Source organism: Triturus cristatus, chromosome 4_2 (genome assembly GCF_964204655.1).
Source record: "Triturus cristatus chromosome 4_2, aTriCri1.1, whole genome shotgun sequence".
NCBI classification, from domain to species: domain Eukaryota; kingdom Metazoa; phylum Chordata; class Amphibia; order Caudata; family Salamandridae; genus Triturus; species Triturus cristatus.
Window position 1 is genome coordinate 317,751,548 of NC_140586.1, and position 72,089 is coordinate 317,823,636.

Here is a 72,089-nt window from a genome sequence, read left to right on the forward strand (position 1 = left end):
ATTGTGTTTGTTAGTGTCATATTCCGCACATCTAGCTTGAGTGTGACTATTTTAAAAACTCTCTACCCCTAACCATACGGAATTCAACTCTCAAAATCGATCTCCAAGTAACCTCGGGGGTAATAACATTGTAATTTCCTGTGTACCCCGTGTTTAATTTTAAAAAGGTGGGGGCAAAACTAGGGAATATTTAATCGGTGCACGGTGTGTGAACCAGATATCCTTTCCAAACCTACACCTTCTTGTCAAATGCTAAAGCTGTGTTCGTCAGATATCCATTCTCACCTACTGATCGGTGCTAGATTGCACCATGCGGGTCACGTGATTTTTGGTGCCGTCTTGTAGTCACACACTAAGGGTATAAAACAAATCATGAAGGATAAAAATGGTGATCGTGTGATTACAGCTTCAGAACATCACGTGCTTTCACCAGTTTTATGTGGAAAGCTACACGTTTGCTTGCTGCATCACCCGTGATATGAAAGTTAATACTAAGCCCTTCCGTATATGTGATAATATTTCTCACGTTCTCAAGTGCAGACCTCTGCATTATTCTCTCAAACCGTAACATGGGGCGGGCTCCGGTTATTTATGCTCGGACCTATTGACCGTGAGACCATGTTAAAATAACTAGATCCCCGTCATTATTCAATTATACAGGACACTGATGGTAGCGTAAGGTTACAGAAGGTAGTTTAAATATTACGCGTTCTCATACCAAACGCACAATATTGTATAGGAGTACTTAGAAACCCCGACACACACGCACTTCATTAGGCAGACACACGATCGAATCAGCTGCATCTTACTTCGTCAAAGATCGGTCACCGTGGATACACCTATAGTGTTCACTGCCCGCCGCCGTGTGAATCTAGTGTGTGTGTTGTGGTTTAAATAATTAGTGAGCTTCCGTCCGTCTTCCGTGTAGCGTGAACAACGTATTGTGTGATTGGATACGGTCTGTCACGTGGATAGACGATTGGACGTGCATACGTCAAGGTTGCTCAGGTGTCTGCTGTGTGACGCGTCCATGGTGAATTTCTGGGAGATGTAGGCTGCAGGGCCGGTATTGGCGTGTTTGCACCTTATTACGGAAAAGGAAGGAACCTTCTCCGCGCTAACTGGAATCATGTTCACAATCCCTCACATCCAGATGCACAGTGCGGAACTACCAATGTCGGATAACATTAAGAAACCATATCCCATTTACATTTGTGTCACAGGCTTGTTCTCGTGTGCCTATGTAAGGGGCAACTAACCCCACCTCCAACAATTATTGTACTAAGAAATTGCTAACAATGAGTGGAAGAGCGGCCCCCAGATCTACCTAGGGATTACCCTTAGTCAAGAACCGATCATTGGTTACCTCGATGTAATCCGCGTTTCGTGCGGTCTGTGGTTGTTAAAGACACACGTATCAGTGCAACCTCTAACACCCGGTTAGTGTCCATTCGTATAAAACATGTGAATCTCCATCTCAAATATTAGTTGATTTTTTATCGATTAGTGTGTTGGTACTTTTTTGTTGAGAGTAGATACTAATCAGTACTAATCAATATCAGTGGCGTTCAAACTGTGTGTAGGGCCCTGCTCATGTTAACATAGACCACGGAATTTCCTCATTTAACCCATTGCTGACACTTGACAATCGGTAGATCCATCGTTGTTCTGCTTTCAACAGTTGTTTATCATTGCATTGGTTGGGCAGTTTTTCAATAATTGACCAAGTGAAATCATTCTCACTATGTCCCAGCGTTTGGAAATGGCGCATCATCTTTGTGACCGTTTTTCCGCATCGGAAGGTGCTGCGGTGTTCATTCAATCGTGTTTTGACTTTACGTGAAGTCATACCAATGTACCTCAGATTACATTTACAGGTCATGATGTACACCACATTCTGGCTGTTACAATTCGAAAATGACCTCTGTTCCCATGGTGTTTGTAGCCCCAGATCGATGGTTTTACTTGCTTTTGTTAGGGTACACCCATTACAGCTCCCACATGGAAAGTGTCCTACAACTACGGGTAAGTCCCATAGTGTATTTGTGTTATCTCTGGTTCCTGTCTTCTTCATGGGGCGAGTGTGTACTATTGAGTCCCGTAGGGATTTGCCGCGTTTGAATGCAAAGAGGGGTTTGGGTAAATTAAGGGTTCCTGAGTTTAGGGTCTTCCAGTGACTTGATATGATCCCCTTTAGTTTGTTGGATTCAGTGCCAAAGGTGGTAACACACACTATTCTCTTATTCTCAGGTTTGAGATGAGATTCCAGTAATGCTTCCCTTGAGTTGTTAATTGCCCTCTTGTTAGCTTGTTTTACTAGCCGTGGTGGATACAGCTTAGAGTGTAACTTTTGTGATAATTTCTTTGCGTGTACCATGTATGTTTCCTTCTCTGTACAATTCCTGCGTAGTCTTAGAAATTGTCCTACTGGTAGGTTATCTTTCAAGGTTTTCGGATGAAAGCTGTCGTATCTCAGTAAGTTGTTCACATCTGTAGGTTTATAAAAAACCTCCGTTTTCAATTTGCCTTTATCGGGCCAGATTTTTAGGTCGAGGAAGGTAACCCAGTCTCTTTTTACAGTCATTGTGAACTTGAGATATTGGTCTCTTGAATTTAACCAGTTCAGAAAGTCTTCTGCTGTTGCTTCGTTCCCTTTCCATATAAGGAAGATGTCATCAATGTATCGCTTCCACACCGACATGTTGTCAACATACGGGTTAGTATCGGTGTAGATAAAGTTGGTTTCAAAATCATGGACATATAGACATGCTATAGACATGCTATACTAGGTGCACAGGTCATGCCCATGGAAGTGCCATGAGTCTGTAAGAAAAAATCACCATCATACTCGAAGTAGTTTTTTGTTAGTGCCAATCTCGCGCAGTCAATGATGAACTGTATGGGAGTGATGGATGTCCATTCTTCATTCCTTAACAGAGTTTCGATTACTTGTAGGGAGGCTTCCTGAGGGATGCTGGTATACAGCGCCTCCACATCTAAAGTAATCAATAGATCTGTGGATACATTGTATGGTATCAGCTGGAGATTGTTGAGAATATCTCGGGTATCTTTCAGGTATGACGGCATCCTGTGGACAATGGGCCTTAAAAAATAATCTCTGAATTTCGACAATGGTTCCAAAAGTGAACCAAAAGTGAACCAATTCCGGAAACAATTGGTCTTCCCGGTGGTGGGTTCACATTCTTATGCACTTTTGGTAGAATGTAGAAATAGGGAATTTTTGGATTGGGTTCTACCAAAAAGGCTGCTTCTGCTGTCGTAATCCACCCCTCTTCAGCTGCTGTCTTTTCCATAGTTGCTATATTTTGTTTCAATCCTTCTGTGGGATCTCTCTGCAATCGTTTGTAATTGCGTTGATCATCCAGTAGTTTTCTGCATTCTTGTTGGTACATTTTCCAAGGGCATCACAACTGTGGCGCCACCCTTATCCGCTGGTTTGATAATGATATCATTCATGCAATCGATATTTCTGATTGCTTCTCGTTCAGTCGAGGTCAAGTTATTAAAAACTTTCTGTTCATTCGTTTTCATTTCATCCACTTCTAGTGTGACTGCCTTCTCAAAAGCAAGGAGGGCGGGTGGCATAGTGTGGTTGGGTGGAGTAAAACGAGATTTTCTTCTGAGGCCGGTGTTTTTGTCCTCAGCTGGTTCTTGTGTATTGTCTGCATCTGCAAAAAATACTGATAATCTCAGTTTTCGGAAAAATTCTGACAATTCAATCCTTAAATTGAATAAATTTGTCCTGGCCGTAGGTACAAAGCCTAGTCCCTTGTTTAGAACATTCTGTTGTACCGGGGAGAGAGTCTTAGAACTGAGGTTTAGTATTCCTGTTGGTTCCTGCTCGTGCTGGGTCTCGCTTCTGGTGTTGTCTGTTCTTCCTGGTTGTCTCTCCAGTGAACAAATGTGGAATGCCACAATTATAGGGAATAACTCAAGCAGTGCTATGTTTTTTGTTAACCCTGCTCTTTGCCAATTCTCTGGCCATTCTCCTGCTGTCCAGGAGGGTCCCAGTATTGCCCCAAAGCCATATCCCCCTGCTGAGTCAGTGTAGCGCTCTAGCTCATGCGCATGTACCCAGGGGTCTCTCCATATCAGGGTGCCATTGAAATCTGCCAAAAAACGGTCCCACTGTGCCAGGTCCTCCTTCACCCCTTGTGTGATGCAGACCCTGTGGTGTTTCTGTGTCATGCCCCTGGTTAGCCCGGCTAGCCGCTTGGTGAACATGCGCCCCGCGGGAATCACCGTTGTGGCGAAATTTAGTTTTATGAGCAATTGCTGCACTTCCTTTAGCGTTGCTTTCTTTTGCTGTCTCATTTGTTTTATGCATTCACGCAAGTCGGCTACCTTATCTGGCGGCAGTCTGCATGTCCCGGCCACGAGTCTAGTTCAATTCCCAGAAAAGACAATTTTGTTGTTGGGCCTTATGTTTTGTCCTGCGCCAGGGTAATGCCTAACTCCTGCGCCATCTGTACAAACTTGTCTAGGAGGTTGTCGCACTCCTTCGTGCCTGCTTTCCCGATGAACAGAAAGTCGTCTAAGTAGTACACCCGCCCACCTTTTGTGGCCCTCACCCCCAGCTCCCATTCTAGGAAGCTACTGAAAGCCTCAAAGTGAGCGCATGATATTGAGCACCCCATGGGTAGGTACCTGTCGTAGTAATACTGGCCATCCAGCTTGAAACCCAATACATGGTAGCTGTCTGGGTGAACTGGCAGTAGCTTGAAGGCTGATTCTATGTCCGATTTAGCCATCAGGGCACCCTTTCCCTCCTGCCTGATCAAGTCCACCGCATTGTCAACTGATGCGTATGCCAATGTGCACTCGCCTTGGTCCAACCAATCATTGACCGATTCCCCTTCTGGGTGGGAGAGGTGGTGGATCAGCCGGAATTTCTCCGACTCTTTTTTAGGAACAACCCCCTGCGGGGAGACTACCATGTCTGTCAGCGGGGGGGGGGGGCATTGAAAGGCCCGGCCACCCGTCCTAGCTGCACTTCCTTCTCTACTTTCTCCCTAGCCACCCCGGGGTTGTCCCTCACCGACTTCAGGTTCAGGATCTGCCCCCTTCGGCCCTTTGTAATGTATTGGAAAACCCTGTGTGAAACCTTCTGCTGGTAGCTGTCTCTCACTTGCTTTGCGGTACCCCTGTAACAGCTGCAGTAGTCTGCTTGTCCTGATGGGGGTGGGAAGCGTCTGTCCTACGCCCCCTGCCCCCTTGCCCCTGCTCAGCGGGGCCTGTGCCTTATTTTTTTACTGGAAGAATACGCGTCTCTGGGAAAGACGACCTCACAATAGCACTCTGTGGCGGAGGAGCCGCTTTAATAAAGTAATGCAAACGGTGTTTCGTGAATTTGTATTTTTTAATTCATATTAAGTTCATATGATTATTCACATTGTATTTTATTATTCATGCTGACGTGATGGTGGTTTGAGACCACAAAATTATGGTATATCCATCAGGGAATGTTAAGCCAATTATTTACAGATATCCCCGATGCATTTCGGGACATGCCCTTCGTCAGTGGGAATTCTACGAAAAAAAGTAGATGGAAGAGGACGTAAGCCAAAGATCCAGGACGTATACTGAATACAAAAAATCAACGGAACTAGAGTGACGGTTATAAAACGGGGTGAGAGCGGTGAATTAATAAAGGCACAGAGATCGGTGATCAGTGCGGTAAAACAAAAATAGAGTCGGAGGGTGGGGTAACCCGTTAAGCAAGATGTGAACAGAACTGGAGAAAGGCAAATGTCGGTTTTCACGACGTGAGTAAAGATTTAGCGAGAAGTGATGCATGCAACATAATTCGAGTGGCGTAAGTGCCGGTCGTAGAGACAAAGCGTGTAGTTAACAAGTGCAACAGAAGATAACCCCCAGGCTATAAGCGAACAGATCAATACCTGATTGGCCACAAACGTGTGAGCGGTGAAGAAATCTCGTCGGAATGAGTGAAACTAAGCCACCTGAAACACGGAACTAAATATGTGTAACCCGGAAGTAGTAAGTCCAAAATAGGAAGTAGTAAACCCAAAAAAACGCGCAAGTTGGTCACGTGGTTAATGAAGTTAAAGGAAAGACTGACGTAAGTAGACTAGATGTAAAGACAAAAATAATACGACGGTGAAAATTAAGAATAATAAAGAGAATATCAGGATGGGAAATGAAATACGTGAGTGGAAAAAAGAAAATAATGGAAAATGAAAAAAACAAGTTACATATAAACATAAGTAAACGGAAAAACGAGAATGAAAATAGTGGAGGGGTAAAGGTTGAGAGAGGTACAGCAACAAAATTACATAAGAGGGTACAGGATCATAATTACAGGAAACAGCTGTATTCAAAACGTTCATTGAGCCCATATGGGTAAACTGATTTAAATTTGTGAATCCAGTAAAGTTCACGCTGTAATAACACAGCTCCATTGTCTTTGCCTCTTTGCGTTTTGACTTGTTCCAGAATCAGGAATCTAAGTTGGCTGCAGTTATGATTGTTCTCCATGTAGTGTTTTGCGACAGTTGATTTAATGTTCTTAGTTCTGATATTACTTTTGTGCTCAATGAGTCTCGTTTTCATTTTTCTTTCTGTTTTGCCCACATAAGGGAGTCCACACGGGCATTTGAGCAGGTACACTACGTTGTTGCTGTCGCATGTGGCTGTAACCCTGAGTTTGATGGGTGTGCCTTTAGAGGGATGCATGAAGGTCGTACCCTTAATGATGTTATTACAGCCGCCACAATTTAAACAAGGGATGGTGCCTTTAAATGTTTTTGCGGAGTCTGGAGGGTTCTTGTTAAGTAGTTGCTGTAAATTATGTGTTCTTTGGTAGGCAAAGATGGGCAACTCATTAAAGATGCCTTTAAAGTCAGGCTCAGATTGTAACAGCGGCCAGTATTTTCGGATGGTGGTTTTGATTTTTTGACTTTGTGTAGAGTATTTGGATACAAAAACTGTACGTGAGTCCTTAGGAGTAGTAGAAACTTGAGGGTGTAGAAGTTCTCTCCGATTTTTGGTTTCTGCTCTTACCACAGCTTCTTGAAGGATGGGATCAGGGTATGCTCTTTTCCTGAATTTGTCAATAAGACGAAGGCTTTGTTCTTGATAGATCTCATCCGAAGACGAAATGCGTTTAATTCTCAAGAGTTGAGAATATGGTAAGTGTTTTTTGAGTGATTTTTGATGAAAGCTGGAAAAATGTAATAAGTTATTGCGATCAGTGCTTTTGGTAAACACAGATGTAATGAATTGATGGTTAGATATGGAAATGTCAACATCCAGAAAGGTAATCTGATTGTGGTTGATTTCATGGGTGAATTGAATGCGTTCATTTATGGTGTTGAGTTGGGTGATGAGGGATAGTAATTCCATCTTGGAACCTTTCCAAATTAGGAAGATGTCGTCAATATACCTGTTAAACATCAGTAAGTTTTTTGACCAAGCCTCCTGTGTTAGTATGTGATCAAGTTCAAAACGGTGCATGAAAAGATTAGCGTATGCTGGAGCAGCGCAATTTCCCATGGATGTTCCGGAGAGTTGAATATAGTAGTTATTGTTCCACGTGAAATAGCTGTGATACAAAGTGAAGTGCATCAGCTCAAGTAAGAAAATTTTCATGTCCTCATCTTGATCAGTGTCAATCAGAAAAGATTCAATGGCCTGTATACCCAAATTGTGAGGGATAGAAGTGTACAAAGACTTGACGTCAATGGTGCATAAAAGGAGCTGATCGAATTCCTGAATCTGGATGTGATTAAGTTTGTTAAGAAAGTCTGTGGTGTCCTTCAAGTACGTAGACATAGATTGAACTAGCGGTTGCAGATGTCTATCAAGATATTTACCAATAGGTTCATGAATTGAGTTCCTGGTGGAGACAATCGGTCTGAATGGTGGTTTCTCCAGATTTTTATGAATCTTTGGTATCATGTACAGATACGGGACATTTGGATGTTCTACTAAGAGAAAACGTTTGTCTCTGTCGTTGATGGTGCCAGATTGTAATGCCTTATTGATGATGGTTGACAAAATAAGGGAGAATTCTGTGGTAGGGTCAGTCATAAGTTTTTGATAGGTGTTAGAATCGTTAACGTGACTTTCCACGTTGTCGATGTAAAAAGAAGTATCCAAAATAACAAGAGCCCCGCCTTTGTCCGCTTTGCAAAATGTGATGTTTTTGTCTCTTGATAGTTGTTGGATGGTGTTATGTTCTTTAGTGGATAGGTTACTAACTTTAGGTTGTTGTTCAGAACAAAGTTGGGTTAGCTCTTTTCCTACAATCAATTCAAAATTATCTAGAATTTTATGACTTGTAGGGGCCATGAATTTACTTTTTGGACGTAAGTCCATAAGTGTTCCTTTGTCTTGAGTAGTGGTGGGTTCGATAACGTTGGTAAAAAAATGTTTAAGTCGAAGGTTTCGCATGAACTTGAACAAGTTGACTTGAGTTTCCAAATTGTTGGTGTTATATGTAGGTACAAAAGAGGACCCCTTTTGCAGTGTTTGAATTTGTTGAGGTGTTAGAGCTGTTTTGGAGATGTTAATAACTAGGTTCTCTGGCTCCTTGTTGATTTCGCTATAGGCGTGTCTTTTGTTCTTGCGTTGGGACCTCCTGGTTCGTCTCGTGCGGATGAGCCTCTTCCTAAAAAAGGAACTGATTCGTTGGGGGTTTCAGTAGAGGTAGATGGTTGATTATTGCTTGGTCCCGTTGTTTGTTTGGACATAGGTCTCCTGGGTTGCGTTTGTGAGTCGTCAGATGAAGTTGTTTCACCATCCGTAGACCGGTTATAAGGTCTTTGCTGTCTGCGTGTAGCATATACGTCTGCCCATGTATACACCTCTCCCAGCTTATAATCAACGGTGTCTCTCTTGAATTTCCGTAGTTTTGTTTCATTGATTTCAGTTTGATACTTGTCAAGTTGACCATTAATGTCTTCAAGAGTTTTGGTCATTTCTTCAGGGGTCATTTTTTCGCTCAAATCTTGTTTTAGTTGCGTAACCTCTTTGTCCAGTTCTTCAAGAAGAATAGATAGTTCTTCAACTATCAGAAGGATAAGGTCTAAAGAACACTTATTTAGAATGGCGTACCAGCGCTCAGTGAACCTCGTGTTATTTTTACAAAGGGTTGACTTCAATGGGATGCGTAATCCTCTAGGTATGCGTTGAACTTTGTGGTAGCGAATAAGGGTACTAGCATGCAGTCTCTGATTAATCTCCCGTTTTGCTGTGAATAGAAGCTGTCTGATAATCGATTGTGTTGAAGCGGTATTAGTGGTGAGGCATTCTGGGTCCTGGATCAGGGCGTAAATCCTGCTTGTCTCTTCAGATGAAAAACCAAAAGTTTCTGCTTTGTTTGCGGTGAGTTTGGCGATATCATCGTAGGACATGTTGAAGGTTATTCGGGTGCCAACCGTGTCGATTAGAGGGATCAAATTGGAAATATGGATAGGACGGTTGCACTCACAGGTGGATAAGGTTAGTTAGGTCGTATCTGTTTGAAAATTTTAAGGTGCTGGTGAGACCACCTCCTAATCGAAGAGGTGTGGATCAAACTGGAAGAATACGCGTCTCTGGGAAAGACGACCTCACAATAGCACTCTGTGGCGGAGGAGCCGCTTTAATAAAGTAATGCAAACGGTGTTTCGTGAATTTGTATTTTTTAATTCATATTAAGTTCATATGATTATTCACATTGTATTTTATGATTCATGCTGACGTGATGGTGGTTTGAGACCACAAAATTATGGTATATCCATCAGGGAATGTTAAGCCAATTATTTACAGATATCCCCGATGCATTTCGGGACATGCCCTTCGTCAGGGGGAATTCTACGAAAAAAAGTAGATGGAAGAGGACGTAAGCCAAAGATCCAGGACGTATACTGAATACAAAAAATCAACGGAACTAGAGTGACGGTTATAAAACGGGGTGAGAGCGGTGAATTAATAAAGGCACAGAGATCGGTGATCAGTGCGGTAAAACAAAAATAGAGTCGGAGGGTGGGGTAACCCGTTAAGCAAGATGTGAACAGAACTGGAGAAAGGCAAATGTCGGTTTTCACGACGTGAGTAAAGATTTAGCGAGAAGTGATGCATGCAACATAATTCGAGTGGCGTAAGTGCCGGTCGTAGAGACAAAGCGTGTAGTTAACAAGTGCAACAGAAGATAACCCCCAGGCTATAAGCGAACAGATCAATACCTGATTGGCCACAAACGTGTGAGCGGTGAAGAAATCTCGTCGGAATGAGTGAAACTAAGCCACCTGAAACACGGAACTAAATATGTGTAACCCGGAAGTAGTAAGTCCAAAATAGGAAGTAGTAAACCCAAAAAAACGCGCAAGTTGGTCACGTGGTTAATGAAGTTAAAGGAAAGACTGACGTAAGTAGACTAGATGTAAAGACAAAAATAATACGACGGTGAAAATTAAGAATAATAAAGAGAATATCAGGATGGGAAATGAAATACGTGAGTGAAAAAAAGAAAATAATGGAAAATGAAAAAAACAAGTTACATATAAACATAAGTAAACGGAAAAACGAGAATGAAAATAGTGGAGGGGTAAAGGTTGAGAGAGGTACAGCAACAAAATTACATAAGAGGGTACAGGATCATAATTACAGGAAACAGCTGTATACAAAACGTTCATTGAGCCCATATGGGTAAACTGAGTTCAATTTGTGAATCCAGTAAAGTTCACGCTGTAATAACACAGCTCCATTGTCTTTGCCTCTTTGCGTTTTGACTTGTTCCAGAATCAGGAATCTAAGTTGGCTGCAGTTATGATTGTTCTCCATGTAGTGTTTTGCGACAGTTGATTTAATGTTCTTAGTTCTGATATTACTTTTGTGCTCAATGAGTCTCGTTTTCATTTTTCTTTCTGTTTTGCCCACATAAGGGAGTCCACACGGGCATTTGAGCAGGTACACTACGTTGTTGCTGTCGCATGTGGCTGTAACCCTGAGTTTGATGGGTGTGCCTTTAGAGGGATGCATGAAGGTCGTACCCTTAATGATGTTATTACAGCCGCCACAATTTAAACAAGGGATGGTGCCTTTAAATGTTTTTGCGGAGTCTGGAGGGTTCTTGTTAAGTAGTTGCTGTAAATTATGTGTTCTTTGGTAGGCAAAGATGGGCAACTCATTAAAGATGCCTTTAAAGTCAGGCTCAGATTGTAACAGCGGCCAGTATTTTCGGATGGTGGTTTTGATTTTTTGACTTTGTCTAGAGTATTTGGATACAAAAACTGTACGTGAGTCCTTAGGAGTAGTAGAAACTTGAGGGTGTAGAAGTTCTCTCCGATTTTTGGTTTCTGCTCTTACCACAGCTTCTTGAAGGATGGGATCAGGGTATGCTCTTTTCCTGAATTTGTCAATAAGACGAAGGCTTTGTTCTTGATAGATCTCATCCGAAGACGAAATGCGTTTAATTCTCAAGAGTTGAGAATATGGTAAGTGTTTTTTGAGTGATTTTTGATGAAAGCTGGAAAAATGTAATAAGTTATTGCGATCAGTGCTTTTGGTAAACACAGATGTAATGAATTGATGGTTAGATATGGAAATGTCAACATCCAGAAAGGTAATCTGATTGTGGTTGATTTCATGGGTGAATTGAATGCGTTCATTTATGGTGTTGAGTTGGGTGATGAGGGATAGTAATTCCATCTTGGAACCTTTCCAAATTAGGAAGATGTCGTCAATATACCTGTTAAACATCAGTAAGTTTTTTGACCAAGCCTCCTGTGTTAGTATGTGATCAAGTTCAAAACGGTGCATGAAAAGATTAGCGTATGCTGGAGCAGCGCAATTTCCCATGGATGTTCCGGAGAGTTGAATATAGTAGTTATTGTTCCACGTGAAATAGCTGTGATACAAAGTGAAGTGCATCAGCTCAAGTAAGAAAATTTTCATGTCCTCATCTTGATCAGTGTCAATCAGAAAAGATTCAATGGCCTGTATACCCAAATTGTGAGGGATAGAAGTGTACAAAGACTTGACGTCAATGGTGCATAAAAGGAGCTGATCGAATTCCTGAATCTGGATGTGATTAAGTTTGTTAAGAAAGTCTGTGGTGTCCTTCAAGTACGTAGACATAGATTGAACTAGCGGTTGCAGATGTCTATCAAGATATTTAGATATAAGATATTTCCTTATTTTTTTACGCCTGTCTTCTTTTTGTTGGCCCCCGGCCCTGTGTTGCATCTGCAGCGGATCGTGGGGTGGTTACGCCCGCATGATCCACAGGCATGCTTAAATCTGCAGGACGCTCCCCACTTACACTCATCTTTGTCGAATTTCTAACACGCTTTATTTGAGACCCTTAGGAATAGCTTAAATCCAGTGTATAAAATTACATCTGAATCTGGTCAGCAGGAAACGGTGGTGGACATTATTAATAACAACAAATAAGGCTGCCCTAGTGGACTTGTGCTCAACATTAAATATTGTTCCACTGTGGGTGTGGCAAGTTCGGTACTTTCCCTTTCCCCCATGCGCCTGGCCGAAACATGTTTTTGATGTCCCTCATATTACTGCGGCGTAGTGGCCTTGGGCTTATGGACAGCTCAGGGAAGCCTATCCTCCTAGGCTGCTCCATGACATAGCCTAGCCAGAGAATACTCAAAGCCCCCTCAAGTGCAATACAATCCTCTAAAAGATGTTGGTTTAAAGTAGGAACGGGACGTGACCAAATTCTCAACCAGCACATTAGTGGTGCTACTGCAATAAGATCTGAAGTATAACCCAGACCAAGCTCTTCGTGTATCATAAAGGAGGGGATGCAGGTGGGAACAGCAAGAAGTCCACGCAGGAATTTGTTCTCGGCCACCTGCAGTTCATTTACATCTCTGTATCTCCTCCACACATCACAACCGTAGGTGGCCATTGGGATACGTTTTTCTCTATAGACTTTTATTAGGGCGGGTACGGGTTTAGCCCCTAAACTCTTAGCAGAGTCCATAGTGGCACCCGCTGCCCTTGCCAGGATGTTCTTTTTGAGTGCTCTCTGAGCCACCATTGACCCTCTTTCATCAAACAATGCCCCCCAAATAAGGAAAAGTAGAAACTTTGGTAAGTTCTGCCCCCCCTACGGTGGAACTTGCGGCTAATGGACTTCTTACTGCCAATCATCATAGTATGCGATTTAGAAAACTTGATTGAAAGGTCTAAGGAGTCCATGAAATCAATGAAAGAATTTAAAAGACTTCGGAGACCCACAGAAATCTGAGTGAGAAACACAGCATCATCTGCATATAAGGCAGGAATTAAATAAATTAAGATCAGGCAAGCGCAACGATCGGGAAGCCAGGTTAAGATGGTGCCCACGTTAAAGTGGAATTTGGGAGCTTTCAAGGCCCCACTGCAGGTGAAATGAGTTAACCTAACTGGAAGCCTATTTAAGGAATTTGAATGAGACACAGGTTATTCGAGCAATTGGATGTAATTACGGAAACCCGTATCACGTCAAATGAGATGGTAAGAGAAGGAGGGGAGAAAGGCGAGAGAAGATGTTCTCATAAATGAGGATTGTGGTACTAAAATATAGGGTAGTAACAAGGTCGCTGAAATATCACTTTCTGATGTGCTATTAGAATACTAAATTATATCAACAGAGGATGACCAAATGTAGCATGATGAACAATGAATGGAGGGTTTGGGACTTTAAGTTTTAACACTTTAATGTGACTTGGGGATTTGAGAAATGAAAGGGGGTGGAAACAATAGATTAAACAAGGTCATATGATTTGAGAAATGAAAGGGTGTTGAAACCGCAGATTAAACTAGATCATATGAAAAAGCATATGCTGCTATAGTGACCATATGCATGAGAAGTTTATATGACTAATTGAGATCGAGCATGATTTTGAAATTGACTGTAGAGGGGGATTCGCAGGAAAGCCTTAGGGCTTACAGCAGGATAAGGAAGCAAATGAACGTGCATGAGTGTTTGTATGTGGGCAGACTGGATGGGTTTGAAGGCAAACATAAAAGCGAAAATAATGGGCAACGGTAAAGGGTTTAGGATTTATGTGATTCTGTGGCTGCAGAGTGTACTGCGTAATTTATCACATTTAACACATAATTTGCAAATTTCAACAGAAAATTTTCTTTCTACCTCAAATAGATAAAAATAATATTTTCAGAGAATGTGCTACATAATTTGCCTTTTCTTGCCACTTGGTTTTGATAACCATGACACATATTTTTGTTTTCCATTGAGTCTAAATCTAGTAGTCTAGACAATGGTAAAGCTCTGCTGCAGAATACTTTGTGGGGCTGTGCTTATGATGATAACACCATATTTCAATGAAAACTATGAAATATTTTCCAAACTTCATGGTAAATATGGGTTTTACACCCCTGACTTTTGCGCAATAAATGCACACACACACTCACACACACGACACCTTTCTTTCACAGCTGCATCACAGGAGGATTCATGGTAAGGGCCCCCCTGACAGCAAAGAGAAAAGACAGTTTCTTTTTAAGGGCTATTTTATTTCAATAAATACCAACTCCAATATATTAAATAAGTTAAATACTATATGTAGGTCCCTAAGACTCAAAATCTTCTATCAGTGGTTCTTGAAGCTCCTCTCGATTGGGTGGCCAGCACCATCCAGTGAAGTCAATAGTTCTGGTTGTAACAATATGGGATGTCTGGCTCTGACAGTATTCTGTCACACGAGCCTGATGAGAGGTCTGACAGGACCAGACATCCTCAGAGTAACAAAATAAATAGAATTTGTCATCAACATCGGTATCAGCATTAAATTAAAATTCCTTTAAGGACAGAGGGTAAAATATAATATTCAAGCAAAGAACGCAAACAGAATGCAACAGTATATATACATTGGATCTGTGCCCGTGCATCCTGAGGGGTGTGGAATCGAGAATCTGACGCTGTACACATCACCAAGCACTGACTTTCAGGTCAATGCCCTGTTGGAGAGTGAAGAGTAGAAAACATCTGCATATCAATCCAACTAAAGCATTCTGACAAAACGTATTGTGTTCTGTCTGCTAGAATGTCTGACTCCACTGCCGTCTGTAAGTCTGTTCTGGCAATGTCTTCCCTTCAGCTCAGGCTCAACGCGGATATCCGGCCTCAGAATGTGATGCTTTCATTTCCGGCAAATAAAGTGCAAATGGCAGGTGGCTCAAGGCTTGTACGGATGCTGCTGTGGCCAGTACAACAAGACTGGTCGTAGCGCGTGGTAGCCTCACACCTGCGCGTTCTTCACCCGCTCGAACGTCTGCATGACATGGGTGGTGGGGACGCAGCCCTCCCTCACGATGCTCAGGATCCCTGGAAAGGAATAAGCACAACAGCATGAGATTGAGAGAGCTTGGACAGGTCTGAGCTCTGTGAGCAGCAGTGGGAGGAGAAGAGACAAGCATAATGAGCACGGTGGGGATTGACCCCTCAGGAACCAATGGGTGATGGAGTACCGAAGGGAACCGCCCTCTCATGTGGCATATACTGACTGGAGAAAGTGTGGGGTGTGAGCCCTCAAGGAGACATTAAATGACTGGGACAGGGTGGGATATCATGGAATCAACAAACTGCTAAAACACAGACTCAAAAACTTTCAAGGCCAAAATATCTTCCACACACAACTATCTCCCTGCAAAAATGTCGACCTGCAGTAAACTCGCTTTCAAGCACTTGGCCAATAAACTCATACAGGAGATGAAATAGTAAGTTAACTCTGTATTCCAATAATTAGGAAGTGAGTCCCATTGGAATTATGAACTTTTAGCAGGTCTAATGATCTTTAAAGAGATATTTGTGTATATTTGTGAATGGTCAATATTTTATAAATCTGCATGTCAGAATCTGTGATTCTGAGGTCTCTATTTTCAGATGGGACCAGAGTAAGAACCTTCAGGCATTGGGTAACTTGTGCAGGGTGGGATTGTCTCTGAGAAACAATAATGTGAGTTTGGGTGAAAACTAAAGGAGCCCACCTTGGGGGATATTGTCTTACTGAGGGAGGCTCTGGGTCCATGTGCTGACTAAGTCAGAGTGAATTTGTAATCACTATTACTAAATATGACAAATTAGCATTATGCAATTTGCATCATTTATTCTTCACTGGAGATAACTTTGAGCATTAAATGTCTCCATAAGAGACATTTTTCGCTGATTAAGTCTTGTGCCAGTATCTAACATGACTTTTTTAATGTGCGGTATATACTACCATTAAAATTTCATGCAAGATAAAGGCGAACTGCATTTCACACCGTTCATGTAATTTTAGCGAAGGTTTGTGAAACAAATTATGCAAGATGGTACACCAGTAGGGCAGACTAATGATAAAGAGAAATGCTTGTAAAATTGAAAGTAGGGGTCAGGATTTGGCAGAGGTAAGAAACCTCCAGTGGCATCCCTGTAAACTTTGAACAAGCACTTGGAGTTTTCCTCAGAGGCTCGATAACGTGCATCTCTTTGTTACGCATTCATCCTGGCCCCTTTAGTGTTTCATCTGTCAATTCAGTTTGGGCTTTGTACGTCTGTATGCCTTGGGACACCAGGAATACACTGGATCAGGACTGGTTTTCCCCAAATCTCCTGGCAGATGTTTGGTGGGTGGGGAGGGGTGGGGGGAGCAGAGCCCCCTGTTCACATCCATAGATGCTCCCGAGTCTACTTTGGGAGTAGCAGGGGACAGAGATGAAACAGAAACAAGCATTGGTTGAGACCCACCTTCGTCTATCCTCAGACAGTTCACCACAGTGGAGCCCACCATCTCGTAGGAGTCCCCATCACACAGCACCCCCTCCAGCTTGTGCCGTAGACGCCTGAAACACAGAGAGGAAATACAAAATCACTCATTTAAAGTAATAATTGACAAAGGCTCAGGTGCTGGGGATTAGGGGAAAGCCGGAGGATGATAAACATCTACCTGACCTCAAGCTCAACTGGTCAAATACACCTGTGTTTAATGCGCCCACATTTAGGCTTATGCCAAGCATCTCAAATACATTAAAACATATGCGTGAGATATCACCAACACCCTTTTCCCTCCTTTCACCTTTCAGTAGAACCAGTCTAGTTATATGCTTAAAAAAACCTAAACCATTCAAAATAGTTCACCACCCATCAATAGTCCCACACTCTCCCTTTCACCTTTCAGAATCTTCAGCTCACGCACCTCCACAATCCTTGCCCCAGCCCTTAGCTCCTAGTATCCATCTAGTAACTTTCAAACCCCAGGCACCATCTCTTCCGTAGAAGGCCCACTCAAACATTTTCCTGATTTCAGCCCCTTTTCTGAATGGGTACTCACGAGATGACCATGTCATGGTGGGTGCTGTCACACTCCCCACTCGGATTGGCAGAAGTGATGGCCAGAGGGCCGGTCATGTCGGTCAGGTGGGCAGAGATAGTGTGGTCCGGCACTCGGATCATGATGGAGTCTCTGGTGCCCACAATGTCATAAGCTGGTCCAACTCCTGCAGAAGGAGAACATAACAAAATTAATCAGCAACAAGTCAGATGTGAGTGAGTGAGCATTTGTGTTTGACTGTGTTTATTTGCTCAGCATTATGAACAGAGATGCTGTACAGTGATGACTTCATTTGAGCAGATGTTTGAATGGTCTAGCCTCAGAACATCAAGAATTAATTAGGGTCCTTGAATATGTGATTGCTCTAGTTGTGCAGTGGGCACACATTGTCCATTTAGTATGAAAGACGTTCTACTAAAGCATTACAAACAGCCATGGTCTGTGCAGGTAACAGCGGTGGGGCCGCATTGGGGGGGGAGGGGTTTTGAGGGACGATGCCAAGGGAAAATTAAATAAATAAATAATTTTCCCTCGAAATCACCCCCCCCCCCGCCCCCAAAAGAGGCCCCACGCCCCATCGATGTTACCTGCACGGACCGCGGCTGATTACAATACTGTGAAAGGCAACCACACATTTGTTTGTTATATCTTGAGAGGCCAGATGTCTGCAATACATATTGTTAACAACTCTTTAAAAAAGACTTCAGCCTGAAATGTATTTCTGTCTTACATAATTTTATGGCTGTTTGATATATCATTCTGTCTGCGTGATTGACTATTTCACAACTGAAAAATACACTGACTCATCACGCAAAACATTTTATCTTATACAGCCATAGTATACCAAAAGCAACCTTTCTTTGTTTTGTCGTTGCTGTGGGGTTTAATTAATGTTTTAGTCAGAAATTGTGCGAGTCACATATATTTCTTTATCAGTTTTACACACATGTACACATACACCACACACACACACACACACACATATATATATACATAATATATATAATATGTACATGCAATGGCTACATGAGATCTGGGGTCTGTGTGCTTTAGGGGTGAATGTGCATGTAATACCTGCATGAGATAGGGGTCTTTACACATTAAGCGGGAGCCTGGACCCTGATATGTATATGCAATAGCTCCATGTGATAGGGGCCTCTACACAGAATGGGGGTCACTGGACCCTGATATGCACATGCAATAGCTATATGAGATGGGGGTCTGTAAACTTCAGGAGGGTGAATGTAAATGCAATGCCTGCATGAGATGGGGGTCTGTAGACATTAGGGGGTCCATGATACATGTAATACCCTCATGAGACGGGGGTCTGTAGATATCAGGGGGTGAATGTGCAGGTAATATCTGCATGAACTGGGCCATGCATATATTAGGGGGGGCTGAATGAAATCTTATATGTATATACAATAGCTATGTGAGATGGGGGTCTGTAGCCATTAAGGGGTGAATAGACCCTGAAATGTACATACCATAGCTACATAAGAAGGGGGGCTATAGACATTGGGGGTTGAATGGAGTGATAGGTGCAAGTAATTCCTTCATGAGATGGGAGTCAGTGCACATTGGTGGGCGGGGGAGAAGAAGTATGGTCTAGACTAGCAGCACGTACATGGAGTGAGCACATCCCTGAATTTCACCAGGCACAACTTCGGGCATTTGTAGCCCTCACCCCTCTACCATCCTCATCCCCCCCCTCTTTGGAGAAGGAAACAGACCATGCAGAAGAGGTCACACTCACCCATCCTCTTCAGCCACTCCCCCTTCTGGACAATGCAGCTGATACCCCCAGGGTAGACGCTCCCCATGAAGTCCCAAAGCAGAGGGCTGAATGGGGGCCTCACGGCCCGCAGCTGGTCCAGGTGGGAGATGCAGATACAGATGGGCTTCTCCAGGGGTCGGTCCTGCAGAGAATGGAAGAAAAGGGAGAAATTAATGGTTTAGAGACAGAGGGGGAGGTCAGGACCTTCAGACATTATGTGCAGGATACATAAGTGACTTTAGACCCAGTCACACCACCTCTGTAAATAAACTAAAAGTCTCCTGTGGTAGCCAAGAGATTGTGCAAGTTAAAAGCCTGTATGGCCTTCTAATGACACTTACACTGTGACCCCTAATGTATGATGATTTATGTGGAGCACGAGTTGTCTTTTGGCATTGTGACTGCTCTAAAAATGTATCGCTAATGTCACATATTGATGCAAATGCCTGAGGTCTGGAAATCTGTTGATTCCCATACCCGTCACATTACCCACTGGACTGTCAATGTTATTGTTCCTTTTTACTGCATGTTTGAATAAATAGAATCCTTTCCATTTGGAAGTACCACACAGCTCTAATTGTAGTTCTGTGATTCTACACTTATGTTGTTTGGTAGGGACCTATGTCTCCCGCAATACACTATTACCCTCGGTCCCGCTTGACACACAGGGTTCCCTTGTTCTTTGTTACTCTCTTTCTAAAGTCCTACAGCAGACAGACACTGGCCACAGAGTTCTATGCAATCCTAGTCTGAGAATGCAGACTCACTGTGTAATCTGGGGCATTAGTATCTTTCTTGTGCATGTGATAGCATCTCGCTGGGCTATTCTGCCCCTAACCCAGGGCTCGTGTGGATTGGAACCCACATGTCCGGTTTCACCCCCATCTCACACTCTCCTCGCAAAGCATGACAAGCTACCATTTAACCTGGCAGCTTTCCTTTTTTTTTAAAAAAAGTTTTGGAGTTGGAACTTTCTAGGCAGATATTACCATGGAAACCCTCACCTGCAGAATGTTTTTACCCTGTCATTTAAATGACAATATATCCAACTATACATACTCCAGGCTGGTATCACCTTGGTAATCACACCCCTGCAGACTGGTTTCTCCCTGACGTTTCCATGACAGTGTCTCAAGCCACTGGGTGATATCTAACTGTTCTAGCAAAAGGTGTGCCTTATTCTTGAATGACAGAGCCTCTGTCTCAGCCTCGGGTGAATTCTGCCGGAAGTCCGCTCCTCGGTGCTCACCTTGATGGTGTAAATCTTCTGGATGGCCTCGGGGTGTTTGCAGGAGGCCGCCAGGGCATAGACTGTGTCTGTGGGGACCCCGCACACCCCACCCTGGTCCAGCAGGCCGGCGATGGTTCTTAGACTGCTGGTGCGATAGCAATCGGGGCACACGCAGGAGTCGGACGCCTCAACTTTCTCCTCTGACTTCGTTTCCTAAAAGGACAATGAACAGACAAGGGGTGAGACAGCGCCACCTAGAGCTGCACTTGAGCAGCACATGCACATCCCAGAGATAGAGGGCTGAGATATGGACTGGTTATTTGAGAGACACATTTATCGGAACTGAGTATTATTTTAAGAATAGTAATCGTAACATATTGCATGTATGATTCAAGGTACCTTGAAGAGAGGTAGTCCCATGGGAATCAGGTCCTTGCTGAAAATGCAGTTTCCAAGAGATGCCACTGCTCCGTAGATACAGACGACACTGAAGACGGACAATACTGTGACTGAAAAAACACACAAAGACGGGAAAATTAGACATTAAATTCAATAGTATCAATAACAAAAAGAGGATTGTGCGGATCAAGTTAATGTTAAACCAAGACAGGGGTTCCTTCAGGAGGGATTTCAAGAAGGTAAATGCACCCAAGACAATAAAATAAAAACATAAGACAGAGATTAATTTTCCCTCACCCTCTGTCTGTATGAAATTATCTCTGGTAAAACATTTAAACTAGTACAGGAACCCCTGTCTTGGTTTATACTTAATTGCCCTGGTTCCTAGGGTTATGGGGCTCACCCCAACTCTTCGTATTATAACAAGGTGATTTTAAAGCAGGAGTGGAGAGACAGATACAGAAACTAACACATGGGGAGGTCTAGCAAAGAACCAGACACATGTCAGGTTTGTGACTGACTCCATTCAGGCCCTTCTTGCATTAAAAATGTCAACTCTAGCAGAGTCTGACACGTAACTGACTGCTTCACCCCTCACAACCCTTCAGAAGCACAGGCTTGTCAGGCACCCTCCAGTCCTTTCTACAGACCACTCCCCTTTAGCCCCCACCACATTACGCATTCACTTGTGATGGCACTTAATAGAAGTTGCCTGTTTAGCGTGTATTAACCATTTCGAGATCACTGACATGCATTAATACACAAGAGAAACCCACAGTGGAGGGTGTCCACTTACTCTCGAGCGGGAGAGGCAGGCATTCCAAGGTGAAAAGCAGGAAACAGACAATCACCGCCTCCATCAGCAGGGCGAGCAGCACCAGCACCACGTTGGCATAGGCGACTGTGGAAAAAGCAGAACAAGATGGCGTCAGAGACCGGAAATGACATACTTCAGAGGTCAGCGGGCGTCGCAGTTGCTCAAGTCTTTAGATGAGGACACTATGATGCCTCAGAACTGTGCATATGGACCGTCGAGTGACAGACACCGGCCCGTACCCACTACAACCAGAAGCAACTGCTGTCTGTCAGGGCACCTGGGCCTCAGTATTCAACAGAGGGATGACTGGACATCGGTATCCGGAGAGACTTACCCAAGGACATCAGGAAGACATTGATGACCAGGAAGGTGACAGCACCAACAGTGAATGCACCAAAACTGGTGACGTGGATATTCAGCAGGGGACCTGGAGAGGGAAGAGGTGGAGGGGGCAGAGGGTTAGTCATGGATGAAACAGAACATAGGAAGGAGCTCTTCCTTCAAAGGCAGGAGATGGCCAGGAGCAGTACAAGGGATGGAGGAGGACCATATACTGTCCAACACCTCACTCATCCAACAGCCAATCATGGTACTAGATATTGGCTTCTGGTGATGTGTAAAACTGTATCTTCCACCCCATCCTGAACAGGTGTTCCCTGATTTGGTGATACACACTTACCGGAGCACCTTATCCCAGTATAAAGTGTTTTCTCGCATGTGTCAGAAGACAAGCGAAAATTAAATTCTGGTAAATATGCCCCTGGGTGCAGGAAATGACCAGTTATTTGAACAATGGCATTATTACCTCTTGGTTCTTCCCACAAGTGGATTATCTACAACAGTTTATCAATAGTTTATCCAGACCCATTAATGGTTCCATAAGTCATTAGTCCCCTCCTAGTGGCCACCAGGTGCACTCCTCTCCAACCCTTTTCCTTCCCCCTGCCAGTCATCTCATATGACCCCTCCCAGGTACTTCTTCAGCACACTGGTTACAAGGCCCCCCCCCCCAGTCAAACAAAGAACTGCATGTGATGTCATCATGAAACTACCTGCATGCATGGCTACTCGAAATTAAACTAATAACCAAAAATACACATCACCCCCACTGCCCCTACTGGTATGCCTGAGAATCTAAACCACTCCAAAGCTTCATGACACTGGAGCACTAGGACTTTTCTAAATACATTTTTACACATTGTAAAGAATAAGATTAAGAGATCACAAGTTACCTGCGAGTCGTAGCCACGCCCATGTGGCCCAAACAGCAGCATAACAGAAGGGTAGGACCGACCCAAATCTTCGCCCTCTCTGGACCACGATCCTGCAGACGTACAACTGGAAGACCGCGCCAGGGATCAGCACCCAAGGGATGGAGAGGTGGGCTCTGGTGGGGTCACTCAGGGACCCCTGGATGGCAGAGAGTGAGGCCAAGCCATTGCAGATGAAGAAGAGGGCATCAGGGAGCTGGCATCTGGTAGTGCTGACCTCCTGGCCCTCCTTAGACCTGCTGGTGACGCGCTTCAGGCACAGCAGCAAGTCCTGGAGCGTAGCCGATGACATCACTTGGGGTCCAGTAGAGATCAACGACTTATCAGCGATGGAGTTAATGAGGCTGGCAAAAGTGGCATAGAGGGAGGTGGCGGTGTAAATGCTGCAGACCACTCCGAAGAAGATATGGGATCCCTGGAGTGGAATCTGTTGGATGGTGGAGACAGTGAGGAGGAGGAAGCATGAATTCTGCAGCACCTCCAGGAGGTCTCTGTTGAGGGACATCAGGCAGAGGATGCAAGCGGCGACCAGAAAGAACCAGCCCCCCACCATGCCCGCTCGGCTCTTGTCCACATTGTCCCCCGAGAGGAGCACCGTGACAATGAACTCTTCCCAGGACATCAGCAACCAGAACAGGCTGTGGAGTCCAAGCTTGGTGGTGTGGTAGACGTCTTCTCTCAAGTAACTGTAGTAGCTGGCGCAGAGCTGGGACAGCGCATTGATGGTGACCCAGATGGCGCCAAAGTAGAAGGTCTTCATGTAACCAAAGCAATAAGAGGCAAAGATGAGCGAGGCCACTGCGTCAGCTATGTGTCCCAAGGCCATGGGCTCCGCGTACTTGGAGTTCTTCTTGGTCTCCTCCCCGCAGCCACTGGAAGAGGTGCTGTTGGCTGAGCCCAGAAGCAAGACGCTGAACATGGGGTTCCCGAAGCCTGGAAGGACATTCCTCTGGGTCAGGCCCTTCAGGAGCAGGGCAGTGGCGCCATAGAACCCAAACAACACAATGAGAAGCTCCAGGGTCCCGGAGACCACCAGCGCCCACTGTCCGAAGAGCCCCACCGCCTCGAACACCAATGTGAGGGTGATAGCGCCAAACACGAAGGGCATGACGTAGTTAACGGTGGCTGAACAGAAGGAGAGGATGAAGGCGACGGCGGTGTATGCCACCAGCCCTGCTACTGCGCTCTCACTGACCGGAAGAGGGGAGGCGCCCATGATGGTCTGGCTGTGAGAAATGTTCAGAGTTTGTGTGGTGTTGTGGATGGTGGGGTACGCTCCCAGGACAACACGTGTAGCCCCGTAGCTGCTCCAGAGTGCGGCAAATGCCACAAAAGCGGTGCTCCCCAGGTGATCGTACTTCCGGAAGCACAGGAAGCCTGCAATGAGTTGTGTCAGTCCTCCAATCAGGATGAGATGGACCCCTGCAAGAGATAAACAGGCATTGAGCAACACGTGCGTGTGTGTGTGTCTGTGTGCGTGAGTGTGTACCCCCTCCCTCCAAGTGTCTTATACATGTTATCCCAGCGCCACCTGTAACTTTGTGTGATCTGTGGCTGCCACACTCACCTGCCAAGATGTTCTCCACCCCTTCAGCGTTCACTTTGGTGTGGAAGGAAAAGAAGTTCTGTAGGGCCACCAGGAAGGCGCTGATGACGTTGGCGAGGAAGCCCATGACGGATGGTTCACTGTAGTACACAGAGGCGAAGCCTTCCATGGTGAGTGGCAGACCTGGGGGAGGGGTCAATAGGTAAGAAATTAGCCACAGGTGAGAGGACACAAGAGATGAGATTCGGACAGGAGGTGAGAGGGGTAGGGGGTAAGAAGGAGATGGAAGACGGGTAGCTGGGTGGGTATGACCCAGATTAGATTGGTGCACGAGGTTAGATGGGGACAGGAGGTGAGACAGGAGCCAGAGGCCTAATATCAGACAGAGGTGAGATGGGAACAGGATGTGAGAGTGGGACAGTGAGTGATTTGGAATAAGCATGTGAGAGTGAGACAGTAGGTGAGATGGAAGACAAGAATGAGGGACAGTGATTGACATGGAAGACGTGAGAGTGTGACCGTGGGTGAGATGGAAAACACGTGAGAGTGAGGCAGTGGGTGAGATGGAAGAAATGTGTGAGATTGGGACAGTGGGTAAAATGTAAGACATGTGAAAGTGGGACAATAAGTGAGATGGACGATACATGAGTGTGACAGTGGGTGAGATGCAAGACAGGTGTGAGAGTGGGACAGTGGGTGGGATGGAAGATACATGAGAGTGGGACAGTGAGTGAGATGGAAGAGACGTGAGAGTGGGACAGTGGGTGAGATGGAAGACACATGAGGGTGGGGCAGTAGATGAGGTGGAACACATGTGAGAAAGGGACAGTGGGTGAGATGGAAGACATGTGAGAGTGGGACAGTGGGTGCGATGGAAGACCGGTGAGAGTGGGACAGTGGGTGCGATGGAAGACAGGTGAGAGTGGGACAGTAGGTGAGATGGAAGAGACGTGGACAGTGAGTGTGATGGAAGACAGGTGAGAGTGGGACAGTGGGTGTGATGGAAGAGACATGAAAGTGGGACAGTGAGTGAGATGGAAGAGACATGCGAGAGTGGGGCAGTAGGTGGGATTCGAGACAGAATTGAGCTAGGAACCAATGGTAGGAAGGGAGAGGAGGTGAAATGTGAACTGCCAGTGAAAGGGGTGCACGGGATAAGATGTGGGTGGGCAGTGAAACTGAGACGAGGACATGAGGTAAAATGGAGCTTAGAGGTGAGAACAGGAGTTGAAATCTAGCGAAACTTTACGAGGTCACATGAGGTAAAAAGTTAAACGTGAACCAGAGGTGAGATCCACAGAGAGACGGGCAGGCTGCAGATCAGTGCACCAGGGTAAAGTGAGAGGGGTAGACTGCAGAATAGTGCACCAAAGTTAGAGGAGTATACTGTACCGATCAGTGCACCAGAGTAAAGTGAGAGGGGCAGACTGCAGATCAGTGTACCAGGGTAAAGTGAGACCGGGGCAGACTGTTCAAACCAGTGTAAGGCAGTGTAAAGGGGCAGGCTGTACAGTGTGAAGAGACAAGGGCAGGCTGTACAGATCAGTGCACCAGTGTAAAGTGAGAGGTGGCAGACTGTACCGATCAGTGTAAGGCAGTGTAAAGGGTCACACTGTGCAGTGTGGAAAGACAAGGGCAGGCTGTTCACACTGAAAGGTACAGGCGTGGACAGGTTGTTCACCAGAGGAAAGTATCACAGAGGGACGGAAAGTTTGTACATACCGAGGGACGGGAGCTCTGTTTTCTGTTCCGGGGCCGGACTCTTGGGTGCGGGTCGGTGCTGTCTCTCCTCTGTGAGGGCTGCTCTGGTGAGGGTCGTCTAGCTTCCTGTATCCGAGGGACTCTCTCTCCTTGAAGATATGGTCTGGAGAGACGCCCTGTGACGACCGGTCCAATTTCTGAGGTGTCCTCTGTGAGGGCAGGACTTGCCTCTTGGGGTGATCTATGAGGGCCGGCCCTGCCTCCAAGAAGGTGTCTTTGAGGGCTGATGGGTCTCTTCTGTTTATGAGGGATGATCTCTGACGGCCGGTGTGCGTCTCCTGTCTCTTAAGCGTCCTGTGAGGGCTGGTCTCGTCTCTGAGGGGCACTCTGTGAGGGTCGCTCTTCCTATCTCTGAGGAGTCCTCGGTGAGGGTCGGTCTCGTCTCTTAGGGGTGCTCTCTGTGAGGGCCGGTCTCGTCCCTTAGGGGTGCTGTCTGTGAGGGCCGGTCTTCTTGTCTCTGAGGGAAGGTCTCGTCTCTGATGAGGCCTCTGTGAGGTTTAGCCGTGGGTCCGTGCGAGGGCCGGTCTTGTCTCGAGGAGTCCGCAGAGAGGGTCGTTCTTGTTTGGAGGTGCTCTGTGAGGGTGGTTCTTGTTTGTGGGTGCTCTGTGAGGGTCGTTGTTTGTGGGTGCTCTGTGAGGGTGGTTCTTGTTTGTGGGTGCTCTGTGAGGTCCTGACCCCTCAGTCAGTAGCTGCTCCTCTTCTGACTGTTCTCTGCTCTGTTCGGTTTTATACACAGAAGGTGGGAGGAGCTGTGGAGGGAGTTAGCCTCACAGCCCTGGAAGGTGTGTGGAATTTCCCCCTCGTCGCTCTCCACCCTCCACCGTCACCTCAACCTGTCCGTCCTCCGAGCTCCTCCCACTCCAGGGGGGGTCGTGAATGACCCGTAACTTTGATTTATCTTAAAACAAAGTTTAAAATACAGAGATTTCTCTTCCTAGGACACAGGTCACCCACTACAGAGTGGAATGTAATAAAATTAGAGGACCCATATGACGGTAGACCTCGAGAGATGAATTAATATTTAGTTTGAGAAATATATATTTAGAAGTTATTTTTTGTAATAATAATGATAATGGCTATTAATATCATTATATTCAAGGCTGGTCTGGGCCACGAGACGCAGTTCCCACAAGGGCAAAGCCTGCGCGTAGATTGTGCTGAGCCCTTCGCCCTGATCACTTATTCACAAGGAGGTCATTGTGGCGACTTAAAGGTGCAGGGAGTGGACCTTCCTCAGGGACAACCTTGTACAATGAGATCGCAGTGGCTGTACCAGGCTTGCAGGGAGTGGTACAGGGACCAGTGTTTGTTTTTTTTACAGAGTTTTATTTAGCACGAACTTGACCCGAAGGTATCGGGAATCAGAGCCCTTTACACGAGCACCAGTTGCGTTACATGAGGACACATTCACTTTTGTTAGGCAGGGGGAGATTAAGTGATTTCCCCGGAATCACAGGATGTTGAGTGTCCCTAACAAATTAGAGGTGGACGCCCTTGCCGTTGCTGTTCACAAGGAGCTTCACTGGTGCCTTCAGATGTGTGGGAAGTGGTGCCCAGGTAGGTCTTTCACAACAAGCTTCATGTGATGACCACACAAGTGGGGGAAGTGGTGCCCAGGTGTGTCTTTCACAAGGAGCTCACTGTAGTGACATTAGGAGAGGGGGAAGTGGTGCCCAGGTGTGTCTTTCACAAGGAGCTCACTGTACTGACATTAGGAGTGGGGGAAGTGGTGCCCAGGTGTGTCTTTCACAAGAAGCTCACTGTAGTGACCTCACGAGTGGGAGAGGTGGTGCCCAGGTGTGTCTTTCACAAGGAGCTCAGTGTACTGACATTAGGAGTGGGGGAAGTGGTGCCCAGGTGTGTCTTTCACAAGGAGCTCACTGTAGTGACATTAGGAGTGGGGGAAGTGGTGCCCAGGTGTGTCTTTCACAGGAAGCTCACTGTAGTGACCTCACAAGTGGGAGAGGTGGTGCCCAGGTGTGTCTTTCACAAGGAGCTCAGTGTACTGACATTAGGAGTGGGGGAAGTGGTGCCCAAGTGTGTCTTTCACAAGGAGCTCACTGTAGTGACATTAGGAGTGGGGGAAGTGGTGCCCAGGTGTGTCTTTCACGGGAAACTCAGTGTGGTGACGTCACAAGTGGGGGGATTGGAGCAGAGCCTTGGACGCCTATCTAAGGAGCTCATGTGGTTACACCAAGGATGAGAAAGTGATACAGGTCCTAGGCATGTCATTCACAAAGATGTCTGTGTGGTGAGACCAGGGGTCCAGGGAGTGGTGCAGGGCCCAGGTATGTCTTTCACAGGCAGCTCCATATGGTGAGACCAAGGATGCGGGGAGTGGTGCAGGCATGTCCTTGATAAGGAGCTCCATGTGCTGTGAAAAAGGGAAGCCGGAGTGGCGCTGGAGTAGGGTACGTCTTTCACAAGGAACTCCAGGTGGAGAACAAAGGGGTGCAAGGAGCAGGGCAAGACCTTGTTATGTCTTTCACAAAGAGCTGCATGAGATAACATCAGGAGTCAAAGCACTGGTGAAGTCCTACATGTGTGTTTCACAAGTTGCTGCATGTGGTGACACTCAAGTTGAGAGAACTACTGGAAGTCTAAGGTATGTCTTTCACAAAGAACTCTGTATGATGAAACTAAGGGGTGCGGGAGTTGTGCAGGGCCCAGCAATGTCTTTCACAAGGAACTCCATGTGTCACACCAGAGCCAGATACGGTAACATCAGGAGTTGCGGGACCGGGCCCCGGCCACGTATGCGTTTCACAAGAAGATCCATCTGTCACACCAGAACTAGATATGGTGACATCAGGAGTGCAGGCGCCTGGGCCACGGCCAGGTATGTGTTTCACATACAAGGAGCTTAATGTGTCACACCAGAGCTAGATACGGTGACGTCAGAAGTGCAGGGACTGGGACATGGCCAGGTATGTGTTTCACAAAGAGCTCCATGTGTCACACAAGAGCTAGATATGGTGACATCAAGATTGTAGGGACTGGGGCACGACCAGGTATGTGTTTCACAAAGAGCTCCATGTGTCACCCCAGAGCTGGATATGGTGACATCAAGAGTGTAGGGATCGGGCCACCGCCAGGTATGTGTTTGACAAGGAGCTCCATGTGTCACACAAGATCTTGATATGGTCACAGTAGGAGTGAGGGCCTGTGCCACGACTAGATATGTTTCACACACAGAGCTCCAGGGGTCACACCAGAGCTAGATACGGTGACATCAGGAGTGCAGGGACTGGACCATGGCCAGGTACGTGTTTCACAAGGAGCTCCATGTGTCACACAAGAGCTAGATATGGAGACATCAGGAGTGCATGGACCGGGCCAGGGCCAGGTATGTTTCACACACAGAGCTCCATGTTGTGACCTCTGGAGTGTAGGGGGCATGGCCTCGTAAGTCTCCCTCAACACGATCACTGTGGGTGTCCCTCCTTTCAATTCTGAATCTCCTGAATTTATCACAAATATGCAATAGATTTATACCGTAAAAAATCCACCCTTTCGGTTTCCTGTGAGATCTCCGAGGCAGAGGGGCCCATTACTTTCAGCTCCCTTTGGGAAGTTCCCTCTCTTCTGGGCGCGAGGGGTGTTGAAGTAGCAGCACGGGACTGACATCTCGGCTCAGCAGGGGACCTCTATTCAAGGCCTTTGTTTCGGGACATAAACCACTCCTTCAATTAACATAACACATCTTCCTTTAATTATTTGAAAAGAGGGGGCACGTCATTGCCGACGTCAGCGCGTTTAAATATCTGGTCACGTATAATTACAAGCAATATAGACTGCAGAAAGATAAGAAAAGCCAAAAGCGATATTTGTAAGTAGCTCCTTCCGAGTGTCATCGTCATACCGGGGCAACCGCTGCCCCGCCTCGCCCCCCCCCCCCCCCCCTTAGACACAGAACCCCCGGACTGCAGAATACAACAGGTTCAGAGGGGGCTTTGAGTCAAAACTGACAGCACTTCTGTCCAGTTAGAGACAGTCTGAGATATTCAAGGACAGAAGAGACTTTTTATTTATTTTTTTGCTGTCTAATGTGGCGCGAGCTTGACCCAAGGATATTAATCCGCTTTACATAAGCACCAGATTTCAATATATAAGGTCAGTTTCGTTTAGTTCTTTTGTTTTTCTAGGAACGGGAAGATCAAGTGATTTGCCTAGAATCACAGGATGGTGAATAGATGCTGAGATCCAAACCTGGTTCCCAAGTCTCAAAGTCGGCAGCTGTGTTCGACACCATCTTCTCGGTACTTCAGCAGCAGTAGGACACACAGCTAACTCTAACATGGGTTACAGTTGGGAAGTGTTTCACTTTTTACACACACCTGCCGTGCTGAGCCGTGAGTCATGTGTGTCCCGTATATATTGTCAAGTGTGTAGTTTGTCGTGCTCACAATCAGAGCCAGGGCTGCGATGGTCACAATGAAAACAAGCATTTACAATGCAACAGGTCTCGCAATTTCAAGTTTGGGAGCTATTGGTATTGTAAATGGCAATACCTTTAATAATATTAAAAGGCATTTTCATTTACAATACCAATAGTTCAAAGTTTTGAAAAAGCAATACCTGTTGTACTGCAGAGCGCGCAGTGTTTAAGTTTAAAAAAAATATGAAAATTCTTGTTAGAGCCAACGCTACCCTGTAATCTCCGTGCATGTTAGAACTGTTAAGTTTAGGGGGGCGTGGCTTGCGCGCCGCTACGAGATGGCGGGTCGTGCTTTAGCTCCGTGCTGAGCGAGGACGTCTGAGGATTATTTACTGCTTCTTATTGCCCCTTAACTGCGGAAAAGATGTCCTTCATATCCCTATTGCTGCCGTGTGTGACCTGAGAGGGTTTCCTGCCTCTGAAGCTCCCGGTGCCTGCATTTCTGCTGTTCTGAGGTGGCGCTCGGTGTTTTCACGAGCGGCCGCCATTTTGTTTTTCCTAACTGACGAAGATGCGTTTTTCTCCACAACACGACGGCGATATTTCCACGGATTTGTCAGGAATGCTGATAAACAGGTGCTGGTGACTATTTCTGTATTGCTGGAAGCCTATATTGGTTTTCTCTCCTTACTCATGTTACATTGATACCTACGGTGAGACTATTTTTGGATTTTATTTTACCATACCTCTTTTCAGAGTGCCTTCAATGCCTCTATTTGGTGTTTTCTTGCTCTATGACACCCTGCTTCTTGTTTTTTTCTGATTTCGGAAGGCGTTTCTTTTGTTACCTGCAGGACATGGTATTTTTGTCACGAGAGTCCTTTCCTTGCTCATGTAAGCCCGCTGGTGGTATTATCCTGTATTGGTTGCTGTAAGTGCGCTTTCCACTTTTTTTATTCATTTCTTTTTTGCATACTAATATACTAGTATCCTTTGGTTTTTTCCTTCCCTTCATTTCTCTGCGATGCTGTACGTTGCCCTCGCTGTGGCAGTGTGCTCTATGGCGGCAAATATGGGCTTGTCACCAAATGCTAAAGACGCAAAGGACTCTAAAGCTTCTCTTAAGAGGTCCAAACAAGTGTCTCCTACACCTGACACTGGTCACAAAGACACCAATTCCACGGTTGAGTCTATTCTGATGCGCCTTAATGAGGTTCATGACATTGAGCAGTCTACCAAGACAAACACAGATTTGTTGCAAGTGGAGGTGGCAGCCATTAGGAATGATTTTAAGGCTCTTTCCCTTCGTGTTTCAGCTACAGAAACTCGTATTAGTGGTGCTGAGGATACTATGCAAAAACAATCTAGGTCTCTTGGTCAGTTGGAACGCTCAATGGCGGCATTGCAGAGAGATCTCACTGAACAAGAAGATCGTAACCGTAGATCCAATCTGCGCATTTTTGGTCTTCCGGAGGAGGTTGAGAAGGATGCACCTTCTATGATTGAGTTCCTATATCAGTGGCTTCCCTCCACACTACAAATTTCTTTCCAAAAAGATTTTGAGTTGGAACGAAGCAAAACCAAAGGAAATGATGGCCGGAGTGTTGAACATTGCAAGCACTCACCCCCAGTCAACTGATCTGGGTTTAATCCACCACCGTTCTTTAGCCCACTCTGCCACCCCAGTTTAGACATGGCCATATGCAAATCAGTCTGACCCTGTGCCTCATGGGAACAGTCCAGCCCAAACTGCCAAGCCATGTCTTCCCTGGACCGGAAACAAGCTTCCTAGGACCGGTTTCTGGCATTTCAGCCGTCTTCAGCCAGGCTTGCTTGAATCCAGTGGCAAAGTGAGCAAGGGACTCACGTCTGAGCATACCCTGCCAACTTATGGCGAACAAAGCAAAACCAAAGGAAATGATGGACGGAGTGTTGAACATTGCAAGCACTCACCCCCAGTCAACTGATCTGGGTTTAATCCACCACCGTTCTTTAGCCCACCCTGCCACCCCAGTTTAGACATGGCCATATGCAAATCAGTCTGACCCTGTGCCTCATGGGAACAGTCCAGCCCGAACTGCCAAGCCATGTCTTCCCTGGACCGGAAACAAGCTTCCTAGGACCGGTTTCTGGCATTTCAGCCGTCTTCAGCCAGGCTTGCTTGAATCCAGTGGCAAAGTGAGCAAGGGACTCACGTCTGAGCATACCCTGCCAATTTATGGCGAACAAAGCAAAACCAAAGGAAATGATGGACGGAGTATTGAACATTGCAAGCACTCACCCCCAGTCAACTGATCTGGGTTTAATCCACCACCGTTCTTTAGCCCACTCTGCCACCCCAGTTTAGACATGGCCATATGCAAATCAGTCTGACCCTGTGCCTCATGGGAACAGTCCAGCCCGAACTGCCAAGCCATGTCTTCCCTGGACCGGAAACAAGCTTCCTAGGACCGGTTTCTGGCATTTCAGCCGTCTTCAGCCAGGCTTGCTTGAATCCAGTGGCAAAGTGAGCAAGGGACTCACGTCTGAGCATACCCTGCCAACTTATGGCGAACAAAGCAAAACCAAAGGAAATGATGGACGGAGTGTTGAACATTGCAAGCACTCACCCCCAGTCAACTGATCTGGGTTTAATCCACCACCGTTCTTTAGCCCACTCTGCCACCCCAGTTTAGACATGGCCATATGCAAATCAGTCTGACCCTGTGCCTCATGGGAACAGTCCAGCCCGAACTGCCAAGCCATGTCTTCCCTGGACCGGAAACAAGCTTCCTAGGACCGGTTTCTGGCATTTCAGCCGTCTTCAGCCAGGCTTGCTTGAATCCAGTGGCAAAGTGATCAAGGGACTCACGTCTGAGCATACCCTGCCAACTGATGGTGAACAAAGCAAAACCAAAGGAAATGATGGACGGAGTGTTGAACATTGCAAGCACTCACCCCCAGTCAACTGATCTGGGTTGAATCCACCACCGTTCTTTAGCCCACTCTGCCACCCCAGTTTAGACATGGCCATATGCAAATCAGTCTGACCCTGTGCCTCATGGGAACAGTCCAGCCCGAACTGCCAAGCCATGTCTTCCCTGGACCGGAAACAAGCTTCCTAGGACCGGTTTCTGGCATTTCAGCCGTCTTCAGCCAGGCTTGCTTGAATCCAGTGGCAAAGTGAGCAAGGGACTCACGTCTGAGCATACCCTGCCAACTTATGGCGAACAAAGCAAAACCAAAGGAAATGATGGACGGAGTGTTGAACATTGCAAGCACTCACCCCCAGTCAACTGATCTGGGTTTAATCCACCACCGTTCTTTAGCCCACTCTGCCACCCCAGTTTAGACATGGCCATGTGCAAATCAGTCTGACCCTGTGCCTCATGGGAACAGTCCAGCCCGAACTGCCAAGCCATGTCTTCCCTGGACCGGAAACAAGCTTCCTAGGACCGGTTTCTGGCATTTCAGCCGTCTTCAGCCAGGCTTGCTTGAATCCAGTGGCAAAGTGAGCAAGGGACTCACGTCTGAGCATACCCTGCCAACTTATGGCGAACAAAGCAAAACCAAAGTAAATGATGGACGGAGTGTTGAACATTGCAAGCACTCACCCCCAGTCAACTGATCTGGGTTTAATCCACCACCGTTCTTTAGCCCACTCTGCCACCCCAGTTTAGACATGGCCATATGCAAATCAGTCTGACCCTGTGCCTCATGGGAACAGTCCAGCCCGAACTGCCAAGCCATGTCTTCCCTGGACCGGAAACAAGCTTCCTAGGACCGGTTTCTGGCATTTCAGCCGTCTTCAGCCAGGCTTGCTTGAATCCAGTGGCAAAGTGAGCAAGGGACTCACGTCTGAGCATACCCTGCCAACTTATGGCGAACAAAGCAAAACCAAAGGAAATGATGGACGGAGTGTTGAACATTGCAAGCACTCACCCCCAGTCAACTGATCTGGGTTTAATCCACCACCGTTCTTTAGCCCACTCTGCCACCCCAGTTTAGACATGGCCATATGCAAATCAGTCTGACCCTGTGCCTCATGGGAACAGTCCAGCCCGAACTGCCAAGCCATGTCTTCCCTGGACCGGAAAAAAGCTTCCTAGGACCGGTTTCTGGCATTTCAGCCGTCTTCAGCCAGGCTTGCTTGAATCCAGTGGCAAAGTGAGCAAGGGACTCACGTCTGAGCATACCCTGCCAACTTATGGCGAACAAAGCAAAACCAAAGGAAATGATGGACGGAGTGTTGAACATTGCAAGCACTCACCCCCAGTCAACTGATCTGGGTTTAATCCACCACCGTTCTTTAGCCCACTCTGCCACCCCAGTTTAGACATGGCCATATGCAAATCAGTCTGACCCTGTGCCTCATGGGAACAGTCCAGCCCGAACTGCCAAGCCATGTCTTCCCTGGACCGGAAACAAGCTTCCTAGGACCGGTTTCAGGCATTTCAGCCGTCTTCAGCCAGGCTTGCTTGAATCCAGTGGCAAAGTGAGCAAGGGACTCACGTCTGAGCATACCCTGCCAACTTATGGCGAACAAAGCAAAACCAAAGGAAATGATGGACGGAGTGTTGAACATTGCAAGCACTCACCCCCAGTCAACTGATCTGGGTTGAATCCACCACCGTTCTTTAGCCCACTCTGCCACCCCAGTTTAGACATGGCCATATGCAAATCAGTCTGACCCTGTGCCTCATGGGAACAGTCCAGCCCGAACTGCCAAGCCATGTCTTCCCTGGACCGGAAACAAGCTTCCTAGGACCGGTTTCTGGCATTTCAGCCGTCTTCAGCCAGGCTTGCTTGAATCCAGTGGCAAAGTGAGCAAGGGACTCACGTCTGAGCATACACTGCCAACTTATGGCGAACAAAGCAAAACCAAAGGAAATGATGGACGGAGTGTTGAACATTGCAAGCACTCACCCCCAGTCAACTGATCTGGGTTTAATCCACCACCGTTCTTTAGCCCACTCTGCCACCCCAGTTTAGACATGGCCATGTGTAAATCAGTCTGACCCTGTGCCTCATGGGAACAGTCCAGCCCGAACTGCCAAGCCATGTCTTCCCTGGACCGGAAACAAGCTTCCTAGGACCGGTTTCTGGCATTTCAGCCGTCTTCAGCCAGGCTTGCTTGAATCCAGTGGCAAAGTGAGCAAGGGACTCACGTCTGAGCATACCCTGCCAACTTATGGCGAACAAAGCAAAACCAAAGTAAATGATGGACGGAGTGTTGAACATTGCAAGCACTCACCCCCAGTCAACTGATCTGGGTTTAATCCACCACCGTTCTTTAGCCCACTCTGCCACCCCAGTTTAGACATGGCCATATGCAAATCAGTCTGACCCTGTGCCTCATGGGAACAGTCCAGCCCGAACTGCCAAGCCATGTCTTCCCTGGACCGGAAACAAGCTTCCTAGGACCGGTTTCTGGCATTTCAGCCGTCTTCAGCCAGGCTTGCTTGAATCCAGTGGCAAAGTGAGCAAGGGACTCACGTCTGAGCATACCCTGCCAACTTATGGCGAACAAAGCAAAACCAAAGGAAATGATGGACGGAGTTTTGAACAATGCAAGCACTCACCCCCAGTCAACTGATCCGGGTTTAATCCACCACCGTTCTTTAGCCCACTCTGCCACCCCAGTTTAGACATGGCCATATGCAAATCAGTCTGACCCTGTGCCTCATGGGAACAGTCCAGCCCGAACTGCCAAGCCATGTCTTCCCTGGACCGGAAACAAGCTTCCTAGGACCGGTTTCTGGCATTTCAGCCGTCTTCAGCCAGGCTTGCTTGAATCCAGTGGCAAAGTGAGCAAGGGACTCACGTCTGAGCATACCCTGCCAACTTATGGCGAACAAAGCAAAACCAAAGGAAATGATGGACGGAGTGTTGAACATTGCAAGCACTCACCCCCAGTCAACTGATCTGGGTTTAATCCACCACCGTTCTTTAGCCCACTCTGCCACCCCAGTTTAGACATGGCCATATGCAAATCAGTCTGACCCTGTGCCTCATGGGAACACTCCAGCCCGAACTGCCAAGCCATGTCTTCCCTGGACCGGAAACAAGCTTCCTAGGACCGGTTTCTGGCATTTCAGCCGTCTTCAGCCAGGCTTGCTTGAATCCAGTGGCAAAGTGAGCAAGGGACTCACGTCTGAGCATACCCTGCCAACTTATGGCGAACAAAGCAAAACCAAAGGAAATGATGGACGGAGTGTTGAACATTGCAAGCACTCACCCCCAGTCAACTGATCTGGGTTTAATCCACCACCGTTCTTTAGCCCACTCTGCCACCCCAGTTTAGACATGGCCATATGCAAATCAGTCTGACCCTGTGCCTCATGGGAACAGTCCAGCCCGAACTGCCAAGCCATGTCTTCCCTGGACCGGAAACAAGCTTCCTAGGACCGGTTTCTGGCATTTCAGCCGTCTTCAGCCAGGCTTGCTTGAATCCAGTGGCAAAGTGAGCAAGGGACTCACGTCTGAGCATACCCTGCCAACTTATGGCGAACAAAGCAAAACCAAAGGAAATGATGGACGGAGTGTTGAACATTGCAAGCACTCACCCCCAGTCAACTGATCTGGGTTTAATCCACCACCGTTCTTTAGCCCACTCTGCCACCCCAGTTTAGACATGGCCATATGCAAATCAGTCTGACCCTGTGCCTCATGGGAACACTCCAGCCCGAACTGCCAAGCCATGTCTTCCCTGGACCGGAAACAAGCTTCCTAGGACCGGTTTCTGGCATTTCAGCCGTCTTCAGCCAGGCTTGCTTGAATCCAGTGGCAAAGTGAGCAAGGGACTCACGTCTGAGCATACCCTGCCAACTTATGGCGAACAAAGCAAAACCAAAGGAAATGATGGACGGAGTGTTGAACATCACCACCCCCTTTTGCGCCGCTTTGAGTTGGAACGGGCACACCGTGTTCCCACATTTCGCTCTAAACCTGCCACGCAACCAAGAGCGATAATTTTTAAGCCACTGCGTCACCAACATACGGAACAGATTCTGGCTCATATGCGGAAGGTTAAGGGTGTCTCATGGAATGGCCATCGCATTTCAATTTCTCAGGACTTTTCAGGGACACGGTAATAAGGAGGAAGGGCTTTCTTAATCTTCGAAAGCGTCTTTCTGAGATGAACATTCCCTTCTCTTTTTCTGGTCCATCAAAATTCCGTATCACCTTCAAAGGTCGTTCCAGAATCTTTGATGAACCTGCTGATTTGGCCTTGTTTCTAGATAATCAGATGGAGTTGCAGATGGATCTACAAGTGGAAGCGTCTCCTGCCCCTGGTTCCTCTGGTACCTGATGGGGTTACATATAACTGCAATGAGTTTTCTCTTATTCAGATCTATTAAGTTTATCTTTTTTAGGTCTGTGTGGTGGTCTTAATGACCATTATTGTTGGTGTGCTGTTGCTGTTTTTCTTGTGCGTGACGGTGTAGCTCAGTGTGGGCTGTGTTTTCTCTCCGTTTTTCTGGGATCCCTTCGTATCTCTATGATGAAGGGTCCATTGTATCTGGCGTGTCTATTCTATATATTTTCTAATATTTCGTAGTATTGTTTCCTGATGGGTCAATCTTTTTTTTTCTCTTTGTTTGCTTTTATCCGTGTCAGGGTCCGGTTCATTCTTGGCCTTCCTTTCTCCCTGACTTCCATTAATGTTATCTCCATTGTCGTATTGTTAATTTGGTCTTATCGCGTATTGTTCTTCCTTTTGTTGTTTTTATCTCTATAGAATATGATATTGATTATTATCTGTATTGTTTTATGGTTTGGTATGCATTAATTGTGTGGTGGTCTTAATGCCCATTGTTGTTGGTGTGCTGGTTTGTTTTCTTGTCCGTGACGGTGTAGCTTAGTGTGGGCTGTGTTTGCTCTCCGTTTTCTGGAATACCTTCGTATCTTTATGTTGATGTGACCATTGTCTCCGGTGGGTCTACTCTATGTATTTTCTAATATTTCGTAGTATTGTTTCCTGATAGTTCAATCTTTTTCCTCTTTGCTTGCTTTTTATCCGTGTCAGGGTCTGGTTCATTTTTGTTCTTGCTCTCTCCCTGACTTCCATTAATGTTATCTCCATTGTCGTATTGTTAATTTGGTCTTCTCAAGTATTCCTCCTTTTGTTGTTTTTGTCTCTATACAATATGTTATTGATTATTATCTGTACTGTTTTATGGTTTGATGTGTATTAATTGCTTCATGGTTACCTATTAATTGCTATATATAGAGTTACATTTAAGTTCTGTATAGCCAACTTTTATATGTTATTTCATTGCTTTTTCAATGATTGATCTGTTTCTTTAGTATTATTATCTGCCTACTTCTATTAGGTCCACTTTACCATATTTATATCGCATCTTATTGTCTCATGTTCTTTTTACTTATATAGTTATATATTTAGATATGCTTGCCTCTTTAAATTAATATTAATTATAACAAGTGTTATATATTTGTGGATAGTTAACTAGATGCCTCTCTTTAAATGTTACATTTTTTTAGTATATACTTGCTTCTTTTATTTATCCTCCATAGGGCTTCCTGGATTGTTTTTCCTGTTCAGCTATTTCATCCCTTACTTTATTATGTTTCATTTATTTTCTTCATACTATACCTTATGGTCTTCTGTGGAAAGTTATTTCTTTTTCTTTATTCTCTCCTGCTTTTCACGAGGTGTGTGTCGGTTTTGATGCTACCTCATATTAGAGATAGTTCTTAGCTTATTTTTCATTATGTCCTCATTTCTAACATTGGTCTCCTTCTCTCTTCTGCTTTCTCCTTTCTTTTTGACATAATGTATTTGTTCCTATTTATCAAGGTGGTATATACATTTCGCCGGTTAGACTTACATGATGAATTGTTTTTGGAATACTCTAATAAATTCTAGTTCATATTTCAGATATTTCTTTTTCTTAGTTAAGTTCAATCAGTTATGATCTGTATTGGGGCTGTTTATGCTGATTGTATTTATTCCTCGTGATGATTCCCTTGCTCATCTTCCCATGTTCCCCCTAGTATGAATTTGGTCTTTTTCAGACCTTTCTTGTTGATTCTTCTCTCTCTTCTTCCGTTTCCTTTCCTGCTTTCTTTTTCCTCCTTTCTCTTCTTTTCTCTTCGGATTTCCTCTTTGGATTCTCCCTGTTCTGTGTTGTTGTCTGGTGTCTGTGCTCGAATTTGGTTGGTTGGTGTATATCCTCTATCAATTATAAAATATAATTTTTTCCTATTATTGGTTCTATGTCTGGACTGAATATACTTTCCCTTAATGTGAAAGGATTAAATCACCCAGTTAAAAGGTCAAAAATATTAGATTACTGTAAATCCCTTTCTTCGGATCTAGTTCTTTTACAAGAGACAAAGGTCTCTGCCAGAGAGGCGCTATTTTTGAAAAAAGAATGGGTCTCTGATGTTGCTTGTTCAGATGCTTGTGGCAAAAGAAACGGGGTAATTACTTTGGTCTCCAAACATTCGTGTTTATCTATTGTTTCCTCTGAACAGGATACAGAGGGACGTTGGTTATTATCTAAGTTGTCTGATGGTAATGCTGATCTCTTTGTCATGAATATCTATGCCCCTAACAAGGAAGACCCGTCTTTTTGGAGAGTAATCACCAAAAAGCTAAATGACACACCTCACTCTGGTAATCTTATTGTAGGGGGAGATTTTAATTTACCAATGGATCCCATCCTAGATAGGAATTCTGCCTTTAATTTTCGTCCCCCTAAATCACATAAACAAATGATTAATATGTGCTCTCTTATCCATCTTCAGGATGTCTGGCGTCTTCATAATCCCACGGGCTGTGATCTCTCCTTCTTTTCGTCCCCCCATTCTTCTTTTTCACGTATTGATTATCTTTTGGTTCACTCCTCTCTTGTTCAATCTTCCTCTTCTCCGCTTATTCATCCTATTTTGATTTCTGACCATGCCGCGGTGTCGTTCACACTCTTGTCTTTTACCCCTAGAGTGAGGTCTCGATCTTGGAGGCTAAACACGGAAATCTTACATGATGATTCCCAAGTTCGGGAGTTCTCCAATGCTATTGAGACGTTTTTCCGTGAGAATGTTGGTTCAGTTGATTCCCATGTTGTTCTTTGGGACTCTTTTAAATGTACTTTCCGGGGTCAGGTCATCAAATGTATGGCAAGGAGAAACGCTGCCATTAAAAAGGAGCTCACGGACTTAGCAGCTGAGATTAAAACTCAGGAATCTCTTTTTCGACAATCTAAAGATAAATCTTGCCTACAATCTATTAAGAATTTAAAATATACATACAATACTATAGTCACTAAGAGAGCTCATATAGGTTTTCAGGCTCAGAAGTCGAAGAAGTTGTTGTTGAAAAATCGTGCTGGCAGGATGCTTGCGGCTACTTTAAAGTTCCAGGAATCTTCTTATAAATCTTCCCAAATCTCTTCTATTGTTGATCATCTTGGTAAGAAAAAATTTCAGAATGAAGAAATTCTTGAGGTCTTTCGAGATTTTTATAATAAATTATATACCCCCTCTAATCAATCTTCTTTTGAACAATGTCAAGAGTTCTTAAAGACAGTTCCTGTGAAAACTGTATCGGAGGAAGTCAATCATTTTTTGAATGGCCCGATTACTTCCGATGAAATTATTTCTGCGATTAAAGCTACTCGCTCCGGTAAGGCTCCAGGTCCTGATGGATATCCTATTATGTTTTACAAAACCTTTCTATCTGTGATTGTGCCACAACTTCAATCCGCCTTTTATGCGTTTATTAAAGATGGTTCTGTGTCTGGTTCTGCTGCTGATGCTACTATTGTAGTAATTCCCAAAGAAGATCATTCGGATCCCAAAATTTTCGTCCTATTTCTCTTCTTAACATGGAAGCTAAGATTTTTGCTAAAATCTTAGCTAAACATCTAGAATCTCTTATTCCTCAATTGGTTCATCCTTCTCAAACAGGTTTTGTAAAAGGGCGCCTTGCACATGATAATATCCGTACTTTTTGTCACATTCTTGGCTCTGCTAAGCGTTCCAATCTTCCGGCGGCGGCCTTGACCCTTGACGCTGAAAAAGCCTTTGATAAGGTCTCTTGGCCTTTTCTACGAGCTGTTTTATATGCACATAATCTTGGTGACTCCTTTATCCGTATGGTTATGTCGCTTTACTCCCGTCCTAGAGCTAACATCAGAGTAAATGGAGCTACGTCGTCCTTTTTTAATCTTCGCCAGGGTACTAGGCAAGGATGTCCCTTGTCTCCTCTTTTATTTTTGTTATCCATTGATCCTCTTCTTAGAATGATTGACCTTCATCCAGACATTAAGGGATTCTCTTTTGGGTCTCATCAACTAAAATTAGCTGCTTATGCAGATGATGTTCTTATTTTTTCTGACGATATTGCATTGGCCATCCCTGCTATTTCTGATACGATTTCTCTTTTCTCCAAGGTTTCAGGATATACCCTGAACAAAGATAAGACAGAGATGTTCCCCTTAAATGCTTATTGTTTCTCTTCCCATATGGGTTCGGCGGGTTTTAAGTGGCAATCCAAGCAACTAAAGTATTTGGGTATCTATTTTTGTTCCACTCTCTATGCTACGGTTACTTATAATGAGTCTCAAACTATTCTTAAGGTGCGACGCCTTTTAGAAACTTGGTCTCCGAAGCATATTTCCTGGTGGGGTCGTTTGCAGACCCTTAAAATGATGATAACACCTATTGTTAATTTTGTTTCCTCTATCCTTCCAGTAAGGCTTTCTGATTCCTTCTTTCATGAACTTGATTTACTTACTTCCAAATTCTTATGGAATAACAGAAGGGCTAGAATTGCCTATAAATTCTTACGGAAATCTTATGATATGGGAGGATGTAATTTTCCTGATTGGGGGAAGTATCAAACTGCCTTTCTGGCGTCCCAGGGTGCTCTTTGGTTTTCTTCTCCCTCGATTTCTGCTCCATCCTGGTTACTAATAGAACAAGCACTGGCCTCCCCATTGCCGACTGCCTCTCTTTTAACCACGAATACCCTTTCTATTCCATTCTCTCGATCTATTATTTTAGATACTATTGCTGCGGTCCGCAAAGTGGATAAGAAAGTGGCAATTCCACTGCATAAAACTAGATGGTCGTCTATTTGGCGGAATTCTAAAATCAAAATCAATATTGATCCATAGTTAATGTCTTATTGGGCTGCGAAAGGTATCTCACTTGTTAAACATCTCTATGACTCTAACAATGATCCTTTCCCTTTCTCATCCCTAGCTCAACAATTTTCTCTATCTAACTTAGACTTCTATACCTTTCTTAAGATAAAGGTAGCACTTGCTAAAGTGCACCTTCATCCTTCCTCCTCTACGATTACGCTTTTTCAATTATGGATCAGGACTGGTCATGTAGCGTCTAGGATTTATAAATTCTTGTCGTCCTCTACACTTCCTTCCCAAACTGTTGCACAGCAAAAATGGTTACATCATTTTGATCATAGTGTTACCGATCATATTTCTTCAGACACATGGCAGGATATTGGTAAATTTTCTCTTCGTAACAAAATTGCCCCCTCCTTAATGCAGTCTAAGTTTTTCTCTATTAATCTTCTTCACTGGACTCCCATTCATTTGTATTCATTAAATCTCAAAGAAGACAACCTGTGTTGGAGTTGTGGCCTTTTACCAGGCGATTTTCAACATATGTTCTTTGATTGCTCCCTCCTCCAACCCTTTTGGAATTTAATTCACAAACATCTCATGCTAATCTTTAATATTGAATTCCAACTTTCTTTTTCATTAATCCTTTTAGGTCCGTTGGCGGCCCCAGTCCCTCTGCCTTTAGATTTCATGGAATTACAATTGTTGGATCTCTTATTGACTATTGCAGTCAAAGTAATTCTCATGGAGTGGAAATCCTTCTCTTCAGTTTCTTACCATACTTGGTGGGCTTGGGTTTCCTTTCTACGAAGTGCTCATACGTCAGTTGATCACGCGCACCTTTCTCCCTGTATATCTACTGGCGTTTGGAAAGCGTTAGATAAGTACATGGACCTGGTCTCCGAGGGGTTGGTGGATCAATATCCTTTTGTTTTGTCTGGTTAATGTTGTCTTGTGTGTTGGGTGACTCCTTTGGAAATCCTCTTCTCTTCCTTCACTCCTCCCTGTCTTTCTTTCTCTTTTTTCATCTCTTTTCTACATTTTCCATCTTTTCTTCTTTCCTTTCTTTTTTCCTCTCAGCCCTAATTTATTATCTGATGGTGATACTCTTCATAATTACTTCTGCCGGATATCAATTTGTTTCTTCTCTCATTAATTAATTTTATTTATCTAATATCTGCAGACTAATGAAGGACAATGTTGTGTTTGCTTATTATTTAATTTTATTCGAACATATTTGTCATTGTCTGATATTAATTGTATCACCTTTGCTTGTATCTTATGTCCCTATTTGCTTCCTTAAAATAATAAAATTCTTTTGAAATGAAAAAAAAAGAACTGTTAAGTTTAAGGTTATTGCTGCATTTTAATGAAGGGCTTTGTATATTCTGTAGGACCCGTACTGGGGTTTAAAAAGGTGTACAACTCAAACTTTCAAGGTTCTATTTAACCTTAAGTAGGGCTGTGCTGCATAAACGAATGAGACCATAAGATGTGTCAACCAGGCAATCTCTCTGCCGACTAAGATGCCTTCCTTTAAAGGTTGCGCGGTCGTCATTGCTAAGTGTAGTAGCGTGGTTCTTAAGAGGAAACAAGATGCTATAAAATAAACGCATCGTTATAAAAACTTCACCATTTGCGTGGTGGAAAAGCCCTACTCTGTATACGGATGGCAAAGCCTACTGAAACATCGCGATACACTGTAGAACAGAGGATTCTCCACTGTTGTGTAGTAAGTTTAGTAATTTTGCACAGAACGAAGAAAGGTTTCAAATTCATCCACCTCTGGCAGGTCCTATGGATTTTCAGTAACCCCCCCACTGCCCCTCCCCCTCCGCCAGCGCAGGGAATGCACTCCTGTTAATCCCACTGTAAATCTGCTTGCACCTGGTGACCCAACCACATGGCAGCATTGATGATTTTTGTTTTGTAAACTCCAAGTACGTGTTTCTGAGGGTTAGGAAGATGTGGCATAAGGACCAGAGCTGTCGACTTTGGAACTGGGGTACCGAGTTCAACATCCTGTGATTCTGGGCAAATCACTCGTTGCCTGAAAAAAATAGTGAGCGAGGGAGCAACACATTCGTAGGATTGGAAATAAAGGAAATATTACCTCCGTCACATCGCGAGCGGTCGACATACACCAATCAAATCAATCTACACCACAGAATTAAACTGAAGTGACGTAAAGCATATGCTGGCTAATGCGACCAAGTAAACACGCTTGTTCCCCCACCAAACACGGTCAGTCAGTCAGACAGCATGGGTAGACTAATTCAGGGCAGAAGACTAAAGTCTGCTGCGGAGGGCAGAAGACTAAAGTCTGCTGCGGAGGCCAGCACCAGGAGCGGGCTGGAGTGTTCTAAATAGCTGTAGCCTGAGTACATGGGAATGTAACTCCAGAGTACAGGAGGGCACTGTAAGCGTCCGCTTTGTCTTACTAAGAAGGCCTGCATGCAGAGAGTCTGCAGGGCTGCCCCGGGCCCACGCAGGGGGCCCTCCTAATAGGGCAGCCCCCCTTAGTGCCACAGGATGGCACACGACGAGTCAGCCTCACAGCGTTTGGGACCCTCGAGGGACCCCCTTGCCCACGTCACTTCCGGGCAGGAGGGGGTGGGCGGGAGAGGTACTTATACCTCTCCCGCCCACTGATCGCCCTCTTTCTTCTTCTGCCTGGACGCCGCTTCCCTCCCCACCGCTTACCCGGCATACAGGCGTGGGGGGGGGGTGTTTATCTAACTTATTATTTTGTGTTGCAGGCGGAGTTACAGGGCGATCCATAGGCTGTAAGGTACAGAAGCGTACCCTCAGCAGGAGCACAGTAAGGGTGCTAAAGCCAAATATCCCCAGGGAGGTCCTCGCGTTGGACCCTGGAGGAGCGACGGCGCCCCATTAGTCCTACGGGCGGTTGTGGACCTGAGCAACCGGGGGATGCCTGCAATGCTGCGCCCCCCCTGAGCTGGGGGGGCGTGAGTAAGGGGGTGGACTGGTTGTCCACCGGTGGGAGGGGCTATCCCCTCCCCCAAACCTAACAAACACCGGTTGGCTAGGGCCACGGTGTATTTTGGCTCATCAGGTGGGCAGGCGGCGAGGGGCTGCCTGCCGTGGGATCGCCCGTAAGATAACCCACCATGTTGGCATATCTGTTATGCAAATAAACCTGCAGCAATTTTCTCCACTAAAAATGTGTCTTGTCTGATTATTTCTCTAAGTGATTGCTGTGGGAGGGATGGGGAGTGTTGCCGATATTGGCACTAAAAACCTGTGTGCCAGCTGCAAGTGCCCCTAAACAAAGCCCAATCCGGTGCCAGTTGCCAGTGCCCCTAAACGGAGCCCAGTCAGACATGCTGATCGCACACTTCTTCCTTAAACTTCCTAGTGGCAGTGAATGGACATCAAAGCGCACGTCTACTCTCTAAGAGGCCCCTGAGTCTAGTTAAACAGATACCAGGGAGACGGGGAGGCTTGGGAGCAGTCAAGAGACCAGGGCAGGAATGTTTTACTTGGCAGCCATCATGGAACCTCTGTGAGTTAAAACGCTATCTTTGCGCACATCAACAGATAATGAAGATTCCCCGTAGATGTCGGGCTGAAGTCACTGAGGTGACGGCACACAACACTGCAACTGAGCGCAGCAATTTTACCTGACATTCCCGGGTTACAGAGATGGGGTACCAAAGGACCAGTGCAATAAGCTAAAGCGCAGTGCCACGATGACTCGAAAAAAGTCAAGAAATAAAAAAAAATGTAAATCTTTTTTTCTATTTTTTGACTTTTGAAGCAATTGCGGCACCGCGCTTTAGCTTAAGATGTTTAAAGCTAAAGCCATGTGCCGCCATTGCAAGAACAGTAAACAAAACAGAAAAAAATGGTGGACGCGTTTTTTTTTCTTTCTATTTGTTTGCTTTTGTTACAATGGTGGCAAACGCGCTTTAGATTTAAACATCTTAAGTTAAAGCGCGGGTGCCACAATTGCTTCTAAAGTCAAGAAATAGAAAAAAATGCACATTTATTTTCTATTTATTTACTTTTGAAACAATCGCGGCACCCACGCTTTTGCCTAAGATATTCAAAGCTAAAGCCTGGGCGCGCGATTCTACCAGAAGTTAAAAAATAGAAAAAACAAACAAACACGCGGCCGTAAATACCCATTATATCAGCTAAGGCGGCCACGCTGGTTACATAAACATAACAAGGAACAAAGGTGCGCAGAGGACGTAAAATAAGTGTGGCGCTGAGGCAGGAAAACGCACAAAGAACAAAAGTAGTCCCCCAACGAAGACGTAAACATGTAGGACGTAATAATGTAGTAGTTGGTCGGTGCTGCACTGGGGAAACCGGAAACGAGGAGGAGGGAGAAAGACGGCGGGTTGCCCATTTGAAAGCAAGCATTTTTAAAGGGCACTAACTGAGACCAATACAAGCAATCGGCTAAGAATGGGTGGAGTTCAACTCCTAAACCATACACAATAGGTCGCTAAGCGACAGCGCAAGCGCTGTACGCTCGACCTAAAAAATAGCTAATGTCTTAGATCTGCACTTTCGTCTGAAAATGACTCGGGCCCGTCACCATTTGCTGAGTCAGAGCGTATGTCCTGCCACATGTTTGGAGAAAGAGGAAAACAACTATGAGTCCTGTCCATCTTCGAACCTCTAAGTGTCTCTGAAGCCTGTATCCGGAAGTCTCATGCGGAGACTGCAAATGTCCCAACCAATGCATTCTGGGACTCATTTACAATATTTTTCTGTAGGGCAGCTCTGCAAGCCTTCCTGCTGCACTGCCGTACGACAAAAGAAAAGGGCAGGAATGCACTTTATCTATCAGATACGTGCATTCATGTCCTCCTTCCCTACCCTGGAGCTCAATTGGCTGCCATGCGCCAACACAGGCACCCTTGCACCAACCATTCATGGTGCAAGGGTGCTTGCGTTTTGCAGTTTTTTTTTCTGAAAAAGTATTAGCAGCTAGGGAACTCAGTCACTGCACCACCTAAAGTAATCACAAATGCAAGACTGCATAGACATTGCCCACCTCAAACATACAGCTGCCAGGTGGTCATACATGAAGCATTTAGAAACACACAAAATCAGGGGCAAATGAAAAACACAAAGTCACATCCAAATTTCTTGCTGAAGTATGCAATGAGTCGGTTTATGCTTGATTTTCCTTTTATTTCTTTTCTTTCTTCTCAAAGACAGAAAAACATATGCAGCGAACGCATTTCGTCCAACGCAATTCCGAGCCTGCGTAAAATGCCCATCTGACTCTACATGACGCGTATATTAGACTTAGACGTCACAGTTAAACCGAGCTAAGATTGGCGCTGGCAAACCATCGCGTTCAGTTCCCGAAGTACTGATTTATATCACCCAGAACAGGTGATCCGGGATCCTTTTCGTGCGCTACAAAAATCCTGCCTGTGACACATCTTGTGTTAGTGTGGTTCTTTTCTCCGCACCAGGAACATATGCAATAGTTTCTGACTGAGTGTTGCTTAAACAATGATCAAACCGATACTCAGTAGTGAATGAAGTGCTGCTATTCACGGCGCAGAGCAAACCATTGATTTTAAAATGAGGGAATAGTAGAGATGATCACGAAACTCTGTAGGGTCCAATTCCCACTCTCTCCCCAAGTTCTCTCGTTTTGCCCAGACGCTCCAGTGAAAAATATAATATCATTGATTATGGATGTTAGGGGCTAATTGTCAGATTTGACTTCGTGAAAGAATCAACAGGACGTCAAGCCTCATTTCGAAGGCCAGATGTGTAGGCTTTTGAAATATGTCCCAAAGCAAACGTCGCGTCGGCTGAAGACCAGCCATTTCTCCAGCTACCCGTGGCATCAAATTATTCGACCTGCAGTCAACAGACATAACAAGCATTTGCAATGCAATAGGTCTCGCATTTACGCGAGTTTAAGCTATTGGCATTTTAAATGACAATGCCTTTTAGTTATGTTTTAAAAATGAAAACAAAAATAAAAGGCATTGTCATTTGCAATGTCAATAGCTCAAACTCGCGTAAATGCGAGACCTATTGCATTGCAAATGCTTGTTTTTGTAGGCACGGAGAGATTAAGTAATTTGCCCAGAATCACGGGATGCTGAGCCGCCGACGAGACTCTAACCTGGTTGGCAGCTCTGGCCGTTAGGCCACATCCTCTTCGTTGTGGGAATGATTGTCTTTGTGCAGGAAGGATCACCTTCCTGCAAAAAAAGAATCAATGAAGGTGAATTTCTCCTTCTACGTGTGCTGCTGAAAGCAGCACACATAGAAAGAGGAAAAATCAAGGAGAAATAAAGTTATTTCTCCTCGTTGTGCCTCTTGACGCATTCCCAGGTTTACAGAACATTATAAATCTGGGAATGTGTCAAACGCCATGGGTGTTATGTGGGAACACCCACCGTAATGCCCGTGGCACTCCTCCCCATCACATTGTGAGGCAACGCAGCAACTTTTTATTTGTTGAGACTTTTATATAGCGCGAACTAGACCTGAAGGTCTCAGGGCACTTTACATGAGCACCAGTTGCGTTACAAACTGACACATTCATTGTTGTTAGGCACGGTGAGATTAAGTGATTTTCCCAGAATCACAGGAAGTTGAGTGTCCCTGCCGAGACTCACTACATTTACTTTCTCATACCCACTGTCTCGGGAACATGTATAATTCATAATGCAGATCACATACCTTTCCCCATTGCACTGATTCCTAGTGAGGCTGCATGTCATCAGACAGGTTCCTGGTGGTTTTACACTCCATGGGTCTTTGGTAAGTCTGTGCTCCCAACTACGCCCAGGGCGCTCGCTCACCTTCCGCAGTGAGTAGGCAGGAAGTTATCGAAGGAATGACTGGTGAGCTAGTGTGAGGGCTCACCCTCCTTTGGCTCTCACGGTCCACCAAGATTTGTGAAAGGCTGAACTCCCTGTGTAAGGGCTGTGGCATGTTCCTTCTTGTGATCAATCTCTGTATAATGGAGGGGGGACGTACCTATACCAAGGGTATTCAAAGAAAAGAGTTACTCCACTTTTCACTTTTTTGGTTCTTCCACTTCAGACATCTTCTTGTCAACAGTGCTTCGTGTTATATCATCTGTTGCTGACACGTTTCAGTGCTCCTAAAGTTTAGGTTCCTCAGGGTTCACTCATACGATTCTTGTAAATATCATATTTAAGTTCATCAGGCCAAGACTTGTCTTTTTCTAATCGTTCTATTGTGTCTTACATATATTTCACATTGCTTTGACTCTCTTTAGACTTTGGTGCCGCAGATTAAACTGAAATTATTTACATAGAGCATCTTTGAGAGATTGCGTAGTGCATTGATCTGCAGGGCTCCTTATTTACAGAGCTGATTTCTCCTTCTTGGCTAAAAACAAAATTTATGCTGAGTCCTACCCATACCTAGTGCTGGTTGGAAGCTTTGTTTTTAGTACGCAGTAGCAAGTTATTAAAAAATCTTAAAATGCACATAAAATGGATGGCAAAACATTCCAAGAACTAACAGATGACTAGTTCGAGTAGTTTTGGGTGGTTTGTGGGGCTCTCATCAGGGAAATGAGGCCCAGGGAGGACTGGATAACACACAAGATATCCCCGGTTTGAGAGTTATTTGGGCGGATCGTGGGGTTCTCTACAGATCTCAAATTGCCAGGGATTACTGCACGCCACACAGACACCCACAGAGCAAATCTGGATGTATCCTTGTAGAACAATTTTGCTCCACAAGAAAATTAATAAAATATGTGAATTTCTCACAGATCAAATATGATTTTTTTGCAGAACAGTTTTGCTCCACAGATAAATAAAAACAAGCATTGGCAAAGCTTATAGCTCTGGTGCCGGGCACCAGCCTTTTGGCTTTGTCAATGCTTGTTTTGTTTTTTAATGGATTTTGCACACCTTCATAGTTGGAGAAACTGCTGGCCATCATCCATGTGCTCAAAAAAGTAAGTATTACCATGGTATTTCCTGGCGCTTAAGGGAACTCTTGGTGTGTGGATGAGCTCCTTGTGAAAGACTGAATAACCTCCTTCATAGTGAAGTTAGCCAGTGCCAGAACTGGCCTGAACCATTGCCCTGGCATTTTGGTCATCGTTCTGTCCGCTGCTGGGGCGAGTTCTCTGAATCTGTCCCACTGAAAACAAGAAATGGCATCTGCCACTGAGTTGTCTGTTCCTGGAATGTGGCGTGCCCTAATTGCATAGTTGTCCTGCAGCTGGCAGCCGACAAGTCTTCGCAACAGTGTCCCTACAGCTGGGCATTTCGCCGACCCTGTGTTAATGGCCTGTACCACTGCACTGTTGTCTGACCAGAGTGCAATTTGCCTGTTCGCCAGCTGCTGGACCCAAATGTGGAATGCCACAATTATAGGGAATAACTCAAGCAGTGCTATGTTTTTTGTTAACCCTGCTCTTTGCCAATTCTCTGGCCATTCTCCTGCTGTCCAGGAGGGTCCCAGTATTGCCCCAAAGCCATATCCCCCTGCTGAGTCAGTGTAGCGCTCTAGCTCATGCGCATGTACCCAGGGGTCTCTCCATAGCAGGTTGCCATTGAAATCTGCCAAAAAACGGTCCCACTGTGCCAGGTCCTCCTTCACCCCTTGTGTGATGCAGACCCTGTGGTGTTTCTGTGTCATGCCCCAGGTTAGCCCGGCCCGTGCGCCCCGCAGGAATCACCGTTGTGGCGAAATTTAGTTTTCCGAGCAATTGCTGAACTTCCTTTAGCGTTGCTTTCTTTTGCTGTCTCATTTGTTTTATGCATTCACGCAAGTCGGCTACCTTATCTGGCGGCAGCCTGCATGTCCCGGCCACGAGTCTAGTTCAATTCCCAGAAAAGACAATTTTGTTGTTGGGCCTTCCGTTTTGTCCTGCGCCAGGGTAATGCCTAACTCCTGCGCCATCTGCACAAACTTGTCTAGGAGGTCGTCGCACTCCTTCGTGCCTGCTTTCCCGATGAACAGAAAGTCGTCTAAGTAGTGCACCCACCCACCTTTTGTGGCCCTCACCCCCAGCTCCCAATCTAGGAAGCTACTGAAAGCCTCAAAGTGTGCGCATGATATTGAGCACCCCATGGGTAGGTACCTGTCGCAGTAATACTGGCCATCCAGCTTGAAACCCAATACATGGTAGCTGTCTGGGTGAACTGGCAGTAGCTTGAAGGCTGATTCTATGTCCGATTTAGCCATCAGGGCACCCTTTCCCTCCTGCCTGATCAAGTCCACCGCATTGTCAACTGATGCGTATGCCAATGTGCACTCGCCTTGGTCCAACCAATCATTGACCGATTCCCCTTCTGGGTGGGAGAGGTGGTGGATCAGCCGGAATTTCTCCGACTCTTTTTTGGGAACAACCACCAGCGGGGAGACTACCATGTCTGTCAGCGGGGGGGGGAATTGAAAGGCCCGGCCACCCGTCCTAGCTGCACTACCTTCTCTACTTTCTCCCTAGCCACCCCGGGGTTGTCCCTCACCGACTTCAGGTTCAGGCTCTGCCCCCTTCGGCCCTTTGTAATGTATTGGAAAACCCTGTGTGAAGCCTTGTGCTAGTAGCTGTCTCTCACTTGCTTTGCGGTACCCCTGTAACAGCTGCAGTAGTCTGCTTGTCCTGATGGGGGTGGGAAGCGTCTGTCCTACGCCCCCTGCCCCCTTGCCCCTGCTCAGCGGGGCCTGTGCCTTATTTTTTTACGCCTGTCTTCTTTTTGTTGGCCCCCGGCCCTGTGTTGCATCTGCAGCGGATCGTGGGGTGGTTACGCCCGCATGATCCACAGGCATGCTTAAATCTGCAGGACGCTCCCCACTTACACTCATCTTTGTTGAATTTCTAACACGCTTTATTTGAGACCCTTAGGAATAGCTTAAATCCAGTGTATAAAATTACATCTGAATCTGGTCAGCAGGAAACGGTGGTGGACATTATTAATAACAACAAATAAGGCTGCCCTAGTGGACTTGTGCTCAACATTAAATATTGTTCCACTGTGGGTGTGGCAAGTTCGGTACTTTCCCTTTCCCCCATGCGCCTGGCCGAAACATGTTTTTGATGTCCCTCATATTACTGCGGCGTAGTGGCCTTGGGCTTATGGACAGCTCAGGGAAGCCTATCCTCCTAGGCTGCTCCATGACATAGCCTAGCCAGAGAATACTCAAAGCCCCCTCAAGTGCAATACAATCCTCTAAAAGATGTTGGTTTAAAGTAGGAACGGGACGTGACCAAATTCTCAACCAGCACATTAGTGGTGCTACTGCAATAAGATCTGAAGTATAACCCAGACCAAGCTCTTCGTGTATCATAAAGGAGGGGATGCAGGTGGGAACAGCAAGAAGTCCACGCAGGAATTTGTTCTCGGCCACCTGCAGTTCATTTACATCTCTGTATCTCCTCCACACATCACAACCGTATGTGGCCATTGGGATACGTTTTTCTCTATAGACTTTTATTAGGGCGGGTACGGGTTTAGCCCCTAAACTCTTAGCAGAGTCCATAGTGGCACCCGCTGCCCTTGCCAGGATGTTCTTTTTGAGTGCTCTCTGAGCCACCATTGACCCTCTTTCATCAAACAATGCCCCCCAAATAAGGAAAAGTAGAAACTTTGGTAAGTTCTGCCCCCCCTACGGTGGAACTTGCGGCTAATGGACTTCTTACTGCCAATCATCATAGTATGCGATTTAGAAAACTTGATTGAAAGGTCTAAGGAGTCCATGAAATCAATGAAAGAATTTAAAAGACTTCGGAGACCCACAGAAATCTGAGTGAGAAACACAGCATCATCTGCATATAAGGCAGGAATTAAATAAATTAAGATCAGGCAAGCGCAACGATCGGGAAGCCAGGTTAAGATGGTGCCCACGTTAAAGTGGAATTTGGGAGCTTTCAAGGCCCCACTGCAGGTGAAATGAGTTAACCTAACTGGAAGCCTATTTAAGGAATTTGAATGAGACACAGGTTATTCGAGCAATTGGATGTAATTACGGAAACCCGCGTCACGTCAAATGAGATGGTAAGAGAAGGAGGGGAGAAAGGCGAGACCATGATGTTCTCATAAATGAGGATTGTGGTACTAAAATATAGGGTAGTAACAAGGTCGCTGAAATATCACTTTCTGATGTGCTATTAGAATACTCAATTATATCAACAGAGGATGACCAAATGTAGCATGATGAACAATGAATGGAGGGGTTGGGACTTTAAGTTTTAACACTTTAATGTGACTTGGGGATTTGAGAAATGAAAGGGGGTGGAAACAACAGATTAAACAAGGTCATATGATTTGAGAAATGAAAGGGTGTTGAAACCGCAGATTAAACTAGATCATATGAAAAAGCATATGCTGCTATAGTGACCATATGCATGAGAAGTTTATATGACTAATTGAGATCGAGCATGATTTTGAAATTGAGTGTAGAGGGGGATTCGCAGGAAAGCCTTAGGGCTAACAGCAGGATAAGGAAGCAAATGAACGTGCATGAGTGTTTGTATGTGGACAGACTGGATGGGTTTGAAGGCAAACATAAAAGCGAAAATAATGGGCAACGGTAAAGGGTTCAGGATTTATGTGATTCTGTGGCTGCAGAGTGTACTGCGTAATTTATCACATTTAACACATAATTTGCAAATTTCAACAGAAAATTTTCTTTCTACCTCAAATAGATAAAAATAATATTTTCAGAGAATGTGCTACATAATTTGCCTTTTCTTGCCACTTGGTTTTGATAACCATGACACATATTTTTGTTTTCCATTGAGTCTAAATCTAGTAGTCTAGACAATGGTAAAGCTCTGCTGCAGAATACTTTGTGGGGCTGTGCTTATGATGATAACACCATATTTCAATGAAAACTATGAAATATTTTCCAAACTTCATGGTAAATATGGGTTTTACACCCCTGACTTTTGCGCAATAAATGCACACACACGACACCTTTCTTTCACAGCTGCATCACAGGAGGATTCATGGTAAGGGTCCCCCTGACAGCAAAGAGAAAAGACAGTTTCTTTTTAAGGGCTATTTTATTTCAATAAATACCAACTCCAATATATTAAATAAGTTAAATACTATATGTAGGTCCCTAAGACTCAAAATCTTCTATCAGTGGTTCTTGAAGCTCCTCTCGATTGGGTGGCCAGCACCATCCAGTGAAGTCAATAGTTCTGGTTGTAACAATATGGGATGTCTGGCTCTGACAGTATTCTGTCACACGAGCCTGATGAGAGGTCTGACAGGACCAGACAACCTCAGAGTAACAAAATAAATAGAATTTGTCATCAACATCGGTATCAGCATTAAATTAAAATTCCTTTAAGGACAGAGGGTAAAATATAATATTTAAGCAAAGAACGCAAACAGAATGCAACAGTATATATACATTGGATCTGTGCCCGTGCATCCTGAGGGGTGTGGAATCGAGAATCTGACGCTGTACACATCACCAAGCACTGACTTTCAGGTCAATGCCCTGTTGGAGAGTGAAGGGTAGAAAACATCTGCATATCAATCCAACTAAAGCATTCTGACAAATAGTATTGTGAGCTGTCTGTAAGAATGTCTGATTCCACTGCCGTCTGTAAGTCTGTTCTGGCAATGTCTTCCCTTCAGCTCAGGCTCAACGCGGATATCCGGCCTCAGAATGTGATGCTTTCATTTCCGGCAAATAAAGTGCAAATGGCAGCTGGCTCAGGTCTTGTGCGGATGCTGCTGTGGTCAGCAGAACAAGACTGGTCGTAGCGCGTGGTAGCCTCACACCTGCGCGTTCTTCACCCGCTCGAACGTCTGCATGACATGGGTGGTGGGGACGCAGCCCTCCCTCACGATGCTCAGGATCCCTGGAAGGGAAGAAGCACAACAGCATGAGATTGAGAGAGCTTGGACAGGTCTGAGCTCTGTGAGCAGCAGTGGAAGGAGAAGAGACAAGCATAATGAGCACGGTGGGGATTGACCCCTCAGGAACCAATGGTTGATTGAGTACAGGAGGGAACCACCCTCTCACGTGGCATATACTGACTGGAGAAAGTGTGGGGTGTGAGCCCTCAAGGAGACATTAAATGACTGGGACAGGGTGGGATATCATGGAATCAACAAACTGCTAAAACACAGACTCAAAAACTTTCAAGGCCAAAATATCTTCCACACACAACTATCTCCCTGCAAAAATGTCAACCTGCAGTAAACTCGCTTTCAAGCACTTGGCCAATAAACTCAGACAGGAGATGGAATAGTAAGTTAACTCTGTATTCCAATAATTAGGAAGTGAGTCCCATTGGAATTAGGAACTTTTAGCAGGTCTAATGATCTTTAAAGAGATATTTGTGTATATTTGTGTATGGTAAATATTTTATAAATCTGCATGTCAGAATCTGTGATTCTGAGCTCTCTATTTTCAGATGGGACCAGAGTAAGAACCTTCAGGTATTGGGTAACTTGTGCAGGGTGGGATTGTCCCTGAGAAACAATAATGTGAGTTTGGGTGAAAAATAAAGGAGCCCACCTTGGGGGATATTGTCTTACTGAGGGAGGCTCTGGGTCCATGTGCTGACTAAGTCAGAGTGAATTTGTAATCACTATTACTAAATATGACAAATTAGCACTATGCAATTTGCATCATTTATTCTTCACTGGAGATAACTTTGAGCATTAAATGTCTCCATAAGAGACATTTTTCGCTGATTAAGTCTTGTGCCAGTATCTAACATGACTTTTTTAATGTGCGTTATATACTACCATTAAAGTTTCATGCAAGATAAAGGCGAACTGCATTTCACACCGTTCATGTAATTTTAGCGAAAGTTTGTGAAACAAATTATGCAAGATGGTACACCAGCAGGGCAGACTAATGATAAAGAGAAATGCTTGTAAAGTTGAAAGTAGGGGTCAGGATTTGGCAGAGGTAAGAAACCTCCAGTCGCATCCCTGTAAACTTTGAACAAGCACTTGGAGTTTTCCTCAGAGGCTCGATAACGTGCATCTCTTTGTTACGCATTCATCCTGGCCCCTTTAGTGTTTCATCTGTCAATTCAGTTTGGGCTTTGTACGTCTGTATGCCTTGGGACACCAGGAATACACTGGATCAGGACTGGTTTTCCCCAAATCTCATGGCAGATGTTTGGTGAGTGGGGAGGGGTGCGGTGAGCAGAGCCCCCTGTTCACATCCATAGATGCTCCCGAGTCTACTTTGGGAGTAGCAGGGGACAGAGATGAAACGGAAACAAGCATTGGTTGAGACCCACCTTCGTCTATCCTCAGACAGTTCACCACAGTGGAGCCAACCATCTCGTAGGAGTCCCCATCACACAGCACCCCCTCCAGCTTGTGCCGTAGACGCCTGAAACACAGAGAGGAAATACAAAATCACTCATTTAAAGTAATAATTGACAAAGGCTCAGGTGCTGGGGATTAGGGGAAAGCCCGAGGATGATAAACATCTACCTGACCTCAAGCTCAACTGGTCAAATACACCTGTGTTTAATGCGCCCACATTTAGGCTTATGCCAAGCATCTCAAATACATTAAAACATATGCGTGAGATATCACCAACACCCTTTTCCCTCCTTTCACCTTTCAGTAGCACTAGTCTAGTCATATGCTTAAAAAAACCTAAACCATTCAAAATAGTTCACCACCCATCAATAGTCCCACACACTCCCTTTCACCTTTCAGAATCTTCAGCTCACGCACCTCCACAATCCTTGCCCCTGCCCTTAGCTCCTAGTAGCCATCTAGTAACTCTCAAACCCCAGGCACCATCTCTTTCGTAGAAGGCCCACTCAAATATTTTCCTGATTTCAGCCCCTGTTCTGAATGAGTACTCACGAGATGACCATGTCATGGTGGGTGCTGTCACACTCCCCACTCGGATTGGCAGAAGTGATGGCCAGAGGGCCAGTCATGTCAGTCAGGTGGGCAGAGATAGTGTGGTCCGGTACTCGGATCATGATGGAGTCTTTGGTGCCCACAATATCATAAGCTGGTCCAACTCCTGCAGAAGGAGAACATAACAAAATTAATCAGCAACAAGTCAGATGTGAGTGAGTGAGCATTTGTGTTTGACTGTGTTTATTTGCTCAGCATTATGAACAGAGATGCTGTACAGTGATGACTTCGTTTGGTTGTGCTTAATTTGAGCAGATGTTTGAATGGTATAGCCTCAGAACATCAAGAATTAATTAGGGTCCTTGAATACGTGATTGCTCTAGTTGTGCAGTGGGCACACATTGTCCATTTAGTATGAAAGAAGTTCTACTAAAGCATTACAAACAGCCATGATCTGTGCAGGTAACAGCGGTGGGGCCGTATTGGGGGGGGGGGGGGGGGTTCGAGGGACGATGCCGAGGGAAAATCAAATAAATAATTAATTTTCCCTCTGCATCATCCCTCGAAATCCCCCCCAACGAGGCCCCACCGCCCCATCAATGTTACCTGCATGGACCGCGGCTGATTACAATACTGTGGAAGGCAACCACACATTTGTTTGTTATATCTTGAGAGGCCAGATGTCTGCAATACATATTGTTAACAACTCTTTAAAAAAGACTTCAGCCTGAAATTTATTTCTGTCTTACATAATTTTGTGGCTGTTTGATATATCATTCTGTCTGCGCGAGGGACTATTTCACAACTGAAATGTACACTGACTCATCACGCAAAAATGTTATCTTATACAGCCATAGTATACCAAAAGCAACCATTCTTTGCGTTGTCATTGCTGTGGGGTTTAATTAATGTTTTAGTCAGAAATTGTGCGAGTCCCATATATTTCTTTATCAGTTTTACACACATGTACACATACACCACACACACACACACACACACATATATATACATAATATATATGATATGTACATGCAATAGGTACATGAGATCTGGGGTCTGTGTGCTTTAGGGGTGAATGTGCATTTAATACCTGCATGAGATTGGGGTCGTTACACATTAGGGGGGGCCTGGATTCTGATATGTATATGCAATAGCTCCATGTGATAGGGGCCTCTACACAGAATGGGGGTCACTGGACCCTGATATGCACATGCAATAGCTATATGAGATGGGGGTCTGTAAACTTCAGGAGGGTGAATGTACATGCAATGCCTGCATGAGATGGGGGTCTGTAGACATTAGGGGGTCCATGATACATGTAATACCCTCATGAGACGGGGGTCTGTAGATATCAGGGGGTGAATGTGCAGGTAATGTCTGCATGAACTGGGCCATGCATATATTAGGGGGGGCTGAATGAAATCTGATATGTATATACAATAGCTATGTGAGATGGGGGTCTGTAGCCATTAAGGGGTGAATAGACCCTGAAATGTACATACCATAGCTACATAAGAAGGGGGGCTATAGACATTGGGGGTTGAATGGAGTGATAGGTGCAAGTAATTCCTGCATGAGATGGGAGTCAGTGCACATTGGGGGGCGGGGGAGAAGAAGCATGGTCTAGACTAGCAGCACGTACATGGAGTGAGCACATCCCTGAATTTCCCCAGGCACAACTTCGGGCATTTGTAGCCCTCACCCCTCTACCATCCTCATCCCACCCCTCTTTGGAGAAGGAAAGAGACCATGCAGAAGAGGTCACACTCACCCATCCTCTTCAGCCACTCCCCCTTCTGGACAATGCAGCTGATACCCCCAGGGTAGACGCTCCCCATGAAGTCCCAAAGCAGAGGGCTGAATGGGGGTCTCACGGCCCGCAGCTGGTCCAGGTGGGAGATGCAGATACAGATGGGCTTCTCCAGGGGTCGGTCCTGCAGAGAATGGAAGAAAAGGGTGAAATTAATGGTTTAGAGACAGAGGGGGAGGTCAGGACCTTCAGACATTATGTGCAGGATACATAAGTGACTTTAGACCCAGTCACACCACCTCTGTAAATAAACTAAAAGTCTCCTGTGGTAGCCAAGAGATTGTGCAAGTTAAAAGCATGTATGGCCTTCTAATGACACTTACACTGTGACCCCTAATGTATGATGATTTATGTGGAGCACGAGTTGTCTTTTGGCATTGTGACTGTTCTAAAAATGTATCGCTAATGTCACATATTGATGCAAATGCCTGAGGTCTGGAAATCTGTTGATTCCCATACCCGTCACATTACCCACTGGACTGTCAATGTTATTGTTCCTTTTTACTGCATGTTTGAATAAATAGAATCCTTTCCATTTGGAAGTACCACACAGCTCTAATTGTAGTTCTGTGATTCTACACTTATGTTGTTTGGTAGGGACCTATGTCTCCCGCAATACACTATTACCCTCGGTCCCGCTTGACACACAGGGTTCCCTTGTTCTTTGTTACTCTCTTTCTAAAGTCCTACAGCAGACAGACACTGGCCACAGAGTTCTATGCAATCCTAGTCTGAGAATGCAGACTCACTGTGTAATCTGGGGCATTAGTATCTTTCTTGTGCATGTGATAGCATCTAGCTGGGCTATTCTGCCCCTAACCCAGGGCTCATGTGGATTGGAACCCACATGTCCGGTTTCACCCCCATCTCGCACTCTCCTCGCAAAGCATGACAAGCTACCATTTAACCTGGCTGCTTTCCATTTTTTTTTTTAAAGTTTTGGAGTTGGAACTTTCTAGGCAGATATTACCATGGAATCCCTCACCTGCAGAATGTTTTTACCCTGTCATTTAAATGACAATATATCCAACTATACATACTCCAGGCTGGTATCACCTTGGTAATCACACCCCTGCAGACTGGTTTCACCCTGACGTTTCCATGACAGTGTCTCAACCCACTGGGTGATATCTAACTGTTCTAGCAAAAGGTGTGCCTTATTCTTGAATGACAGAGCATCTGTCTCAGCCTCGGGTGAATTCTGCCGGAAGTCCGCTCCTCGGTGCTCACCTTGATGGTGTAAATCTTCTGGATGGCCTCGGGGTGTTTGCAGGAGGCCGCCAGGGCATAGACCGTGTCTGTGGGGACCCCGCACACCCCACCCTGGTCCAGCAGGGCGGCGATGGTCCTTAGACTGCTGGTGCGATAGGAATCGGGGCACACGCAGGAGTCGGACGCCTCAACTTTCTCCTCTGACTTCGTTTCCTAAAAGGACAAAGAACAGACAAGGGGTGAGACAACGCCACCTAGAGCTGCCCTTGAGCAGCACATACACATCCCAGAGTTAGAGGGCTGAGATATGGACTGGTTATTTGAGAGACACATTTATCGGAACTGAGTATTATTTTAAGAATAGTAATCGTAACATATTGCATGTATGATTCAAGGTACCTTGAAGAGAGGTAGTCCCATGGGAATCAGGTCCTTGCTGAAAATGCAGTTTCCAAGAGATGCCACTGCTCCGTAGATACAGACGACACTGAAGACGGACAATACTGTGACTGAAAAAACACACAAAGACGGGAAAATTAGACATTAAATTCAATAGTATCAACAACAAGAAGAGGATTGTGCGGATCAAGTTAATGTTAAACCAAGGAGGGATTTCAAGAAGGTAAATGCCACCCAAGACAATAAAATAAAAACATAAGACAGAGATTAATTTTTCCCTCACCCTCTGTCTGTATGAAATTACTTGTGGTAAAACATTTACACTAGTACAGGAACCCCTGTCTTGGTTGTGGGGCTCACCCCAACTCTCCGTATTATAACAAGGTGATTTTAAAGCAGGAGTGGAGAGACAGATACAGAAACTAAGACATGGGGAGGTCTAGCAAAGAACCAGACACATGTCAGGTTTGTGACTGACTCCATTCAGGCCCCACTTGCATTAAAAATGCCAACTCTAGCAGAGTCTGACACGTAACTGACTCTGCTTCACCCCTCACAACCCTTCAGAAGTACAGGCTTGTCAGGCACCCTCCAGTCCTTTCTACAGACCACTCCCCTTTAGCCCCCACCACATTACACGTGCACTTGTGATGGCACTTAATAGAAGTTGCCTGTTTAGCGTGTATTAACCATTTCGAGATCACTGACATGCATTAATACACAAGAGGAACCCACAGTGGAGGGTGTCGACTTACTCTCGAGCGGGAGAGGCAGGCATTCCAAGGTGAAAAGCAGGAAACAGACAATCACCGCCTCCATCAGCAGGGCGAGCAGCACCAGCACCACGTTGGCATAGGCGACTGTGGAAAAAGCAGAACAAGATGGCGTCAGAGACCGGAAATGACATATTTCAGAGGTCAGCGGGCTTCGCAGTTGCTCAAGTCTTTAGATGAGGTCACTATGATGCCTCAGAACTGTGCATATGGACCATCGAGTGTCAGACACCGGCCCGTACCCACTACAGCCGGAAGCAGCTGCTGTCTGTCAGGGCACCTGGGCCTCAGTATTCAACAGAGGGATGACTGGACATCGGTATCCGGAGAGACTTACCCAAGGACATCAGGAAGACATTGATGACCAGGAAGGTGACGGCACCAACAGTGAATGCACCATAACTGGTGACGTGGATATTCAGCAGGGGACCTGGAGAGGGAAGAGGAGGAGGGGGCAGATGGTTAGTCATGGATGAAACAGAACACAGGAAGGAGCTCTTCCTTCAAAGGCAGGAGATGGCCTGGAGCAGAGACAAGAGATGGAGGAGGACCATATACTGTCCAACACCTCACTCATCCAACAGCCAATCATGGTACTAGATATTGGCTTCTGGTGATGTGTAAAACTGTATCTTCCACCCCATCCTGAACAGGTGTGCCCTGATTTGGTGATACATACTTACCAGAGCACCTTATCCCAGTATAAAATGTTTTCTCGCATGTGTTAGAAGACAAGCGAAAATTAAATTCTGGTAAATATGCCCCTGGGTGCAGGAAATGACCAGTTATTTGAACAAAGGCATTATTACCTATTGGTTCTTCCCACAACTGGATTATCTACAACAGTTTATCAATAGTTTATCTAGACCCATTAATGGTTCTATAAGTCATTAGTCCCCTCCTAGTGGCCACCAGGTGCACTCCTCTCCAACCCTTTCCCTTCCCCCTGCCAGTCATCACATATGACCCCTCCTAGGTACTTCTTCAGCTCACTGGTTACAAGGGCCCCCCAGTCAAACAAAGAACTGCATGTGATGTCATCATGAAACTACCTGCATGCATGGCTACTCGAAATTAAACTAATAACCAAAAATACACATCACCCCCACTGCCCCTACTGGTATGCCTGAGAATCTAAACCACTCAAAAGCTTCATGACACTGGAGCACTAGGACTTTTCTGAATACATTTTTACACATTGTAAAGAATAAGATTAAGAGATCACAAGTTACCTGCGAGTCGTAGCCACGCCCATGTGGCCCAAACAGCAGCAAAACAGAAGGGTAGGACCGGCCCAAATCTTCGCCCTCTCTGGACCACGATCCTGCAGACGTACAACTGGAAGAGAGCACCAGGAATCAGCACCCAAGGGATGGAGAGGTGGGCTCTGGTGGGGTCACTCAGGGACCCCTGGATGGCAGAGAGTGAGGCCAAGCCATTGCAGATGAAGAAGAGGGCATCAGGGAGCTGGCATCTGGTAGTGCTGACCTCCTGGCCCTCCTTAGACCTGCTGGTGACGCGCTTCAGGCACAGCAGCAAGTCCTGGAGCGTAGCCGATGACATCACTTGGGGTCCAGTAGAGATCAACGACTTATCAGCGATGGAGTTAATGAGGCTGGCAAAAGTGGCATAGAGGGAGGTGGCTGTGTAAATGCTGCAGACCACTCCGAAGAAGATATGGGATCCCTGGAGTGGAATCTGTTGGATGGTGGAGACAGTGAGGAGGAGGAAGCATGAATTCTGCAGCACCTCCAGGAGGTCTCTGTTGAGGGACATCAGGCAGAGGATGCAAGCGGCGACCAGAAAGAACCAGCCCCCCACCATGCCCGCTCGGCTCTTGTCCACATTGTCCCCCGAGAGGAGCACCGTGACAATGAACTCTTCCCAGGACATCAGCAACCAGAACAGGCTGTGGAGTCCAAGCTTGGTGGTGTGGTAGACGTCTTCTCTCAAGTAACTGTAGTAGCTGGCGCAGAGCTGGGACAGCGCATTGATGCTGACCCAGATGGCGCCAATGTAGAAGGTCTTCATGTAACCAAAGCAATAAAAGGCAAAGATGAGCGAGGCCACTGCGTCAGCGATGTGCCCCAAGGCCATGGGCTCCGCGTACTTGGAGTTCTTCTTGGTCTCCTCCCCGATTCCACTGGAAGAGGTGCTGTTGGCCGAGCCCAGAAGCAAGACGCTGAACATGGGGTTCCCGAAGCCTGGAAGGACATTCCTCTGGGTCAGGCCCTTCAGGAGCAGGGCAGTGGCGCCATAGAACCCAAACAACACAATGAGCAGCTCCAGGGTCCCGGAGACCACCAGCGCCCACTGTCCGAAGAGCCCCACCGCCTCGAAGACCAATGTGAGGGTGATGGCGCCAAACACGAAGGGCATGACGTAGTTAACGGTGGCCGAACAGAAGGAGAGGATGAAGGCGACGGCGGTGTATGCCACCAGCCCTGCTACTGCGCTCTCACTGACCGGAAGAGGGGAGGCGCCCATGATGGTCTGGCTGTGAGAAATGTTCAGAGTTTGTGTGGTGTTGTGGATGGTGGGGTATGCTCCCAGGACGACACGTGTAGCCCCGTAGCTGCTCCAGAGTGCGGCGAATGCCACAAAGGCGGTGCTCCCCAGGTGATCGTACTTCCGGAAGCACAGGAAGCCTGCAATGAGTTGTGTCAGTCCTCCAATCAGGATGAGATGGACCCCTGCAAGAGATAAACAGGCATTGAGCAACACGTGCGTGTGTGTGTGTCTGTGTGCGTGAGTGTGTACCCCCTCCCTCCAAGTGTCTTATACATGTTAACCCCGCGCCACCTGTAACTCTTTGTGTGATCTGTGGCTGCCACACTCACCTGCCAAGATGTTCTCCACCCCTTCAGCGTTCACTTTGGTGTGGAAGGAAAAGAAGTTCTGTAGGGCCACCAGGAAGGCGCTGATGACGTTGGCAAGGAAGCCCATGACGGATGGTTCACTGTAGTACACAGAGGCGAAGCCTTCCATGGTGAGTGGGAGACCTGGGGGGGCGGGAGAGTCCATAGGTAAGAAATTTGCCACAGGTGAGAGGACACAAGAGATGAGATTCGGACAGGAGGTGAGAGGGATAGGGGGTAAGAAGAAGATGGAAGACGGGTAGCTGGGTGGGTAAGACCCAGATTAGATTGGTGCACGAGGTTAGATGGGGACAGGAGGTGAGACAGGAGCCAGAGGCCTAATATCAGACAGAGGTGAGATGGGAACAGGATGTGAGAGTGGGACAGTGAGTGATATGGAATAAGCATGTGAGAGTAAGACAGTAGGTGAGATGGAAGACAAGAATGAGGGACAGTGATTGACATGGAAGACGTGAGAGTGGGACAGTGGGTGGGATGGAAGATACATGAGAGTGGGACAGTGAGTGAGATGGAAGAGACGTGAGAGTGGGACAGTGGGTGAGATGGAAGACACATGAGAGTGGGGCAGTAGATGAGGTGGAACACGTGAGAAAGGGACAGTGGGTGAGATGGAAGACATGTGAGAGTGGGACAGTGAGTGCGATGGAAGACAGGTGAGAGTGGGACAGTAGGTGAGATGGAAGAGACGTGGACAGTGAGTGTGATGGAAGACAGGTGAGAGTGGGACAGTGGGTGTGATGGAAGAGACATGAAAGTGGGACAGTGAGTGAGATGGAAGAGACATGCGAGAGTGGGGCAGTAGGTGGGATTCGAGACAGAATTGAGCTAGGAACCAATGGTAGGAAGGGAGAGGAGGTGAAATGTGAACAGCCAGTGAAAGGGGTGCAGGGGATAAGATAGGAGTGGGCAGTGAAACTGAGACGAGGACATGAGGTAAAATGGAGCTTTAGAGGTGAGAACAGGAGTTGAAATCTAGCGAAAATTTACGAGGTCACATGAGGTAAGAAGTTAAATGTGAACCAGAGGTGAGATCCACAGAGATACGGGCAGACTGCAGATCAGTGCACCAGGGTAAAGTGAGACCGGGGCAGACTGCAGATCAGTGCACCAGGGTAAAGTGAGACCGGGGCAGACTGTTCAAATCAGTGTAAGGCAGTGTAAAGGGGCAGGCTGTACAGTGTGAAGAGACAAGGGCAGGCTGTACAGATCAGTGCACCAGTGCAAAGTTAGAGGTGGCAGACTGTACCCATCAGTGTAAGGCAGTGTAAAGGGGCAGGCTGTACAGTGTGAAGAGACAAGGGCAGGCTGTACAGGTCAGTGCACCAGTGTAAAGTGAGAGGGGTAGACTGCACCGATCAGTGCACCAGTGTAAAGTGAGAGGGGTAGAATGTACAGATCAGTGTAAGGCAGTGTAAAGGGTCACACTGTGCAGTGTGGAGAAACAAGGGCAGGCTGTTCACACTGAAAGGTACAGGCGTGGACAGGTTGTTCACCAGAGGAAAGTATCACAGAGGGACGGAAAGTTTGTACATACCGAGGGACGGGACCTCTGTTTTCCGTCACGGGGCCGCGCCTCCGTTTTCTTTGAGGGACTCTTGGATGAGGGTCGGTGCTGTCTCTCCTCTGTGAGGGCTGCTCTGGTGAGGGTCGCCTAGCTTCCTGTGTCCGATGAACTCTCTTTGAGGGTCCGTCCTGTTCTGCAAAGATGCCCTGTGAGGGCTGCTCTGGTGAGGGTCGTCTAGCTTCCTGTATCCCAGGGACTCTCTCTCCTTGAGGATATGGTCTGGAGAGACGCCCTGTGACGACTGGTCCAATTTCTGAGGTGTCCTCTGTGAGGGCAGGACTTGCCTCTTGGGGTGATCTATGAGGGCCGGCCCTGCCTCCAAGAAGGTGTCTTTGAGGGCTGATGGGTCTCTTCTGTTTTTGAGGGATGATCTCCGAGGGCCGGTGTGCGTCTCCTGTCTCGTCTCCTGTCTCTTAAGAGTCCTGTGAGGGCTGGTCTCGTCTCTGATGGGCACTCTGTGAGGGTCGCTCTTCCTACCTCTGAGGAGTCCTCTGTGAGGGTCGGTCTCGTCTCTTAGGGGTGCTCTCTGTGAGGGCCGGTCTTCTTGTCTCTGAGGGGCACTCTGTGAGGGTCGCTCTTCCTATCTCTGAGGAGTCCTCTGTGAGGGTCGATCTCGTCTCTTAGGGGTGCTCTCTGTGAGGGCCGGTCTCGTCCCTTAGGGGTGCTGTCTGTGAGGGCCGGTCTTCTTGTCTCTGAGGGAAGGTCTCGTCTCTGATGAGGCCTCTGTGAGGTTTAGCCGTTGGTCCGTGCGAGGGCCGGTCTTGTCTCGAGGAGTCCGCAGAGGGTCGTTCTTGTTTGGAGGTGCTCTGTGAGGGTGGTTCTTGTTTGTGGGTGCTCTGTGAGGGTCGTTCTTGTTTGTGGGTGATCTGTGAGGGTGGTTCTTGTTTGTGGGTGCTCTGTGAGGGTCGTTCTTGTTTGTGGGTGCTCTGTGAGGGTGGTTCTTGTTTGTGGGTGCTCTGTGAGGGTCGTTCTTGTTTGTGGGTGCTCTGTGAGGGTGGTTCTTGTTTGTGGGTGCTCTGTGAGGGTCGTTCTTGTTTGTGGGTGCTCTGTGAGGGTGGTTCTTGTTTGTGGGTGCTCTGTGAGGTCCTGACCCCTCAGTCAGTAGCTGCTCCTCTTCTGACTGTTCCCTGCTCTGTTAGGTTTTATACACAGAAGGTGGGAGGAGCTGTGGAGGGAGTTAGCCTCACAGCCCTGGAAGGTGTGTGGAATTTCCCCCTCGTCGCTCTCCATCCTCCACCGTCACCTCAACCTGTCCGTCCTCCGAGCTCCTCCCACTCCAGGGGGGTCGTGTGAATGACCCGTAACTTTGATTTATCTTAAAACAAAGTTAAAAATACAGAGATTTCTCTTCCTAGGACACGGGTCACCCAATACAGAGTGGAATGTAATAAAACTAGAGGAACCATATGACGGTAGACCTCGAGAGATGAATTAATATTTAGGTTGAGAAATATATATTTAGAAGTTATTTTTTGTAATAATAATGATGATGGCTATTAATATCACTGTATTCAAGGCTGGTCTGGGCCACGAGACGGAGTTCCCACAAGGGCAAAGCCTGCGCGTAGATTGTGCTGAGCCCTTCGCCCTGATCACTTATTCACAAGGAGGTCATTGTGGCGACTTAAAGGTGCAGGGAGTGGACCTTCCTCAGGGACAACCTTGTACAATGAGATCGCAGTGGCTGCACCAGGCTTGCAGGGAGTGGTACAGGGACCAGTGTTTTTTTTTTTTTTACAGAGTTTTATTTAGCACGAACTTGACCCGAAGGTATCGGGAATCAGAGCCCTTTACACGAGCACCAGTTGCGTTACATGAGGACACATTCACTTTTGTTAGGCAGGGGGAGATTAAGTGATTTCCCCAGAATCACAGGATGTTGAGTGTCCCTAACAAATTAGAGGTGGACGCCCTTGCCGTTGCTGTTCACAAGGAGCTTCACTGGTGCCTTCAGATGTGTGGGAAGTGGTGCCCAGGTAGGTCTTTCACAACAAGCTTCATGTGATGACCACACAAGTGGGGGAAGTGGTGCCCAGGTGTGTCTTTCACAAGGAGCTCACTGTAGTGACATTAGGAGTGGGGGAAGTGGTGCCCAGGTGTGTCTTTCACAAGAAGCTCACTGTAGTGACATTAGGAGTGGGGGAAGTGGTGCCCAGGTGTGTCTTTCACAAGGAGCTCACTGTAGTGACATTAGGAGTGGGGGAAGTGGTGCCCAGGTGTGTCTTTCACAGGAAGCTCACTGTAGTGACCTCTCGAGTGGGAGAGGTGGTGCCCAGGTGTGTCTTTCACAAGGAGCTCAGTGTACTGACATTAGGAGTGGGGGAAGTGGTGCCCAGGTGTGTCTTTCACAAGGAGCTCACTGTACTGACATTAGGAGTGGGAGAAGTGGTGCCCAGGTGTGTCTTTCACAAGAAGCTCAGTGTGGTGATGTCACAAGTGGGGGGAGTGGAGCAGAGCCTTGGACGCTTATCTATGGAGCTCATGTGGTCCACCAAAGATGTCTGTGTGGTGACACCAAGGGACACAGGGAGTGGTGCAGGGCCCATGAATGTCTTTCACAAGCAGCTCCATATGGTGAGACCAAGGGTGCGGGGAGTGGTGCAGGCCCAGGTATGTCTTTCACAAGCAGCTCCATATGGTGAGACCAAGGGTGTGGAGAATGGTGCAAGCCCAGGTATGTCTTTCACAAGCGGCTCCATGTGGTGAGACCAAGGGTGCGGGAGTGGTGCAGGGCCACAAATGTCTTTCACAAAGAGGTCTGCACGGTGACAGCAAGGGACACAGGGAGTGGTGCAGGCCCATGAATGTCTTTCAGAAGCTGCTCCATATGGTGAAACCAGTGGGGCAGTGAGTGGTGCCGGCCCATGGATATTTTTCTCAAGCAGCTCCATGTGGTGAGACCAGTGGGGCAGTGAGTGGTGCTGGCCCATGGATGTTTTTCTCAAGCAGCTCCATGTGGTGAGACCAGTGGGGTAGTGATTGGTGCAGGCCCAGGTATGTCTTTCACAAGCAGCTCCATGTGGTGAGACCAAGGGTGCGGGGAGTGGTGCAGGCCCATGTATGTCTTTCACAAGCAGCTCCATATGGTGAGACCAAGGGTGTGGAGAATGGTGCAAGCCCAGGTATGTCTTTCACAAGCGGCTCCATGTGGTGAGACCAAGGGTGCGGAAGTGGTGCAGGGCCACAAATGTCTTTCACAAAGAGGTCTGCACGGTGACAGCAAGGGACACAGGGAGTGGTGCAGGCCCATGAATGTCTTTCAGAAGCAGCTCCATATGGTGAAACCAGTGGGGCAGTGAGTGGTGCCGGCCCATGGATGTTTTTCTCAAGCAGCTCCATGTGGTGAGACCAGTGGGGCAGTGAGTGGTGCCGGCCCATGGATGTTTTCTCAAGCAGCTCCATGTGGTGAGACCAGTGGGGCAGTGATTGGTGCAGGCCCAGGTATGTCTTTCACAAGCAGCTCCATGTGGTGAGACCAAGGGTGCGGGGAGTGGTGCAGGCCCAGGTATGTCTTTCACAAGCAGCTCCATATGGTGAGACCAAGGGTGTGGAGAATGGTGCAAGCCCAGGTAGGTCTTTCACAAGCGGCTCCATGTGGTGAGACCAAGGGTGCGGGAGTGGTGCAGGGCCACAAATGTCTTTCACAAAGAGGTCTGCACGGTGACAGCAAGGGACACAGGGAGTGGTGCAGGCCCATGAATGTCTTTCAGAAGCTGCTCCATATGGTGAAACCAGTGGGGCAGTGAGTGGTGCCGGCCCATGGATGTTTTTCTCAAGCAGCTCCATGTGGTGAGACCAGTGGGGCAGTGAGTGGTGCCGGCCCATGGATGTTTTCTCAAGCAGGTCCATGTGGTGAGACCAGTGGGGCTGTGATTGGTGCAGGCCCAGGTATGTCTTTCACAAGCAGCTCCATGTGGTGAGACCAAGGGTGCGGGGAGTGGGGCAGGCCCAGGTATGTCTTTCACAAGCAGCTCCATGTGGTGAGACCAAGGGTGCGGGAGTGGTGCAGGCCCAGGTATGTCTTTCACAAGCAGCTCCATATGGTGAGACCAAGGGTGCGGGGAGTGGTGCAGGCCCAGGTATGTCTTTCACAAGCAGCTCCATGTGGTGAGACCAAGGGTGCGGGGAGTGGTGCAGGCCCAGGTATGTCTTTCACAAGCAGCTCCATGTGGTGAGACCAAGGGTGCGGGGAGTGGTGCAGGCCCAGGTATGTCTTTCACAAGCAGCTCCATGTGGTGAGACCAAGGGTGCGGGGAGTGGTGCAGGCCCAGGTATGTCTTTCACAAGCAGCTCCATGTGGTGAGACCAAGGGTGCGGGGAGTGGTGCAGGGCCCGGGTATGTCTTTCACAAGCAGCTCCATATGGTGAGACCAAGGGTGCGGGGAGTGGTGCAGGGACACAAATGTCTTTCACCGAGGTCTGCACGGTGACAGCAAGGGACACAGGGAGTGGTGCAGGCCCAGGCATGTATTTCACAAGCAGGTCCATGTGGTGAGACCAGGGGGAGCGGCGAGTGGTGCAGGCGCAGGTATGTCCTTGATAAGGAGCTCCATGTGCTGTGAAAAAAGGGAAGCCGGACTGGCGCTGGAGTAGGGTACGTCTTTCACAAGGAACTCCAGGTGGTGAACAAAGGGGTGCAAGGAGCAGGGCAAGACCTTGTTATGTCTTTCACAAAGAGCTGCATGAGGTAACATCAGGAGTCAAAGCACTGGTGAAGTCCCACATGTGTGTTTCACAAGTTTCTGCATGTGGGGACACTCAAGTTGAGAGAACTACTGGAGGTCTAAGGTATGTCTTTCACAAAGAACTCTGTATGATGAAACTTAGGGGTGCAGGAGTTGTGCAGGGCCCGGCAATGTCTTTCACAAGGAGCTCCATGTGTCACACCAGAGCCAGATCCGGTAACATCAGGAGTTGCTGGACCGGGCCCTGGCCACGTATGCGTTTCACAAGAAGATCCATCTGTCACACCAGAACTAGATATGGTTACATCAGGAGTGCAGGGGCTGGGCCACGGCCAGGTATGTGTTTCACATACAAGAAGCTTTAAGTTTCACACCAGAGCTAGATACGGTGACGTCAGAAGTGTAGGGACTGGCGCACGCCCAGGTATGTGTTTCACAAAGAGCTCCATATGTCACCCCAGAGCTGGATATGGTGACATCAAGAGTGCAGGGATCGGGCCACCGCCAGGTGTGTGTTGCCAGGTGTGTGTTTGACAAGGAGCTCCATGTGTCACACAAAAGCTTGATATGATAACAGTAGGAGTGAGGGCCTGTGCCACGACTAGATATGTTTCACACACAGAGCTCCTGGGTTCACACCAGAGCTAGATATGGTGACATCAGGAGTGCAGGGACTGGCCCACGGCCAGGTATGTTTCACACACAGAGCTCCATGTTGTGACCTCTGGAGTGTAGGGGGGCATGGCCTCGTACAGTCTCCCTCAACACGATCACTGTGGGTGTCCCTTCTTTCAATTCTGAATCTCCTGAATTTATCACAAATATGCAATAGATTTATACCGTAAAAAAAATCCACCCTTTCGGTTTCCTGTGAGATCTCCGAGGCAGAGGGGCGCAGACGAGAAGTGTGTGTGTTGGGGGGGGGGGGGGGGTCACTGAGAATTCCCCATAACTTTCAGCTCCCTTTGGGAAGTTCCATCTCTTCTGGGCGCGAGGGGTGTTGAAGTAGCACGGGACTGACATCTCGCCTCCGCAGGGGACCTCTACTCAAGGCCTTTGTTTCGGGACACAAACAACTCCGTCAATTAACATAACACACCTTCATTTAATTGTTTGAAAAGAGGGGGCACGTCATTGCCGACGTCAGCGCGTTTAAATATCTGGTAACGTATCATTACAAGCAAGATAGACTGTCGAAAGATAAGAAAAGCCAAAAGCGATATTTGTAAGTAGCTCCTTCCGAGTGTCATCGTCACACCGGGGCAGCCGCTCCCTCCCCAACCCCCTTAGACACAGCTCATACCCTTCTGCTCCTCCCTCTCCTCATACCCCCCTCCCCCCGACTGCAGAATACAACAGGTTCAAAAGGGGCTTTGAGTCAA

General features: G+C 46.5%; 1 protein-coding gene across 1 annotated transcript; it reads right to left on the bottom strand.

Annotated features, from left to right (window-relative positions):
- Window positions 1–14,571: 14,571 nt before the first annotated feature.
- LOC146833790 (uncharacterized) lies at window positions 14,572–24,014 on the bottom strand. The gene is made up of 9 exons (XM_085599918.1): window positions 22,760–24,014; window positions 21,862–21,954; window positions 21,507–21,611; window positions 20,711–20,820; window positions 20,330–20,524; window positions 19,060–19,222; window positions 17,304–17,469; window positions 16,721–16,815; window positions 14,572–15,319 (listed from the first exon to the last, which is right to left on the bottom strand). The coding sequence occupies exons 1-9, from the start codon at window positions 24,012–24,014 to the stop codon at window positions 15,234–15,236; spliced, it is 2,268 nt and encodes a 755-aa protein (XP_085456044.1). The 3' UTR covers window positions 14,572–15,233.
- Window positions 24,015–72,089: the final 48,075 nt, after the last annotated feature.

What these genes read in the sequence shown, in the direction of transcription:
- LOC146833790 (XM_085599918.1), bottom strand. Translation starts at nt 24,014, where the DNA reads ATGGGCGCCTCCCCTCTTCCGGTCAGTGAGAGCGCAGTAGCAGGGCTG. An exon ending in GGAGTGGCTGAAGAGGATGG is followed by an intron (nt 17,470 to 19,059) that starts GTGAGTGTGACC and finishes CTCCTTCTGCAG; the next exon opens with GAGTTGGACCAGCTTATGAC. An exon ending in CACCATGACATGGTCATCTC is followed by an intron (nt 16,816 to 17,303) that starts GTGAGTACCCAT and finishes TCTGTGTTTCAG; the next exon opens with GCGTCTACGGCACAAGCTGG.